Here is a 64675-nt window from a genome sequence, read left to right on the forward strand (position 1 = left end):
TTCTAAAATTTGGCTACTTGAATCAATATAATAGTTGTAGTTTTTGATAGCTAAATACCAGTTCACATAGCTTGTTTGGGAGTTCGGAGTGGGGAGTTTCTCACGTACACATATTAATAAGGTGTCACGAAACTTCAAACCTTAGACCGCTTGTTCACAGATCACCTTTTTTACTACTTTCGCATCCGTATCAGCACTTTTATTTTACTATCTTTGCCAAATGTCAGCAAAAAATGCTTTCAACCCACTTAGAGAACATTGCCAAACTAGCCCAAAATCTATCATCTATGCATGAGTGAATATTTTCTGATTTCGGACTCATTTGATTCCCAGGCAAGATATTCCACTGGCACACCCATAGATACTGGGCCTTGTTTATTTAGGTTATGATAATAGGCCTCTCTCTTTTTGGGTATCTATCTATCTATGCATGAGCTTGAACTATAGGAACAAGTCATAGATGTTGGTCTTGTAATCAAAATGAACAATCATCTATTTTATCAAAAAAAAAAAATTGAAAACAATCATCTATTTTATTAAAAAAAAAAAAATTGAACAATCATCTAAGGTAAAGTATCTCTATGCCCACTTGATCAAGAAATTGTATATGGAGAAGGCAGCCTATGTTAAACAAAGTTTACTTAGACCAAAATAGTTTCACTGTGTATATATCGAAAAGCCCACTTGAAATTTTCAAAGACATACTTGAAATTTAAATTTCTCAAAATGTGTAATTTCGGAGTCTTGTGTTGTATTTGTGCTTGTTATTTTAGTTGCATCTCTTGGGGCATTTTTAGAACCCATTTTCCAATTCACATTTTGTTCCTTATTATAGCATTTTGTTATTTTGTGCACGTAGACAAGCAAAATAAATTTCTAGGGCATGGCCACGATAGACATAAAAAATAAAAAATAAAAAATCCTAGCCCTCTCTCTCTCTCTCTCAAAAAAACACTTCTAGAGCCGTTTTCACTTGAGGAGGGACGAAGTCACTGTTCTTCCTTCCCCCTCTCCACTCCACTATTCTCTTCCTTCCTCTCTTCTTCCCTCATTTTCAGAGACAAAAAGTTTTCCATATTTGTCTTCATTTTATTATGATTTTCCTTCAACCATCACATACAGCTGCGTTTCGACGTCGGATCTCCACCACCATCCTTTTTGTGGTTTCCTTAAGTTTTGGAATAAGTTACAAAGACTCTTTGGGTTCTCTGTGTAGTTTTCACCTCTACTTTGTGAGAGTTTTATTTGTATTGTTATGGTTTTTTTTTTTTTTTTTTTTCAAGCTTTATCTCTTTTTGATTAGGGAAATTTGCATAAATACCACATGAACTTTTAGACTTGTGTGTGATTACTACCTAAACTTTTAACTTTTACTATTAACCACCTAAACTTTATGGAGTGTTGCAATGTACCACCTACGTCTAACTCCGTTAAACCTATAACTATTAAATTGGAAATTATTAAAACAAACAGAATCATGTTATAAAAGAAATCATTTAAAAAAAAAAAAAAACTAACCTCACTATCCTACAACTTCCCCCCACCCCTTCCAACACCAACTATGACGCACTGCCCAATGGCCCCCTCCCCCACCCTATGTAATGTCTTAATACACTCTAATTCATTTCTCCCCACCCCCTCTCTCTCATTCTCTTTCTCCATCGAAGAAGAATAATATTTCATATATGACCCTCTGCAATATTTATTTATGAAACAACATCTCCCATAGCCATATTGCAAATACTCTTAATTCTTGTCAAAGGTTACCATATGCCAAACAATATATCTGTCTTTTGATCACTCAATTCTCCAACGACCTACCTCAATTTTTTTTTGATTTGGGGGAGAGGGAGAGGGAGATATAAAGTAGGGTGTATGTAGGGGGTTGGGGAGGTAGCTACGCGGCAGTGGTGGATAATTGGTGTTGGAACATGCAAAAATAAATAATATATTTATAATTATATTATTTTTAGAAATTTTAAGTTTTTAAGTTATAGAAAATTTACAGAAATATTCTTAAACTTAACGGAAAGTTTAACAGAGTTAGCAGTAGGTGGTATATTGCAACACTTTGTAACATTCAGGTGGTTACTAATAAAAATTAAAAGTTCATGTGGTAATTTTGAACAAGCATAAAAGTTCAAGTGACATTTATGCAAATTTTCCTTTTGATTATTCTGAGTTTGCAATCTTAGTCGGGATGCTTATGTCAGAGTTTCTTCGATCATGCGTGATCGTTAGTGAAGGCTCACTAAATTGTCTTAATTTTGATGTTAGACTGCTTCGTTATTGCAATGGGCCTTTGTGACTAGTTTGTATTGACCTTGTGGCTCATGGATTTTTTTAACTAAATTATGAATGCAATCCTAAAATTTTTGAAAAAAAAAAAAAAGAGTTTGTATTTATTTTATTCATCAATTGTAGTCATGAAATGGGAATTCGGGCACGTCAAAATAGAGATTGAGTGCCACTAGAAATTTGATGTGCCAAAACCTTGTGGTGGAGGTGAATTATCAATTGATGTTGTGCCCACTCCATTTCCAAATCGGTCTCCAATTTGGCAAATTATATTCTCTAGAACAGTAATCGTTTGTTCAAGTGTTCTTTGAGAGCAAATATTTACACGCCAATAGTAGGATGCCATGTGACATGTCCCATGTGGACAAAAGGATGTCCGTACATACCGAATTACCCAAGTCTAGGGTGGGAAAAAGTGAGACACATCTTGTCATGCATTAACAGGGGACAGTAAATATTAGGGAGATTCACTATTATACTCAACATATGGGCTCAAATTACAAAAAAAAACCCCATATGAAATGGACTTTATAAAACACACCCAAAGCTCATTTACAACATAACAAAGAGGCTTTTAACTTCTTATAAATTATAAAACTGCCATCAATTTCTTAAAACAAGCCCAACCCTAAAATCTCATAAAAATACCCAAAACACTCAATAGGTATCAAAGTAATTTAATAATCAATATTAAATTCAATAAGGCCAGCTGTCATTTTTTGGGTATGTTTATAGAAATTCAATTGTGTAGGGTTTATTTATAATATTAGTGCTAAGAATGGGTATATCACTAAATATCTCTAAATATTATTGCCCTGAGCTAGTACTAGAGGTCACTTTCTCCGCCGGGATAATGAAGAGCTTGGGCCATGCATAGGCCCACATGCATGGTAGGCCTAGCAAGACCTTTAGCCAAACAAGGCCCAAGTGCCTTGCAAGCCTTAAATAAGGCTTCTGTTTTGGCTTTTTGGTCGAAACCTTATAAGGCTCGGAAGGGCTCAAAGGAAGAAGCCGAGTATGACCCATCGTTAGGCAACATACAGAGAGACAGGCTAGCCGGTAGTTGCCCTCTATTAACAGTATCACTTAATCGCCTACAAAGTCTAGTAGGTGTGGATTTTTTCACAAAAAACCTCTGTGCTATTGATAATGAAACTATTCATTATATATTGTATTTTATTCATTCAGACTTTATATTCTTCAACATTGCTTTATGTGTATTACAAACATTATCAGCATGAGAGAGAGAGGACATCAATCGAGAAGGCATGTAAGCATAACTGCATGAACCTGAACTTTAATCCAGAGCTTTACTTAGTCTCCGTGTTACAAATGCAAATACCAATATTCTTCAGCACTCAAAACATTAATTCTTAACATAAAGTCATATTCCTTTGTTTTTGTGTGTTCTTTTAAAACACTAATACATTGTTGACTTTGAAGATTGTTGACTGGGTATGCGTGAAGCGACCTGCTGCAGAACATTGGTATGCATGAGGTGGTGAGACACACCATAGTGTTGGAAGAATAAGTGAGATAGAGAATGATGCCCTCCTGGTAAATGAAATCCAAATCGACCAATACCATGACATTCTCTTCATTTCAATTGTTCTGATATTAGATTCACCGCATATCATTAATCTATATATATAAAGCAAAAGGCAAAGAATAGTAAAACATTCAAAATATTAGAAAATATCCTTGGTTAATGTAAACATTAAGAATTAAAATTATTAATTAAATGAGGATAATATGGTAAATTCACACTTTTTTATATTTAAAAAAATTAAAATTAAAAGAAAAATTAGATAATGAATCCTATTTGTATGGAACACAACTACCCATTATCTTTTTTAATTCTAAAATAAATTTAAATTTTTTTAAAAAAGCCTCTCACAACTAACTCCTATATGCAGATTGTGCAGGAAGTATAACAGATAGGAAATCCACATCCAGTTACTTCACATTCGTGGGAGGTAATTTGGTTACATGGAGAAGTAAGAAACAGAAAGTGGTCGCCTTATCCAGTGCAGAAGCCGAGTTCAGAGGTATGACCAAAGGAATTTGCGAACTCATTTGGTTAAAGAGCTTACTAAACTTGGGTATAGACCTACATCTGTAATGAATCTCTTTTGTGACAACAAGGCTGCAACGCTATTGCACAGAATTCAGTTCAACATGATCACACCAAACATGTTGGGGTATATCGACACTATATCAAATAGAAGCTTGAAGCTAAAGTGATTCAATTTCCTTTCGTAAAGTTCGAGAATCAATTGGCGGATATTTTAATAAATACAATTTCCAGTAAAGCGTTCCACAATTCACTGGACCAGTTGGGTATTGGCGACATCTATGCACCAACGTAAAGGGGAGTGTTGGCGTGACTTGTGAACCATTGACTTTCTTTCCTTACACACCAAGGATTCCCATTATAATTATATTTGATTTACTTTAATTCCTAATTTCCTACTATAAATAGAAATATGAATTTATTATTTACTTGCCCATGAAAGTTCCGTTGTATTATAAATATGACTTCCTACAAAGAGAAGAATACACAGAAAATTCCCACAAGACGTCGTTATATTTATCTTCCTATAAATATGACTTCCCATATGACTTCCTACAAGACGTCGTTATATTTATCTTTGCCGTAGTTGTATATTAATGTAATAAGGCGGTATTTTGTATTTTACCGCCGTGGATTTATTTGTAATTATACGGCGCCTTATACGGTCGTGTTAATTTCTGGGTAAAAACGGCGGCTTTTTTTGAAATCGTCGTCTTTACTTTCTACGTCGGTCGGTTCACAACTTCCGCCGTTATTTGTTGGCTATGATTTTACTACTCGGAAATCCTATTTCAATAAGACGTCGGTTTTTTAATTAGGTACGTCGTGTTTTAGGAACAGCCATTTGAATCTCCATTTTTTAGTTGTCTAAGGTGTTATTACACTGCGGTTTTATAAAACCGTCGTCTTTTAAAAAACAACGACGGTTTTCACTTAGACCGTCGTTTTTTTTTTGTCGTCTTTGTCACTTTTTGTAGTAGTGAATAGAAAAAAAAAACAACACAAAACAAAATTCCCATTGTTTTTCACTTTGATTTTCTCAACCTTTTAAAAATTAATAATTTTCCTTCCTCAATGAAGACTTTAAGTCTTTGTGGCCCTTTCCAACTGTAACTTTAATAATTCCTCTACAACCAAAGTTGCCACTTTTCTTCATGGTAGTATTTCAAACAGAATCATGACCAAGTGAAAAAAAAAAAACAATGAGATTTTTTATTTTTGTATTTTATGTTTTGATAAAAAGTTAGGAGTTCAAGAAAAGTGAAAAGAAAAAAAATTGTTTTGACAATCCAAAAAGAGAGGACACATCTCACTTTATGATTAAGCCGCAATAGAAGATAAGAATGGGATCTTTTGGGTAAGGAGGAGAAATTATAGAATAGTAGTGTGCTAGCACCTTAGCTTGTGATGCTTCCATGCCGGTGATTTGCCCCCTAAATTGACCCCCTATCTTTTTCCTTTTTTTTAATATTTATTTATAAAAAAATAGAAAATTAAGGACCCGATCTATTTTTTTTTTGGCCAATGTGCCCCTCGACGTCAGAATCTGGCACTTTCCATCAATTCTGCCGTCAAGATGGAGGTTACTTTTGTCATTTCGTGTGTCCACGCAAGTCAACCCAGTGTAAGTTGAAGGAGGTTAGGTAAAGACATCCTCATCTTGCAATATTGGGTTTTCTCCTTAACCCTAGTTTCGGTTTTGGATATGAAAATGGAGGTTGCAAGAATGGAGGGAAATTCATTTGGGGAAAAAACGAGCCAAAAAGAAAGAACTAATAGCTGAAGCATGGGTTCAGTTCAGTGGAGACGAGAAATGACAAAATTAACCTCCAACTTCACGGCAGAATGGATGGAAAGTGCCAGATTTTGACGTTGGGGGGCACATTGGCAAAAAAAAATAAAATTTGGTTCCTTAATTTTCTAAAAGAAAAGGATAAGAGGCTAATTGAAAGTTAAGTACAAGTTCATGAGGCAATCACTAGTATACCCTTAAAAATATGTCATGTGTCATAGTTTTATAAAAATTTGAACTTTTTTACAGCTGGATTTAAAAAATTTATACCATTTAGAATAAACTTAAAAGAAAAAAAAAACTAAAGAAAAAAAAGAAGACGATGAATCCACCTCCCACCCTAGGGAAAAAAATTGCGTTCGGTAGGGCGACCGGGCCCAGGGGTGTGGGACCCACCAACTCGGGTTGGCGGCGACTTGGCCGAGGTCCAAAATGAGGGCTCGGCGCTCTGATACCACTACAAGATTACCCCGCTCTGATCGCTCTGATTACTCCCGATTTGATTTTTCCTGTTGCCACGTGGCGTCGTCTGGGCTCTCCGATCCGATTTTTCCTCCAATCCAACGACAGCCAATTTTTTTGCAATAAAATACGGGAAAAAATTCGGAAATTTTTTAAAAAAATACCCACAAATTAATGAATTTTTTTCTATAAATACCAGCCAATTTTTTTTTAATTTTATCTGAAATTTGAAATTAAAAATTTTATCCGATTATGAGATATGAATAGTATTGACACGTAGGAACCCGAAAATCTTATTCGAAAATATTATCCAAATTAATTATTGAGGTAAAAAAAGTTGTGAATAAAACAAAAAAATGAATAGTGACTGCCCTTAGCAAGGGCAACGGGTGGAAACACAAAATTCTGATTTTGCAAGGGCAACTACTATTCACGTGAATAGTGGCTGCCCTAGCTCCCCCCCTTGCCATGACTAAGGGCAAATAGGTGGAGTTGCTGCCGCCACCGCATCCTCCCTCTCTCTCTCTCTCTCTCTCTCTCTCTCTCTCTCTCTCTCTAAAACTGCAAGATCTCTTGAACCCGTGAATGAACCTGCAATATCTCATCAGCATTGAAAAGGGTCCAATATCATTCAATTGCTACTAACAGACACCTCCCACCCCAACTTTCTTCACATCTGATGTCAATTTGAAAATTAGAAATTAACAAATTAGTGAGAAAAAGGAGAAAGAAAAAAGCTAGTCTTAGCCTTAGGGTAGCCACCGAAAGGGTAAAGAGGGAAGTATAGTTGATTTCCAAATCCGTTAAGAGCCGTAGATTTACAAAGAGATCAATGGCACTGGAGTGCATCGTTACTACCACTTGCGGCCAGTAGAATTGTTGTCGTTGTCTTGTCATCCTCCAACAGTCCGAACCAGGCCGATTGGGTCCCACCCATCGACACAATTTGAAGTTTCTCAGCGATGACCAACTTTGCGTGTACAGACTGGTGATGAGGACCTCATCCCCCAAGTGACGCCGCAGAAAAGTTTGAAAACTTTGTACCCAAAAGAGAATAGTCCTTGAAAGTGAGAGAGATTTTTAGAAAGTTAATATTACAGGCTAATTAGAGTTAATTATGATCACTTAGGCTAATTAGAAGTTAATTATGTTTACATGCTATTGTGTAAACATTATTGAATTTGAAGGAACAAGTGCTTTCCTTCCAATTGTTGGAAGTATATGATACTCTATTTTTTAATTTTAATTTAATTTTATCTTGTTTCTCGAACTTCAAATATAAATCGATTTCTTTATAAATTAGTGAATTTCTTATCTGAATTTTTCTATTTTTGTTTTTACTTTTTCGAAGAAGAAAATGAGACTTGACTGCTTTTCACATTTGAAAGCATATCAGTCATTATCCACGTCCGATGGCCAACTTTGCATGTACAGATTGGTGGTGACGAGGACGACCCCATCCCCATGTGAGGCCACAGAAAAGTTTTAAAAGTTTGTCCCCCCAGAGAATAAAGTGAGAGATTTTTTAAAAGTTAATATTACACGCTAACAAACTCACTCACTCACTCACAGCCACCCAACGGAACTTAGATAAATACATAAAAAGCTTTCATACTGCCTTACCTGTATTTCCAAGTTACTTTCATCCAATTCCCTTGCAAAGAAAAGAAGAGAAAAATGGCTGGAGCTTTGATCGGAGAGGCCTTTATTTCTGCTTCCATTCAGGTGATTTGTGACAGAATTGCCTCACCTGAGTTCATCGACTTATTTCGGCACAAGAAACTCGATCAACCTCTCCTCATGAAACTGAAGAGGACCCTGTTGACCTTGAACGCAGTGCTCGATGATGCAGAGGAGAAGCAAATTGAGAAACCAGCTGTGAGAGAGTGGCTTGACGACCTCAAACATGCAGTCTTTGATGCGGAGGACTTGCTGGATGAGATCAACTATGAAGCTTTGCGATGCAAGCTGGAAGGTGAATCTCAAACAGCCGACAAATTTACCAACAAGGTGTGGAACCTCCTCCATACTTCTCGTAATAAGTTTTATCAAAGCATGAATGTTAAGATACAGGAGTTGTTACGAAAACTAGAAGACTTTGTACAACTGAAAGGTGCTCTTGGTTTGACTGAAGTTGTTGGGAGGAAGGTTTCACAAAGAACTCCAACAACTTCCTTGATTCATGAACCTTATGTATATGGTAGAAATGAAGTCAAAGAAAATTTATCGAAAGTGTTGTTCTCCGAAGAAGCAAGCGAGGAAAATGTGTCTGTCATCCCCATTGTTGGAATGGGTGGGGTTGGCAAGACAACCCTTGCTCGAATGCTTTACAATGATGATAAGGTGAAAGAGCATTTTACATTTAAAGCTTGGGCTTGTGTTTCAGAAGACTACGATGCTGTCAGGGTAACTAAAACTCTTCTTGAGTCAGTCACATCAAAAACTTGCAATACAACAGATCTGAATTTGCTTCAAGTTGAACTAAGAGAACAACTCAGGGGGAAGAAATTTTTATTTGTGTTGGATGACCTTTGGAATGAGAAATATACTGATTGGAACTGCCTCCAAACTCCTTTTACTTCAGGGGCAAGGGGAAGTAAAGTCATCATAACAACACGGAACAAAAATGTAGCATCTTTCATGCAAAATGTTCCCACTCAACCCTTGGAACCATTGTCGCATGAGGATTGTTGGTCATTACTTGCAAAACATGCGTTTGGAAATGTAAGCTGTAGTGCATATCCAAGCTTGGAAGAAATCGGCAAGAAAATTGCACGAAAGTGCAATGGGTTGCCTTTAGCTGCACAAACACTTGGCGGTTTGTTACGTTCCAGGTTAGACGTCGAGGTATGGAACAGAGTACTAAACAACAGCATTTGGGATTTACCTTCAGAGAAAAGTGACATTCTTCCTGCTCTAGGATTGAGTTATCATTATCTTCCGGCTAAGTTAAAGCGATGCTTTATTTATTGTTCAATTTTTCCAAAAGACTATGAATTCAAGGTAGAAGACGTTGTTTTTCTTTGGATGGCGGAAGGTTTAATTTCGCAAGCGGAGAATGGGGACAGCATGGAAGAGGTGGCTAAGGAATATTTTGATGAACTATTATCTCGATCATTGTTTCAAACGTCAAGGAAGTCAAGTTTTGTTATGCATGATCTCATCAATGACTTGGCCGTGTTCATGTCTAAAGGATTTTGTTCAAGGTTGGAAGGTGGTAGGGAATCACATGAAGTAGAAAGAGTTCGCCATTTGTCATACGCTAGGGGACATTTTGATGTTGCTCCGAAATTTGAGGCATTTAAGGGGGCTAAGTGTTTGCGCACCTTTCTACCTACCTCTTTACATACTTATCAAGTGTTTTATCTAGGTAAAAAGGTTGTACAAGATTTGATGTCGTCACACAGATGTTTACGTGTGTTATCATTGTCACGTTATATGAATGTCACTCAGCTACCTGATTCTATTAAAAATCTTATTCACTTGCGCTATTTGGATCTCTCTCATACTGCAATTGAAAGGTTACCTGGTGTACTTTGCAGTTTGTACAATTTGCAAACGTTACTATTGTCAAATTGTTTCTCTCTTGTTGAATTACCTGCAGACTTGAGAAAATTGATAAATTTACAGAAATTAATGCTGGGAGGTTGTTCGTCTCTTGCTAAATTGCCTGTAGACCTGTGGGAATTAAGTAGTTTGCATCATCTTGATGTGACTGGAACTAAAATTGCAGAGATGCCAGTACAAATGAGTAGACTAAAAAGTTTGAGAACGTTGACTGCTTTTGTTGTGGGGAAATCTACTGGGTCGACCATTGGGGAATTGGGGGAGCTTCCACATCTTCGAGGAAAACTTTCAATTCTAAAACTGCAAAATGTAGTTGATGCTAAGGATGCCGTGCAAGCCAATTTGAAGAATAAGAAGGATCTGAAGGAGTTAGAGTTGGCATGGGGCGATGAAGACTCGAATGATTCCGAAAAAGTGAGAGATGTACTTGACAAGCTCCAGCCTTCAATTAGTTTGGAGAAACTGACCATCGAATTTTACGGTGGAACCAACTTCCCTAATTGGTTAGGAAACTCATGCTTCTCAAAAATACAAGTCATGCGTCTCAGCAATTGTAAATATTGTTGGTCGCTGCCACCAGTTGGGGGGCTACCTGCTCTCAAAGAGCTCTATATAAAAAGGATGGAATTTGTTAAGACAATTGGTGTTGAGTTCTATGGCAGAAATGGAGCGTATCTAATTCAGCCATTTCAATCACTGGAGAAGCTGGAGTTTTACGAGATGGCAGAGTGGGAGGAATGGGTACCAAGTGGAAGTGGAGGTCCAGACTTTCCTCGTCTCCAGGTGCTGATTCTATGTATGTGTCCGAAGCTGAGAGGAAGCTTGCCTTGTGATCTGCCTTGCTTGAAGAAGCTTAGCGTGAATGGGTGTGGGGTTTTGCATGATCAAAGGGCCACTGCTACTACTAGTAGTAGTACTAGTCTCACCTACAATTCTCTTGAAGAATTGATAATAGAAGATGGATGCCAAACAGGTCTGTTATCATTCGACGTTGGCATTCGACGTTTTAATGACATACAGTGCTTGCCCAACATCAATCGTCTTCAAAGTTTGGCTCTCGAGAATTGTCCAACGCTGACGTCGTTCCCTGAAGACGGCCTACCCACTTCGTTGACATCACTTAAAATAGTCGATTGTAGGAGATTAGAATTCCTACCTCAAGAGATGTTGGCCAAATTAACATCACTCGACTATTTGTTGATACATAATAGCTGTGATTCAATGAGGTCCTTGGGCATTTTTCCCAAATTGACGACACTTGGAATTAGTCATTGTGACAATCTGGAATCGCTTTGCTTGATTGAAGAAGGAGTGGTTCTCAGTCATCTAAATAGCCTGCGTGTCTATAATTGTCCAAATCTGGTGTGTTTTCCCCAGGGAGGATTGCCCACTCCCAACCTGACTCAATTGGAATTCTGTAAATGCGAGAAGTTGAAGTCATTACCTGAACGCATTCACACCCTCACAGCCCTTCGATATTTGGAAATAAGGAATCTTCCAAATGTGGAGTCAATTGCAGAAGATGGGGGTTTGCCTCCCAACCTCCGATATTTTAGCATTGATAATTGTGAGAGACTGAGGGCTTCATCTTCATCGGTGGGAGACTACTGTAACTGGGGTTTGCAAGCACTTGTCTCCCTCGAACATTTTAGAATTGGTGGCAGGGGAAGTGATGAAATCTTGGAGACGTTGCTCAAGCAACAGCTGCTCCCTACCACTCTGCGCACTCTCCGTATCAAGAAACTTTCAACTCTGAAATCTTTGGATGGAAAGGGACTCGCACACCTTACTTTTCTTCAAACTCTACAAATTATGTACTGTAAAAGTCTGGAATTCCTGCCAGGAGAGGCACTTCAACACCTCACTTCTCTTCAAGAGCTATATATTAATGACTGTCCGAGTCTCCAATTCCTGCCAGAAGAGGGTCTGCCGCCATCTCTTTCTTATCTGAGCATCTCCAATTGTTCTGCCCTGGAGAAAAGGTATCAGAATAAGACGGGACAAGATCATTGGGCCAGCATATCTCACATTCCATGCATCGAGATAAATGATGAAGTCATCTTCAGAGAATAAAACAAACAAGGTATGTACTTCAAAAACTGAAATTCACTGTCCAAATAATCGAAACATTTCAAGCTCAATTTCTAATTTTACTCTCAGCTTTTTGTGAATTACATTGTCACTGCTTCTTACTGGTCTCATGCTACTTTCTTATCAAAATCATTTTCCAGAAAAACACACAAAAACTCAATCTGATTTCTATTATTATTTTGCCCCTTCGAAACTTATATCCTATAGTAAGTCTCAAATGCTGAGTAATTAATACTCTTTTTGCAGGACAGCACCTTCTCTTGGAAAGCTTTTCATTTGCAAGGATTCTTTACGTGTCATTTCCAGGGTAGGGTTTACCATTGTTTATAGACTTGTTTTTCTACAAAAACTATTGTCACAACGAGGGGAGACGGAAAGGTTCACCCGGAAACATTCCTACAGACAGGCATCAAATGTCCTACACTTTTAGGTACACTTTCATAATAAAAGCGGCAGTATATTATTGTTTTCATCTTTTTGAAGATGTGAGCATGATATTTACCATTAATATTGTTCCAGTGCCTGAGGGGCACATTCATTGGGAATTTTAATAGGTTCATGCCATTAATCTTGTGTCATTTGCAGAAGGGGTTTGCCTCCCAACCTCCAATATCTTCACATTCATAATTGTGAGAGACTGGGGTCTTCAGTGGGGTTTGTCTCCCTTCAAAAATTTACCATTGGTGGCAGGTACAGTGGCGATACCTTGGAGGCGTTGCTCAAGGAACAGCATCTGGGAACTTTCAAGTCTGAATTCTTTGGACGAAAAGGGACTCGGACACCTCACTTCTCTTTAAGTGCTGCATATTCTCCAGTGTGACAGTTTGGAATGCATGCAAGGAGAGGGACTCGGACACCACACTTCTCTTCAAGTGCTGCATATTCTCCAGTGTGGCAATTTGGAATGCCTGCAAGGAGAGGGACTTTGACACCTCACTTCTCTTCAACGGATACATATTTATGGCTGTCTGAGTCTCCAATTCCTGCCAGAAGACTCTTTCTTTTCTGAGAAATCTCCATTTGTTTGCCTTGGAGTAAAGGTATGAAAATAAGACGGGAGAAGATTGGGCCAAGATATCTCACCTTCCTTGCATCCAGATAAATGATGAAGTCATCATATGATATGAGTTCTCTCTCACACCAAGTTTTTGCTCTCAGCATTTCACTCTCAAGTCTGAAAATTTGAAGTCATTGTCCGAACGCATTCACACCCTCGCAGCCCTTCAACATTTGTCAATATATGATCTTCCAAATCTGGAGTCATTTGCAGAAGATGGGGGTTGCCTCCCAACCTCCTATATTTTACCGTTGAAAATTGCAACAGACTGAGGGCTTCAGTGGAAGAGCACTGGAATTTGCAGGACTTGTCTCCCTCGAAGAATTTACAATTGGTGGCAGGGGAAGTGATGATATCTTGGAGATGTTGCTCAAGCAGCAGTTGCTCCCTTCCACTCTTTACACTCTCCACATCAATAGACTATCAAGTCTGAAATCTCCGGACAGAAAGGGACTTAAAAACATCACTTCGCTTTCTTTTCTGAGTATCTCAAAGTGTTTTTTCCCGGGAGAAAAGGTATAAGAAGAAGACAGGAAAAGATTGGGCCAACATATCTCACATTCCTTGCATCAAGATAGGCCACGAAGTAATCATATGAGATGAGCTCTCTCTCTCTCTTTCTCTCTCTCACATTCCTTGAAGTCATCATATGGTATGTACATCAAGATAGGCCAAATTTTATTTTATTTATTTTTCCAACAATCGGATATTTGAAGAATACATGTATTATTTTTGTCATCTATCTAGTGCACAATCTCTAAGACATGTTTTGGACGTTTGTAAGATACTTTTTCTATTTGTTGGTGCTTTCTAAATATAAAACTCAGTAGTAACAAAACAAATTTCTTACCAGCAGTTATCATATTATCGTGCAGACTGCCATGTACATGCATACCAAAAGGTCTTGTTCAACTGAAAAGATTGACGTAGGAAATTTATTCACATGGTATAAGGAACAGATTCATGCGATCCAAAGCATATTGGTTGCTTTTACGACTCTTTAGATTAATAGTAGTTGGCATGAGGACTGTACTATTAATTGATTAATCTCTTATTGTTTTTTCTGCTAAAAGGAGTCCGCCACTCAGAATAAAAAACTACGTATTTCAAAAGTGTATCTCCCTGGTCCAGCTGCCGCTTCATTACCTGGTAGCTTCATCTATATAGTTGCAGCTAGTAAGGAGGTAAGATTGAGCTGAGTTAACCCTGTTTCGTGTAATGCATTGTTGTGTAAGCTTAAATTTTTTGGTGGAAAGAAGAGGGCTGGTTTTCGGGATCTGTGTTGAATGACAATTACAGTTGTTCTGTAATTGTTTTTGTTTTGACCTGCTGAGGGTGCATACCTTGCTGGCTGTTGCTGTACTCCTTTATTTTTCATGAAAGTTGGGTTTCGTCATTGAAAAAAAAGAGGAAGAATTTTTGTACATGTAAAACGATACAGAAATAGGACTATATAAGTTGAAGGCATATTACATAACTAGAAGGAAAATATCAATTAAGAATCAGTTAACATATTTTTATTGCCTAATTCTTGATATCCGGGAGTATTGACTTCCAACATGGTTGAGGTCTTATACTAATTGGCATATTTATTGCATTTATAATATCTTATGTGCAAATCATTTTCTTTTTTGTTTTTACCGTCCCACAAATCATTCCTTCAGCTGCAAAGTTCTATTTGATGACACTTGAAATGTTGTATGTATACTTGCAGATGGAGAAACTTTCCCATGTTTGGAGGTGAAAGCAACTTGTGTAGGCAACCATGCATGATTTCAGAGTCGAAGCTGCTTCATTAGATGTTGGTCAAGTTGACATCGCTCGAGTTTTTTTGTGTACAAAATAGCTGTGATTCAATGCGGTCTTTCCCGTTGAGCCTTTTTCCCAAACTCTCGGTTCTTATAATTTGGGAGTGTGAGAATCTGGAATCCCTTTCCATTGAAGAAGGAGTTGATGAGAATCTCAGTCATCTCAGTACCTTGTCTATCAATGACTGTTCAGAACTGGTGTCTTTTTCCCAACGCATTCACACCCTCACAGCACTAGAGATGACTGAACTTCCAAATCTAGTGCCATTTGCAGAAGGCTGTTTGCCTCCTAACTCCGATATTTCTGCATTCTTAATTGTGACAGACTGAGGGCTTCAGTGGGAGAGTACAGGGGTTTGCAAGGCCTCATCTCCCTTGAACACTTTCCAATTGGTGGCAGGGGAAGTGACGATATCTTGGAGACATTGCTCAAGGAACAGCTGCTCCCTTCCACTCTTCACACTCTTCGCATTTGGGGACTTTCAAGTCTGAAATCTTTGGACGGAAAGGGACTTGGACACCTCACTTCTCTTCCAAGAGCTATATATTAGTGAGTGTGACAGTATCCAATTCCTGCCAGAAGAGGGTTTCCCGCCATTTCTTTCGTTTCTGAGAATCTCCAACTGTTCTGGCCTGGAGAAAAGGTATGAGAATAACTGCTTTAACTGGTTTTCTTCTAATTGAATCCAACACCCAAAATACATTATTTTTCTTTTCAAAAAACCCAAATTAAATGTTAAAGTAAACCAAAATACACATTTTAAACTATTTTTTATGTCCCCACATTTGTTGAGTTGGCTCAAATTGTATTTCTTATGTAGATATCAGAGAATAACCAAGTCTTTCTGGAACAGGATTTGCCATTGATTTTGATTTAATGCTGCTTCCCAGAATTATGTTCTTCATTTCTTGCCTAATAATTTTCTGATCATAATAATTTTCGAGAAAAACAGTTTGTGCTTAACACAAAAACTCAATCTGATTCCCTGTAAAGTGTTGTTCTATTTACTTATTTCTCTGTAAAGTGTTGTTCAGCTAACCATAACCTATATCTTATTTAAGATGAAAATGCTGAATAATTAGTGTTCTGTTTTCAGGACAACATGCCTTCTCTTCGAGAGCTTTTCATTTGCAAGGTTTCTTTGCGTGTCGTTTCCAGAGGAGGGTTTACCATTGTATATGGCCTTTTGTTTTTCTACAAAAACAATAGTCACAACGTGGAGAGATGGAAACGTTCACCTGGAATATTCAATTGACACATTCCTACATACAGGCACGGAGTGTCCTTACTACATCCAGAGCATATTGGTTGATTTTATATGTCTCTTTAGATTAATAGCAGCATCAACTGGGGCCTTTATGACTCTATTATGTAATTAATTATTCTCATTTTGTTTTTGTACTGTTAAAAGGAGTCAGCCACGCGGAATAAAAAGTAAGGATGGGAGCCATCTTATTTGATACAGTTTTTCAAAAGTGTTCATTCATTCTATTGTTCTTCAACAATGGAGGAATTTATTTTCCCTATCTGCCTGGTCCGTCTGCTGCTTCATTGCCTAGCAGCTTTATCTATATAGTTGCGGCGGGTTAAGGAGGTAAGATTGAGCTGGATTAACCCTGCTTCGTGTAATGCATTTTTGTTTGTGAAGGTTAAATTTTTTAGAGGAAAAAAGTGGGCTATGGTTTTGGGAGATATGATGTATTGACAATTTACTGGGCTGTTTGGTGTAATAGGCGTAGGAGGGTCTTTGATGATATGAAGTGAGAGGTAGTGTGGATCAGTTGTGGAAGAGGGTTCATTTTTCGAGCTCCTTATATTGGACTCTGTATCCTTGGAGTTTAGGGAGTTTTCTTTCTCTGTCATCTATTCAAATAGGTAAGCTGCTGTAATTTAGATATTTCTGATGGAATGCTTCTGTTTTGTTCATGTGGTGTTCGAGTTGTTCTGTAATGGTTTTTATTTTTTTGATGAAAAAAGTTTAGAGTGAGATTGGCTACTCTCACCACCAACACCAGGGCATACCTACAACCTCGAGCTGGAAGGACTTACGCGTGGCACCTAACTGCCAGCTGTCACCGGTATGAATTTACGTAGGAATTTACAGATCGCGCACCAACGAGATATTTTGTTTTGGCTTGCACATAAGTTGTGTTTCTCATTTATAAAAAAACGAATAAGTTTTGTACATATGCACAATTTACAATGATACATAAATAGGACTATAAGTTGAAGGCATATTAGATAGCTAGAGGGTATGTATATCAACTAAGGATCAGTTAACCTGTTTTTCGAGCCTAATTCCAAATTTCCAGGAGTAGCATCTTCCAACATGATTGAGATATTCTTATGGTAATTGGCATATATATTGCTTTATAATATCTTATGTGCAAATGATTTTCTCTTTTTGTCCCACAAATCATTCCTTTAGCTGCAAACTGCAAAGTTCTATTTCATGAAACTTGAGATGTTACATGTGTACTTGCAGACTTGAGAAATTCTCCCCTGTCTGGAGGACAAAACAACTTGTGTAGGCAACCATGCATGATTTCCGAGGTGAAGCTGATGTTGCAATCATAGATGTCACCTTAACTGCTTACTTCAATGTAAATGCCTTTCTCTATAAGGGTCTACGTAGATCAATTTCTCAACAACATTTGATATGGATCATTTAGAATCCTATTTCCATCAATTTTTTAATTTTTAACTTTGTCCGATTTTGTTTCATGAGACTTGAGATGTTATATGATTCCATGGTGCATTTAGAACCTAAACATAAAAAAATAAATTCCTGTTTTCATTTATTTATGCGATTCGAATTTGAACTTCTCGTTGGCATAGGTGGAAAATGTTTGTTAGATTAGACTTCTCCAACGAATGCCACCTCTGCCGACCAAATTTCGTCGGGAGAGGTTTTTTTTTTTTTTTTTTTGAATTTTAAAAATATAAAATTAAGTTCTTCACTTTTGTTTTTTGGCCAACTTCTTTAATTTAATATATGTGATTAAGTAATATCTTAGCTTTTTTGAATCACTTTTAATTGGTAATTACGTTTTAATTATTATTTCTTTAGTGAATTTTTAAATATGTTACTGATTTAATTCTATTGTGCAAAAACGAAAAAATAAATTACTCATTTTCGTTTGGGTGTCTTAATTAAATTTTCCCAAAGCCCAAGATTGAGAGCGAAACCTAAATCGTAAAGTCCTGGGTCGGGTTACGTGATTATCCGACCCTAATTGAGTCCTAAGTGCCCTACAATAGGTTTACAATTAGGGTTCGAGGCTTGCAAACAGTTTTGGAACAAGTTCGGATAAGTTCGAAAGCTATGGTTTTTGTTTCGAGACTCGGATTTTTGGTTTGGAGGCTAAAATTCCATTTTTAGAATAATAAAATAATTTTCTAAATTTTTTAAATAATTGAAACTATTTTTAAAATAATTTTACATTCCACAAAATTCTTTAAGATCATTAAATATAATTAATTAATTTTTATTAAGTAATTTTTATGAAATTAATTCAAATATTTAAATACTAATTCTTCACTAAATAAATAAAAGTAATTAAAACATAATATGTTCAACGGCTATACCTTTAAAATATTCTATTTACTATTCTATACCTTTAAATAGTATAGCCACGCGGCCATACTCCGTAAATATAATATTTTAATCGTATAGCCGCCCGGCTATACCCCAACATATTATATTTACAATATTTTTAAGTACAGCCGGTCGGTTATACTCTAAAAATATAATATCTTAACAGTCGCACGGCTATACCCCAAAAAAATAATATTTTAAAGTATAGCCGTCCGGCTATACCCTGTAAATAGCACTAAGAAAACACCTCTCCCGACAGACCAAGCATGTTCATACATGGTGTGGCTAACTCATTTTATCATTTGAGACAGAACATCTGCCTTCAACTGTCTGCTCAGTCTCAAGACTTTCAATATATCTCAAGTGCAATGGAAAATTCACGAGTTACATAAAGATTCGCAATGATTGTTCTGTTCGAAATTTTCTACTGGAGGCTGGAAATGCTTCTTATAAGTGGTTAAGTTGCAATATATTTTGTAGGATCAAAGGCCGTCCAGAGAGACCTTGAGCATATTTTTTTCGAATTATTATAGATATATTGACTTTCCTGGGCAATGAATATGTTTTATTGGCACAATGCATGCCCACAGAAACATAACACAAATCAATTAGGTTAAGTTCCAACTCTAGAGGCAGTCCAAAGGCATAAACAAATAAATCTCTTGTCGACCGAAAAAAAAACCCCTCAAACTCTTGCAATACAACAACTTCAGCACCTTGAAACCTGCAACCTCCATTGTGCCCTAGAAGTCAGCGGTTCGAAACACGAAAGAGTGCCTCTCATCACTTTGTTTGAAGCCTCAAAGTGAATTCCTGCAAAGTCGGAAGAATTTCCTTCAACGTCTCCTTGTCCTGTGCATCAACCAAGTTGCCATCACTGTCGAACTTTTCAGGAGCTTGAGTCCATCCAAGAAAAACTCAGGCTTGTTGATGAAATGAAGGTCGAGAGACAGTCCGACTTGGCAAACATGATCTTGGGATCAGCCACCACCAAAGCCTCCACAAGTTGGGAATTGTGGAACACTCTACTGAAAATCGCCTTTGTCAAAATATCCGCCAATTAATTACTTTACAAAATTAAGGAAAATGAATCTCTTTAGCCTCAAGCTTCTTTTTTGTGTGGCTAAAGTTAGGGTGAAGCATGACCGTTTTCTCACAAACACATTGCCCAAGTGCCATAGATGTTCAAACTTGACATCACTCATCTGCAGCAAATTAAGACTGTTTTCTACTACATGTTGACGCATTAAAAGCCTAGAGACGGGTATATAAAGAGTAAAGATAAAGGAGGCCGCACTGCCTGTCATCGTGCTAAGCACATCAGTGCTCATTGGTATCCTTATTAAAGCTAAACCATGATGCTAGTGCTATAAGGTCCAAAAATGCCAAGCTAAACTATGACAAGCTACTGAAGGTCGCAGAAAAATGAGGGTAAAAAACGCAAGAAAATAATTATTAAACATCGTCTACGGATAACAGAAATAAATTTTGCAAAGTGCGATTCAAAGACCATATAGAATAAAAACAAACATCTAATACAATCCCAAGACTGTTGCAAGTCAAACAAAACTGCTATTGTCTCCTAATCCAGAATGTCATCCGTTCTTAAATGAAAACTTAGGAAACCAAACAATGTCTAAGTAAACCATTTCCTTAGGAGAGATCAGAGCTCGCTGGGCCAGCACCAAAACCACCAGCTCCACCAGATCCACCGGCACCACGACCAAAGCCAGGCCTACTACCCTGATATTTCAGGAGAAAGAAGCATACAAGTTAACAAATGCATCATTTTTCCAAAGTGAGGAAATCTTCTAATCATACAACACATTTAAATGGGCAGTATATAAGTTTGTCAAGTCCTCAGTAACAAGGTACATGGGATCAGATAGAATACAATTCCAAAATGCAAAGAAGAATAGTATATCATCGAAAGGCAATTGATCTCCAACCCAATATATGGTAAAAGACATAGTACCTAAATGAGAAATATAAAACAAACTACTTTACAACAGAAAATTACCCCGAAAGAAGGTCTGTAGTCAGCAGGTGCTCCACCCTTGTCACCAAAATCACCCCCTGGTGCACGAGGACCTGAACGGTACCCATCCCTGTCACCAAATCTGCGTTCTCCTCCATCAAAGCGAGGCGGGCCACTGTTCACATCATCAAAACATTCACATTACATTCCAACAAACCAAAGGGTTCAAGATACGAACTAGAAAAGGAAGCACATATCTGTCACAGTTTACTAACACAAATCAGTTAAATAACTTCTTCCTAAATGATCGATATCACATACTCTAGACCTTTAAATTAATCTAACAAACTTCTCAATCATTCCATCAACCAAACCACATTTCAATCGATTACAGTATTCAATACAATCTAATTTCAAACCGTCTTGCAGTTTCTTTCAGAACTCCAAAAACAAAATGATTGTTGAAGCAGTTTACCAAATTAACGACTTCCTGTACAAATTACATGCGCAAACCAACTTATCAGCTAAACCAAATAACACAAACCACCTATTTGAATAGCCATTTACATTTAGAACAAAGAACCACAGAACTCCTTCAAATAAGGCCACAGTTACAAGTCGCAACCATAAGTTATTCAAATAATCAAACCCAGTTCGCAAAACACTCAAAGAAACAATCCCAGTTACAAAAATCAATAGATCCAATAACCAATAAAGACGATGAAACAAATCAATTACCGTGGGCGGTCACCAGATGGGCCCAAGGGACGACCAGGAGGCTTGGCCTGCTTCTTCAAAGTTGCAGGGACAATCTCAGATGGAAGGTTGAGGTAGTTCCTCAAAAACTCAATACCATCATTGGTCAGGTACCAGTAGTAGTGCATCCAAGCGAAAGTTTCTCTCACATACTCCTTGGATTTGAAACTCTGCATCAGCTTAATCACCTGCAGATTTGGCACATCGATTTCTGGGTGCTTTGCCAAGTTATAGTCCTTCTTTGCAAAGCACACTCCCTCTGTTGAAATTAAATTCAATAAATTTTAACAAAAACTGGAAACGAAGAACCAAAATTTCATTGAAAATAAATAAAAATCTAAGCTTTTTGTGTGTACCTTGGAATAGGTATTTGGAGATTTCTCTCCTGTTCTTCTCTGGGATGATCTAGGATAGAAAAAACCAAATGTAACAGATCAGAACCATGAACAAACACACTTTTCTTTTTCATTTTCATTTCAGTTTCACAGGAAACAAACACAGAATTGGTTAGAGAAATACCATGGTTGCGAAGTTGAGCTGACGACTAGAGGAAGAGACGGCGGCAAACAAAGAAGGTCGAGGTTTCTCTCGCACTAGAGGAAGAAAATAAAAGAGAGAAACTCGTTATCTTCCAATACAGAAGATCCACATCCAAAAGGTGCAAGTTTTGAGCCGAAAAAAGCTTCGGAAAATCCATGAGAATATAAACAACAATGAAGGCAAATATTATACAAAAAACAGCAAAGGCAATTTTTTTACCCAGAAACCAAATAAACAACAATGAGTCGAGATAAGAAGAGAAAGAGAGACGAAAGATGAGAAAAAATCATAACTCAGATACAGACGAAAGATGAGATAAACCTGATATTGTGATGAGAGAGCAACGCAAGTACCGAAAAAACAACAATGAGTGGAGATAAGAAGAGAAGACGAGAGAACAGTGAAGAGGAGGCGGCTGGAAAGAAGATGAGTTCAATTAGGTTTTACGAAGTTATCGGGCCGGGCTTAGGGCCTTTTCAGCCCTAAAGAGTTATCGGGCCGGGTCGGGCCAGTCCTATGAAATGGGCCATTATTTTGGCTTTATTAAACTCCATTCGTTTTTTCCGTTTAAAAACTCCATTCATAATTAAATATAATAACAATTCCATGAAATTTTGAAATAATGTTGAAACAAAATTGAAGTAGAGTACAAAACAATCAAAAAAGAAAATATTTATTCTGCATCTTGGACAAACCACCCTGGCCATTCTTGTTCATCTTGTACACTCATTTTCTTCTTGATTAATCTAATTACTTCCACAAATGCACGCTTCAACACTATTTGGAGCCAAACTTGCTCGATGGTCACTTATAACACGCCCACCTTTGCTCAAAGCTGATTCATAAGAGCATCTCCACCCATGAGGGCAAGGTCTAGGGCAAGGGCAAGCAAGGGCTGCCACTATTCATGTGAATAGTGTCAGCCTTGCCATTTGCAACTCCACCCATGAGAGCAAGGTCTAGGGCAAGTCAAAGGCAAATACTATTCATTGTACTTCATTTCCTATTTTTTTATATTTTAAACCATTAATTTTGATAATCTTTTGTAATTAAATTTTTGGATAAAAAAATATTGGATGTAGAAGAATTGAATGAAGATTTGGTGTGGAAAGTGAATAATGTGAGTGGAGACTAAAAAATATTGGATAAAGAAGAATTGTATGAAGATTTGGTGTGGAAAGGAAATAAAATGGTTAGGTATTTTATAGGGAAAAAATACAGAATTTTTTGGTTTTTTTTTTAAAAAATTCAGAATTTTTCATTTTTTTGCAATTTTTAAGCCAAAAAATGAGGACCGTCGGATTCTGGAAAAAAACAATCGAAGTGTCCTGTCGCGACACGTGGCACAACAAAAAAATTTGAATTTCCACGCTACGTCGGCATGACATCGACGTCTAAACTCGGTGAAGCCAGGGAACTGCCCTTGGGCTTGCAGTGGTGGGACCAGGGCTTGCCCGATTGCTTTGGAGTCTGGCCCGGGCTTTGGGGGCCTTTTGCCCGAGTTATTTCATTGCGCTGGACATGCTCTAAGCAACCGAAGACACTGGAATGGTTAGTATATCACGGGCCATGGTGGAAAGCATAGGGTAATTTTTTTTGCTGTGATTTCCCCATGCCAAAATATTTAAAGGATTATTTTCATCATGATCCATTTCTGTGTGTGAATCAAGATAGCATGATAGTTCATTAGATGAAAAATTGCTTGTGTTTAACCTTTTAGAATCACAAAGGTCATCCACACGACTTCTTTTTTTACTAAATGTTGAAGTGCAAGATGATGTAGATGATGTGGGTACTGCTTGTTCATGTTGTGATCTATCATGCAAAGACAAATATAATTTATACTCTTCATATAACTCTTTTAATGTTGTGAGCACTTTTTCCACAATTGTATTTGAATTTCCTTCATAAAGAATTTCACAAAACACTTCTTAAATTTTTTTTGTTTTGTTTTATTCCTTGGATCTAAAATTACACCCAAACCATAAATCAAGGGCAAATCCCCAAAGTACTTTGCAAATTTTGACTTCATATCACATACATTAAGCTATTTGGAAAGATCATTGTTTTCAATTTCAAGACAAATGTCTTTTATTTTAGTACTAAAGGAATAGTTGGATAGTCAGAGCCACAAATTATTTAAGTGTATTCATAAAATTGAACTAAACGTTCCCTCCAAAGTTACGCAATATCCCAATCTTCATCTGTTAAAAAGGGTTGATGTTTGATGTTTGTTTGAAATAATCCTAAAGCGGCTTTATATTTTGTCGCCACTTCCAACATCTTATAAGTTGAATTCCAGCTAGTTTTCACATCTAATGGAACATTTCTGAATTTTAACCCTACATTTTGGCAACATGTTAGAAAAACATGGTACTTGGTCGGTGATGTATGAAGGGTGGTTACTAAACTTCTAATGTTTTGCTATAGATTGATTTATTGTTTTCAAACCATCTTGCACAATTAAATTTAAAATATGAGCACAATTCTACATCAAAAGAGAGGTGGACTGCATTCATAATGCAAACTCAAAATTAGTGTTTGGGCTAAAATATTGCATGCTAGCCCATTTTCTGTCAAAAGGCCCATGAACAAAATGTTTTGGGCTTTTTATCTATGGGAATTAGAAATCAAACCAAGAACCTAAATTAAGCCCAGACCTTTTTAGTAGATTGTGAATATAGCCCTAGTCTAAAAAAAAAAACAAAAACCATTATTGGCCATTTTAAGAAAAATCTCACTCTACCCAAGGAAAAAGGCAAGTCAGCAGATCTTTCTAAAAGTAGGTTTCTCTCAAGAAATCCCATGTGACTTTCTGACATTAGAAAAAGTCAAAATTTTCAATTATAACAGAGGAGGTGATAGGGAGTTAATGAAGGCATGTCTTATAAGAGGACTTCTCCATTTTCTGCAGCCAGGGAAAGAAGATCAAATCCCCTTTTCATATACAAAGAAGCTCTACACCAAAGCAGGTTGCCTTTCCAAGAGATAAGCGGGCTACATTTTCAAGAGATAAGTAGGGAGCAAGGGGGTTGCTCACCAGAAAAAGCAAACTGACTATCATCACAAACTATGTTCTTTTTTACGAAGACGAACAGGGAACAAAAGAGAGTTGGTTTTCTTTCAGAAAAAGTAAGGAAAAGACCTCCATGAGAGCTAATTGTTGATAGTTCTTCTCTGCCAAAATAAATAAACTTCCCTCTTTTATGGCATTGAGAAAGGAAGATCTTTTGAAAGATTTGCCACCCATTATTAAAGATTAAAAACCCCACTCCAGCATTTCCTATAAATATGAGAGGAGGTGAACAGATCAAGACACAACCAAAAAATTAATCAAGACAAAAACTCTCAAACTCATACTAACAAAATCAAAAAGATCAATAGATCTCAAGAAACCTTCAACACTGAAGCAACCAAAAGCTCTTTGACCTACAAGAAACAAATCAGCTAGAATTCAAATCTCTGGTTTCAGTTCAGTTTAGAGAAACAGTTTTACAAAGCGAGATTTCTCTCATTACAAATTTGGTTTAGCACAAAGCCAAGTCAAGCAGAGTCCGGGTCTTTTTAATATTTATGTGGAAGAATTTTCACGATAATATTTTCTTTTCAGTTTTGGTGAAGATTGCAACACCTGCAAGTAGAGGTGTCAAATGGGACGACCCGACCCAACACAACACAAGCCCAACCTGTTTAAATGAGGTACGACACGGCGCGAGCACGAATATTAATGGGCCGTGCTCGGCACGACACGTAAACTTGGGCGGCGGGATCAAAAAATGAGGTCCAATGGACCGGGCGGGCCCATGGCCCGACAAACATATATTTGATGTCTTTCATTTTAGGGAAATTACTTGGGTCCTTAATTATTTAAACATACCAACTACAAATTAATTAAACAACATTGGACTTAATATCTAATCAGTACATATGACATATAGGCTTCTCTTATTGTAACATCACACATCGACCAACGGAGAGGGGGTGCTGTGCCTTATATGTACATCCTCATCTCCATCTAGCACGAGGCCTTTTGGGAGCTCACTGGCTTCGGAGTCATGGGAACTCCGAAGTTAAGCGAGTTGAGGTTAGAGCAATCTCAAGATGGGTGACCCACTGAGAAGTTTCTTTTGAGTTCCCAAAAACAAAACCGTAAGGGCAAAGAGGGGGGCCCAAAGTGGACAATATCGTGTTATGGCGGAGCCGATCCCGGGATGTGACAATTTGGTATCAAAGCCACTCTGCCATGTGGTGCAAGTGTGCCGACGAGGACGTCGGGCCCCTTATGGGGGTGGATTGTAACATCCCACATCGACCAATGGAGAGAGGGTGATGTGCCTTATATGTACATACTCACTTCCATCTAGCACGAGGTCTTTTGGGAGCTCACTGGCTTCGAAGTCATGGGAACTTCGAAGTTAAGTGAGTTGGGGCTAGAGCAATCCCAGGATAGGTAACCCACTAGGAAGTTGCTCATGAGTTTCCAGAAACAAAACTGTGAGGGCAGAGAAGGGGGCCCAAAACAGATAATATCATGCTACGGCGAAGCCGATCTCGAGATGTGATACTTATAATCAAAGCAAGACATTTCTTCACATATAAAATAATAAGTTGTTTAAAAATGAAAAGTTGAAGTGGATTTTGTGGAGTTGGACACTTTTTGCCTTCTGTCCTTTCATATTGTTTGGATGTTGATTGATTAATGTTTTCAAATAGTTCATCATTTCTTGCATCTAATTATATTTTAAAAGTTTATAATTTGAATTATCTAGTGAAAAAAATAATCAAGTGAAAAAAATTCAAATTAAATGAGTTGGTTCTTGGGCCTGGTATGGCATGAGCACGAGTACAGGCACGGGACGAGCACGAGCATGGCACGAGCGCTTTTTGGCCCATTTCAATGTGGACATGGGCTTTAGGCTGGGTCGGGATCAATGATTTTACTAAATGGGCTGGCACGGCCGATAAATTAAATAGGCCGGCCCGGCTCGGCACGAAAACGTTAAAAGCACAAGTTTAAATGGGACGGGCCGACCTGTTTGACAACTCTACCTGCAAGTGAGACAGATGGTGAAGGAATTAGAGCTGCTCTGATGCCACGGTTACATCATGTCTACTTTGCTTAAAGCTCACAACAAACTTGGTTGCATTGGGAATACCATTGTTTTGTTATACTCGGTCAATAATATTATGTCATGTGGAAGTGTTATCACTAAAGACGGACCTACGTGTAGGCTGGAGCCACAAGAAGATTTGTAAAGTACTGAACGGGGTGTAAATTATTCATGCTCTAATAAATATTAAATATTAGCCCATATGCATGCCTTGCTTTTTTATTTTATTTTATTTTATAAATTTAAAAAATTTAAAAATATTAGCACATTCATTCAGTATATCTCTAATCTAATAAACTAATAATAGTCCAATCTAAGTAAAGTAAATAATAGCCCACTCCTAAAGTATATAAGAAATAATACATAAATCCAAGCCTATAAAATTTGATTAGAAGCAAAACTCACACTAAGGCTCTATCAACTTGAGCTATTCTAATCGTACGGATATTGGGTTACACCCACAGAGAGCAGACATCATAATTTTTTTTTCTAGCCAACCACAGAGATCAGATATTGCTTTGCCAACTCGAACTTTTTGAGTTTTTTTTTTTTTGGGTCTGATCTTGATATCTTTCAAATTGTCTACTCTTTCTAAACTATTGTTGAAGCCCAAAATTTCACGAGAAGCTCAAGGATATTTAAAACCCAATGTAACATATAATATTAGTCATGCATTAATCCAAGCTGTATTTTGGGAATTAATTCATTAAATAAATATAAAAATTGTGTATATGCCATGCCAAGCAAATAATATATTTTCCTATGCTAAACCACCCGACAAGCTTAAGTGGGCCCAAGCCACATACATGCCCATGGCTTGCTAAGTGGGTTATGGTGTGGATAGTTGTAAGAGTTCATAAGGCCTGTTAAGAGTTTAGAGAGTGGAAGTTTTGGGATACTAGGGCTCTAAAAATCATGCCCACTTTCCTGGGCCCAATTACACTGATAAGCAAAGAGAGAAAAACTAGCATACCAGCAACAACGCTCACTCTTCCAGCAATTAAAACCCAACCACCATCGCCTTTGTTTCGCATTATTTAAAACCCAGCTTCCACTGTCCATCATTAAACTGCAACCACCAACGCCTCCCATTTAAACCTCAACTGCCAATGCTCATCTTCCAATAATTAAAACAGAAAGACTCCGCATGTGATTCCTTTCCCATGTTTGGTAATGCCGGGAAAGTAACCCGGAAATATCACTTTATTTCCTTTCCCATGTTTGTTTTGAGTAGGAATGGAAAACAAATTTTGTTTAGTTTCCCAATTGTACTCCTATTAAAAATATGAAAAATATATTAATTTTATTAAACTTTCCAATTTAATTATTAAACATTACACCAATGTCCTATTGATAGTCCGAATATGCAAAATGTCCTATTAAAAATAGAACGTTGCTGCTGGGAGGGTTTTGAGAAATGTGAATTTAAAAAAAACAAAAAAGAATACCCAAGGGGAAATAGAACGTTGCTGTTGTTGGATAAGCTGTAATTAAAATTATTAGTAAGGACAAATTAGTAAAAAAAAAAATGCATTTAATGCTTGCCTTACTTTCCCATGGGAAGGGAAAGTAAAACCCAAGGAGGAAGGATGAAATTACTTTCCCTCCTACTTTCCCATGTCCCAGGAAACGATTTTTCATGTCTGACTTACCAAACATGAGAAAGCAATTGCTTTTCCATCCCCATGATTCATTTCTCATGAACCAAACGGGGCCAATAATTTCATTATAAAACATTATATGTTGTCATGCAAAATATGCAATCATGTCAAAAAGTTTATCAAGTGGTGCTTTTGATAGTATCCATCATCACGTGAAGTGATAATTACACCAAAATGTACTGGGGCCAACGAGCGATCGGTCTGCCCATGGCGCTCCTCGATCTCCTGTGGCCAAACCACTTGTCCCAATAGACTCGGGGACGTTTGAAAAGCACAACGACGAATTGTTTTGACGGGACCAGCTTGACCGGCTGGTTCTTGGTTGAGATATAAAAACAAGAAGGAAGGTCACCCCATGTGAAAGGGAGAAGCAACGGCTGCAATTACAAAGCAAGCCATCAATAAAAAAGGCAAAAAGCAAAAAGAAGCATCCAATGCAAATATAAAAAATATAAAAAAACCATGCGAATGTCAGACTTCATAACAGCAAAATAAATAAATAACATGCCAAGCAAAAATATTTCTCTCTCATCTGACAACTTTCAAATGCCTTGTAAAAAATGTAACAAATGTGATATCATATGACAAAATATGCTCCAAAATATAAAAGAATTCATCACAAGCATCTGTTGAGCATAAATTTTTGTCCTCAAGTTAACCAAAATAGAAAAGAATTCTTCTAAGTTACCCATAAAACTCACTCCCAAGGTGTATGTATAACCCCCCAGAAATTCTGCTCCTTCACCACACACTTCCATCAATCTCCTTTTACGGGTAACTTTGATCAATTATCTTCTCCCACTAAAACATAATAAATAAAAAAGGAAAATTAGTCAATAAGTTCAACACCATGGTAAAGTCCTTCATATGACTCATATTAAAAACTTAACAATAGCAACCCCTCTTTTTAGTCCATCAAAGGGCATGTATAAATTGATATATTTTCCGTCACGATGAGCATAACCATACAGAAGCCGAAACAATGTAGGGAAAACAAGAAAGAATGAAAGAGAACCAAGAAGAGGAAATGCGATGCAAGACCTGCATTAGGATATGTAAAGTCAGTTTCACCAAATTTCAGCAAGTTTCACCAACTAACTTTTACCTTTGGTGTAGCTTCCTAATGAAATGAAAGACATACATGTTTACCTTTCAGCATATGATACACTAATTTTTATTTTTATTTATCTAGTTTCTCGAACTTCAAATATGCATCGATTTCTTTATAATATGAATTTCTTATCTGAATTTTTATATTTTTGTTTTTACTTTGTTGATGAAGAAAATGAAACATGACTGCTCGGAAAATATATAATCACAAAAAGCTTTCATACAGCCTAACCTTTTGAAATCTGTTTAAGAGCCGTAGATTCACAAAGAGATCAACGGCATTCGAGTCTGGTCCACTTGAGGACCGTTGAATGGTCGTTCTTGTCTTGTCATCCTCCAGCCTTAGGCCATGTGCGTACACCAACCCACCTACCCAGTTTTTTAAAGAGTTTAAAAAACTTGTCAAGTGTTATCTGAGAAAAGAATTGCTTCATCCAACCTTGCAAAGAAAAGAAGAGAAAAATGGCTGGAGCTTTGATCGGAGAGGCCTTTATTTCTGCTTCCATTCAGGAGATTTGTGATGAATTGCCTCACCTGAGTTCATCGACTTATTTCGGCACAAGAAACTCGATCAACCTCTCCTCATGAAACCGAAGAGGACCCTGTTGACCTTGAACGCAGTGCTCGATGATGCAGAGGAGAAGCAAATTGAGAAACCAGCTGTGAGAGAGTGGCTTGACGACCTCAAACATGCAGTCTTTGATGCGGAGGACTTGCTGGATGAGATCAACTATGAAGCTTTGCGATGCAAGCTGGAAGGTGAATCTCAAACAGCCGACAAATTTACCAACAAGGTGTGGAACTTCCTCCCTACTTCTCGTAATAAGTTTTATCAAAGCATGAATGTTAAGATACAAGAGTTGTTACGAAAACTAGAAGACTTTGTACAACTGAAAGGTGCTCTTGGTTTGACAGAAGTTGTTGGGAGGAAGGTTTCACAAAGAACTCCAACAACTTCCTTGATTCATGAACCTTATGTATATGGTAGAGATGAAGTCAAAGAAAATTTATCAAAAGTGTTGCTCTCTGATGATGCAAGCGAGGAAAATGTGTCTGTCATCCCCATTGTTGGAATGGGTGGGGTTGGCAAGACAACCCTTGCTCGAATGCTTTACAATGACGATAAGGTGAAAGAACATTTTACAATTAAAGCTTGGGCTTGTGTTTCAGAAAACTATGACGCTATCAAGGTAACTAAAACTCTTCTTGAGTCAGTCACATCAAAAACTTGCAATACAACAGATCTGAATTTGCTTCAAGTTGAACTAAGAGAACAACTCAAGGGGAAGAAATTTTTATTTGTGTTGGATGACCATTGGAATGAGAAATATACTGATTGGAACTGTCTCCAAACTCCTTTTACTTCAGGGGCAAGGGGAAGTAAAGTCATCGTAACAACACGGAACAAAAATGTAGCATTTTTCATGCAAAATGTTCCTACTCAACCCTTGGAACCATTGTCGCATGAAGATTGTTGGTCATTACTTGCAAAACATGCGTTTGGAAATGTAAGTGTAGTGCATATCCAAGCTTGGAAGAAATCGGCAAGAAAATTGCACAAAAGTGCAATGGGTTGCCTTTAGCTGCACAAACACTTGGCGGTTTGTTACGTTCAGGCTGGACTCGAGGTATGGAACAGCAGTACTAAACAACAACATTTGGGAGTTACCTTCCGAGAAAAGTGACATTCTTCCTGCTCTAGGATTGAGTTATCATTATCTTCCAGCTAAGTTAAAGCGATGCTTTATTTATTGTTCAATTTTTCCAAAAGGCTGTGAATTCAAGGTAGAAGAAGTTGTTTTTCTTTGGATGGCAGAAGGTTTAATTCCCCAAGTGGAGAATGGGGACAACATGGAAGAAGTGGCTAAGGAATATTTTGATGAACTGTTATCTCGATCATTGTTTCAAACATCGGAGAAATCACGTTTTATTATGCATGATCTCATAAATGACTTGGCTGTGTTCATGTCTAAAGGATTTTGTGCAAGGTTGGAAGGTGGTAGGGAATCACATGAAGTAGAAAGAGTTCGCCATTTGTCATATGCTAGGGAAGATTTTGATGGTGCTCTGAAATTTGAGCCATTTAAGGGGCGTAAGTGTTTGCGTACCTTTCTATCTACCTCTTTAAATACTCATCCAACGTATTATATAGGTAAAAAGGTTGTACCAGATTTTTTTTTGTCACACAGATGTTTACGGATGCTGTCATTGTCATCTTATAAGAATCTCACTCAGCTACCTGATTCTATTAAAAATCTTATTCACTTGCGCTATTTGGATCTCTCTGGTACTGCAATTGAAAGGTTACCTGGCGTACTTTGCAGTTTGTACAATTTGCAGACGTTACTATTGTCAAATTGTTCCTCTCTCGTTGAATTACCTGCAGACTTGAGAAAATTGATAAATTTACAGAAATTAATGCTGGGAGGTTGTGCGTCTCTTGCTAAATTGCCTGTAGACCTGTGGGAATTAAATAGTTTGCATCATCTTGATGTGAGTGGAACTAAAATTGCAGAGATGCCAATGCAAATGGGTAGACTAAAAAGTTTGAGAACGTTGACTGCTTTTGTTGTGGGGAAATCTACTGGGTCGACCATTGGGGAATTGGGGGAGCTTCCACATCTTCGAGGAAAACTTTCAATTCTAAAACTGCAAAATGTAGTTGATGCTAAGGATGCAGTGCAGGCCAATTTGAAGAATAAGCAGGATCTAAAGGAGTTAAAGTTCGAATGGGGCGATGAAGACTCGAATGATTCCGAAAAAGTGAGAGACGTACTTGACAAGCTCCAGCCTTCAATTAGTTTGGAGAAACTGACCATCCAATTCTACAGTGGAACCGACTTCCCGAATTGGTTAGTAGACTCAAAGAGCCTTAGCTTCTCTAACATACAAGTCATGCGCCTTAGCGATTGTAAATATTGTTCGTCGCTGCCACCAGTTGGGGAGCTACCTGCTCTCAAAGAGCTCTATATAGAAAGGATGAACTTTGTTAACACAATTGGTGTTGAGTTCTACAGCGGAGATGGAGCGTCTCTAATTCAGCCATTTAAATCACTGGAGAAGCTAGAGTTTTACGAGATGGCAGAGTGGGTGGTATGGTTACCAAGTGGAAGTGGAGTTCCAGACTTTCCTTGTCTCCAGGAGCTGATTCTATATAAGTGTCCAAAGCTTAGAAGAAGCTTGCCTCGTGATCTGCCTTGCTTGAAGATGCTTAGTGTGAATGGGTGTGGGGTTTTGCATGATCAAAGGGCCACTGCTACTACTAGTAGTAGTACTAGTCTCAACTACAATTCTCTTGAAGAATTGATAATAGCTGGATGCCAAACAGGTCTGTTATCATTACTAGAGACAAAGCTCCTGTCCGAACTTTGCATTGGACATTTTAATGACATACAGTGCTTGCCCAACATCAATCGTCTTCAAAGTTTGACTCTCTTGAATTGTCCAACGCTGTCGTCGTTCCCTGAAGATGGCCTACCCACTTCGTTGACATCACTTACAATAGTCGATTGTGGGAGATTAGAATTCCTACCTCAAGAGATGTTGGCCAAATTAACATCACTCGACTATTTGGAGATAGATGGTAGCTGTGATTCAATGAGGTCCTTCCCCTTGGGCATTTTTCCCAAATTGACGACACTTCAAATCGCTTCCCTTGACAATCTGGAATCGCTTTCCTTGATTGAAGAAGGAGCGGTTCTCAGTCATCTAAATAGCCTGCAGGTCTATAATTGTCCAAATCTGGTGTGTTTTCCCCAGGGAGGATTGCCCACTCCCAACCTGACTTCGCTGCAAGTTGATGAGTGTGAGAAGTTGAAGTCATTACCTGAACGCATTCACACCCTCACAGCCCTTGGAAATTTGAATATAAGCGATCTTCCAAATCTGGAGTCAATTGCAGAAGATGGGGGTTTGCCTCCTAACCTCCGATCTTTTAGCATTGAGAATTGTGAGAGACTGAGGGCTTCATCTTCACCAGTGGGAGACTACTGTAACTGGGGTTTGCAAGCACTTGTCTCCCTTGAAAAATTTATAATTGATGGCAGGGGAAGTGATGAAATCTTGGAGACGTTGCTCAAGCAACAGCTGCTCCCTACCACTCTTCGCACTCTCTACATCAACGAACTTTCAACTCTGAAATCTTTGGATGGAAAGGGACTTGCACGCCTTACTTTTCTTCAAGAGCTATATATTAATGACTGTCCGAGTCTCCAATTCCTGCCAGAAGAGGGTCTGCCGCCATCTCTTTCTTATCTGAGCATCTCCAATTGTTCTGCCCTGGAGAAAAGGTATCAGAATAAGACGGGACAAGATCATTGGGCCAGCATATCTCACATTCCATGCATCGAGATAAATGATGAAGTCATCTTCAGAGAATAAAACAAACAAGGTATGTACTTCAAAAACTGAAATTCACTGTCCAAATAATCGAAACATTTCAAGCTCAATTTCTAATTTTACTCTCAGCTTTTTGTGAATTACATTGTCACTGCTTCTTACTGGTCTCATGCTACTTTCTTATCAAAATCATTTTCCAGAAAAACACACAAAAACTCAATCTGATTTCTATTATTATTTTGCTCAGTAAATTCTCTCCTTCTATTTACCCAATTTCTTTCGAAACTCATATCCTATAGTAAGTATCAAATACTGAATAATTAATACTCGGTTTGCAGGACAGCACCTTCTCTTGAAAAGCTTTTCATTTGCAAGGTTTCTGAACGTGTCATTTCCGGGCCATTGTTTATAGACTTTTGTTTTTCTACAAAAAACTATTGTCACAACGAGGGGAGACGGAAAGGTTCACCTGGAAACATTCCTACAGTGGCACTGGCAGTATATTATTGTTTTCATCTTTTTGAAGATGTGAGCATGATATTTACCATTCATATTGTTCCAGTGCCCGAGGGGCACATTCATTGGTACTGCATGTATGAATAAACGCTGTGTCCTTACTAATGTATATTGTCTTAGTATCAACTGGTGGTCTTTGGTTGAGGAGAGAGATCATTCAGCAATTACAAAATTTTCTTAGAGAATTAACCTTGTTTAAGCTTTGTTCTTTTCTTTGTTATGTCTTGGTTTTTCAAAGTTATGCCTTATCCTTATCCCCCACATCACCCATATTATTTCGCAGCAACTGACAATGTTTTTAATAACTTTAATGACTTTAGAGTTGGGGGATACAAGAATTTGAAGTCATTACCGCAACGTATTCACATCCTCACTGCCCTTCAAAGTTTGCGGATACTTGGTCTTCCAAATCTTGTGTCATTTGCAGAAAAGGTTTGCCTCCCAACCTCCAATATCTTCACATTCATAATTGCTAGAGACTGAGGCCTTCAGTGGGGTTTGTCTCCCTTCAAAAATTTACAATTGGTGGCAGGGAAAGTGGCGATATCTTGGAGGCGTTGAGGAACAGCATCTGGGAACTTTCAAGTCTGAATTCTTTGGATGAAAAGGGACTCGGACACCTCACTTCTCTTCCAAGTGCTGAATATTCTCCAGTGTGACAGTTTGAAATTCCTGCAAGGAGAGGGACTCGGACACCACACTTCTCTTCAAGTGCTGCATATTCTCCAGTGTAGCAGTTTGGAATGCCTGCAAGGAGATGGACTTCGACACCTCACTTCTCTTCAACAGATACATATTTATGGCTGTCTGAGTCTCCAATTCCTGCCAGAAGACTCTTTCTTTTCTGAGATATCTCCATTTGTTTGCCTTGGAGTAAAGGTATGAAAATAAGATGGGAGAAGATTGGGCCAAGATATCTCACCTTCCTTTCGTCCAGATAAATGACGAAGTCATCATATGATATGAGTTCTCTCTCACACCAAATTTTTGCTTTTCGGCATTTCACTCTGTCTGAAAATTTGAAGTCATTGTCCAAACGCATTCACACCCTCGCAGCCCTTCAACATTTGTCAATATGCGATCTTCCAAATCTGGAGTCATTTGCAGAAGATGGGGGTTTGCCTCCCGACCTCCTATATTTTACCATTGAAAATTGCAACAGACTGAGGGCTTCAGTGGGAGAGCACTGGGATTTGCAAGGACTTGTCTCTCTTGAAGAATTTACAATTGGTGGCAGGGGAAGTGATGATATCTTGGAGATGTTGCTCAAGCAACAGTTGCTCCCTTCCACTCTTTACATTCTCCACATCAATAGACTATCAAGTCTGAAATCTTTGGACAGAAAGGGACTTAAAAACATCACTTCTCTTTCTTTTCTGAGTATCTCCAAGTGTTTTTCCCGGGAGAAAAGGTATAAGAGAAGACAGGAAAAGATTGGGCCAACATATCTCACATTCCTTGCATCAAGATAGGCCATGAAGTGACCATATGAGATGAGCTCTCTCTCTCTCTCTTTCTCTCTCTCACATTCCTTGCAGTCATCATATGGTATGTACATCAAGATAGGCCAAATTTTATTTTATTTTATTTTTCCAACAATGGGATGTTTGAAGAATACATGCATTATTTTTGTCATGTTTTGGACGTTTGTAAGATAACTTTTTCTATTTGTTGGTACTTTCTAAATATAAAACTCACTAGTAACAAAACAAATTTCTTACCAAAAGGTTTTGTTCAACTGAAAAGATTGACATAGGAAATTTATTCACTGGTATAAGGAACAGATTCATGAATGGAAAATGCGATCCAAAGCATATTGGTTACTTTTATGACTCTTTAGATTAATAGTACTTGGCATATCAGCAGGGGCTTTATGACTCTATTATTAATTGATTAATCTCTTCTTTTTTTCTACTAAAAGGAGTCGGCCTCTCAGAATAAAAAACTACATATTTCAAAAGTGTATCTCCCTGGTCCAGCTGACCTAGTAGCTTATCTATATAGTTGCAGCTAGTAAGGAGGTAAGACTGAGCTGAGTTAACCCTGCTTCATGTAATGCATTGTTGTGTAAAGCTTAAATTTTTTGGTGGAAAGAAGAGGGCTGGTTTTGGGGATCTGTGATGAATGACAACTGGGCTGTTTGGTTGGATAGGGATAGGAGGTTCTTTGTTGATTTGAAGGGTGAGGGGATGTGGATCACTTGTGGGAGAGGGTTCATTTCTTCTGCACCTCATTGGACTCTAGGGATTTTTCTTTCTTCGTCGTCTATTCAAATAGGCAAGCTGCTGTAGTTTAGATCTTCTTTATGCGATGTTTCTGTTTTGTTCATTTGGTGTTTGAGTTGTTCTGTAATTGTTTTTGTTTTGACCTGCTAAGGGTGTATACCTTGCTGGCTGTTGCTATACTCCTTTATTTTTCATGAAAGTTGGATTTCGTAATTTAAAAAAAAGAAGAAGAATTTTTGTACATGTAAAACGATACAGAAATTGGACTTTATAAGTTGAAGGCATATTACGTAACTAGAAGGAAAATATCATTTAAGAATCAGTTAACATATTTTTATTGCCTAATTCTTGATATCCGGGAGTATTGACTTCCAACATGATTGAGGTCTTATGCTAATTGGCATATTTATTGCATTTATAATATCTTATGTGCAAATGATTTTCTTTTTTGTTTTTACCGTCCCACAAATCATTCCTTCAGCTGCAAAGTTCTATTTGATGACACTTGAAATGTTGTATGCATACTTGCAGACTTGAGAAACTTTCCCATGTTTGGAGGTCAAAGCAACTTGTGTAGGCAACCATGCATGATTTCAGAGTCGAAGCTGCTTCACTGGCCTTTCTGTGCTCGCTTCTGTAAGGGTATATCAGATTAGTTTCTCAGCAAGATTTAATATGGTTCACTTTTTTGTTGCTTTCCTATTACCATCAATTTTCTTATTCCAAATTGGATTGGTAGGATCAAACCAAGCAGGTTCATACATTAAATGTATCACGTCATCAGCATTTCAGACAGAAAATGGGCCTCGAATTGTGTTCTGAGCCAATGGATTTTTCTAGAATCTAAAAGTGGAATGGAAAATTACTGAAGTGATCTACACAAAGAGTAAACATTTTTTCTGTTGGATCCTGGAGGTGCCTCTTATAAGTGGCTAAGTTGCAATATGTGGTGTCATCAAATGCTCTGCAAAAAGGTAAGTCATCAAGTAACTACCCTTTTAATTATTTGATGGGTATATCATCTCAGTTCTTGTAATATGGAGTCGTCACCAACAGGTCCGTCACATTACATTAGTCATATATGGGATTTGAATCATACACTTTGTGCTATTGAACACTCAAATGGAGATAGATTTTTTTGTCTGTGGATGCCACTGGTTAATATTGTCATATCACTGGTTATTTATTGTATTTGAACAGTCAATTGAGATAGATTGTTTTGTCTGTGTTATTTGTTGTCATGTCCTTTGCTTCATTTCTGATGGTTGCTTACTTAAATCTGCTCTTCAGCAGTTCAAGTTGAGACCGGAGATGAACAAGGATTAGGTCAGCTGTATATTTCGTGGTAAATACCTCTTTCTATACACATTTCCTACTGTCTACATAGATTAATTTATCAGCATGATTCTATAGTGCATTTAAAACCTAAACATAAAGAATAAATTCCTGTTGTCATTAATTTGTTGATGCAGGACGCGTAGGACCTAAATTTATTAGTTTCCTAATATATTTGTTAGTTTCCTATATTCTCTAGTTTTCCAAATTCTAGTAGGATTTCTACTTTTCCAGATTTCTAGATTTCTAGTTTTAAGTTTCTTATTTTATTTGGGTTAGGATTTCTGTTTAAGCAAGGGATTTTTATCCTATTATGTCTAGGTTTTAGTTTGCTATAAATACCCCCATGTAGTTCTTTAAAATTCAGATTTGAATGTTGAGTAAACCTTTTCCTAGAACTCTCTGATTTCGTCCCTTCGATCTATATTTCTTCTCCTCGATCTCCGATATTCTTCTTTGTTCTACTGTTTCTGTCCTTTATCTCGTCTTTTCGATCTCTATTTCTTCTCCTCGGTCTCTTATATTCTTCTATGTTCTATTGTTTGAGTGCTTAATCTAATACCTACGGGCTGTTCTACATCATTTTTTTATTCGAATTTGGACTTCTAGGAACAGACCCAGCATGTTCATACATGGCTTGGCTCACTTCATCATCTTTTGAGACAGAAAATCAGCCTTCAACCGTATGCTGATTCAATAGACTTTTCTATATATCTCAAGTGCAATGGAAAATTGAAGACTTACATAAAGATTCGCAAAGATTTCTGTTTGAAATTTTCTACTGGAGGCTGGAAATGCTTCTTATAAGTGGCTAAGTTGCAAAAATTTGTAGGATTGAAGGCTCTGCAGACTGCACAGAGGTAAGAAAGTCATCGTCAAGTAATTCCTAAATGGCTGCATCTTAGAAGAATGACACTGAATCTGTATAGCTAATCTTCAATCTAATGATTAGAAGTCACATGAAAAAGTGTTGTATTCTTTTGCCCTCTATTGTTGTTTATTTGGTGCTCTTTTGACTTTCAGAGGTGTTTTCAAATTTGAGAATCCAGTAAATGCATGCGTACATATATTGAAAGTATTCGACATGATTTCTTCTCGAAGAATTTTCGCAATAATATTTTCTTTTCAAATTTGCTGATGATTGCAAAACCTTCTATTTCTTTTTCTTAGCATTTAGAAGTATCTTGCTGAGCTGAGGTATGGAAACGGAAAGCACTTTGGTTAACATCCACATTGAATAGCGGTGAAAAGAAACAGGATTTCACAATCGGATGCTGAACCTGAACACCAGGTTTTGAATAACTGGTGTCTTTTTCCCACCGCATTCACACCCTCACAGCACTTCGACATTTGGAGATGACTGAACTTCCAAATTTAGTGTCATTTGCAGAAGGCTGTTGTCTCCAAACACTACAATTGGTGGCAGGGGAAGTGACGATATCTTGGAGACATTGCTCAAGGAACAGCTGCTCCCTTCTGCTCTTCACACTCTTCGCATCTGGGGACTTTCAAGTCTGAAATCTTTGGACGGAAAGGGACTTGGACACCTCACTTCTCTTCAAGAGCTATATATTAGTGAGTGTGACAGTATCCAATTCACTTCTCTCCAACCATTATGGCCTGGAGAAGCGGTATGAGAATAAGATGGGACAAGATCGGGCCAACATATCTCACATTCCTTGCCTCGACATAAATGATCGAGTCATCATATGATATGACTCATGAGAGACAAACAAAGTATTGCCTTTCAATAGTTCACTCTCACTCTCAACCTATTTACGTTGAAAATGCCGAATAATTAGTGGTCTTTTTTCAGGACAACATGCCTTTTCGTCGAGAGCTTTTCATTTGCAAGGCTTCTTTGTGTGTCGTTTCCAGAGGAGGGAACCATTGTATATAGCCTTTTGTTTTTCTACAAAAACAATTGACACATTCCTACATACAGGCACGAAGTGTACAGCATTTTTGGTCTAGCTTAACTTGTCCCCTGTTTTGTGAAATGTAATGTTTTTTATTTCCTAATTACTTGATCCAAATTGGTCGATGATGGTTGATGGAGAGACCAATCCACAGTAGCTTACGTAGCACACAATATGCACGCGTGTTGACCCAATTGTCTTAATTAGGAATGTCAATGGCCAAATCACATTTATTAATTTGGCATGGTGATTTTTTTTTTGTCCGAAATTAATTTAGTGATTAAGCTAAGGATGATATTCCTCCTCATAACAGCGGTAATAACAGCATGACAACGATGATGATGACGATGACAACGCTGTTTTCGGGTTTAAGGATAATGAAGTCGAGGGAACCAGGGCAAAGTGAAAGGATTTAACGAAATTGGCAACCAGTACAAATGAGCAGGAAGAAGAGTGCCTGCGTGTGAACCAAACTAATGGCAATCTCTGGCTGCATGCATGCATACAATTGAATGTGTACTTACTAAAATATCTACACTAAAATAAGAGCTGTAAAAAATAAAACGACAACGTCATAGTTCATAATTCATGTACCAACTCCTTAAAATTATGTTCTCATATTAGACATAAAATAAAACACTAGTTCATAGGGAAAATTTTAAAAACATGTAAAACTTAGAATTAGGATGAGTTCTTGATGACCCTCTTCATTTTTCTATTAATGCCACATTAAGGTACTGACAAAACAAAAGTGGACCAACGTAATTGTGATTATTGACCATTGAAGCAATTGTTTTTGTACAATTTGTTATTAAACTTGCAATATCAAAAATCGGTGAGACTAAAATAATAAATATGTCCACTGAGCAAAAATGGTGGTTTAGTTTATACAAAGAGGGACTTCGATACCAAGAATATTGACCTCAAAAAGCTCAATTCCATATCAAAATCCTCAAATTCTGCCAAGCCCACTTCAATTTTTAGTCTCACATCTAACTAGGACAAGAACAAAATAATTAAACCCACCACCACAAAACTGTTAGCAAGATCCTAGCTTAATTAGGATATTTATTTCTTAGTTTATTACGATTATATTTCTTTCCTTTTGTATAGATATTGTGTAATTAGGATTTTATTTTGTTTTCTAATTTGACCCTACTAGGGTTACATCCTTGTACTATAAATACATTCTTTTGGAGAATGAAATACAACCTGAAAAATATTCTACCCATATTGTTTGACTTGGCATCAAAGCCAACTTTTCTGATGACCTGTGTGTTGTGCTCACCCGTGTTCTATCCTTATATTTTTTTTCTCTACCTGTGCCGTGTGTGCCCTCCTGGGTTTGTGTGTTGTGTTGTAGTGTTTGTGCCTTTACTGTGTTCGTGCAATTCTTGTCTTCGTGCATCTGCCGTATTTGTGCCTCTATTGTGTTCTGTTGTATACTCTGTCGTGATCTGTTAAGTTTCTGCTGCAATCTTGGGTGATAACTCCATTGTTGGTGCAGTTGGTGCTGCCTCAGCAAATTTGTGTGTTTTTTATTCTATTCCAGGTACTGTATCCAATACTTGGATAATTGACACTGGTGCTTCTAATCATATGAATTATGATGCTAAATTTTTTGATGATTTGTCTAGTAACACCCGTGACCCATACATAACTAGTGCTAATGGCTTGCCTTCTCCAATTACTGGTGATGGCACAATCTCTCTCACTCCTACTACGTCCTTGTCTCGTGCGTTATTAGTTCCCAATATCCATTGTAACTCGTTATCTGTTGGTCGATTACTTGATACACTTAATGCTTCTGCTACTTACTATCCTACGCATTGCTCTTTTCAGGATCTCAAGACTCACGAGTCGATTGGGCATGGTAAATGGATAGGGGAGTTATATTATTTGACATTGCCTTCTGCACCAGTTCTTGATCGTGTCGTTAATACTGTTCAAAGTTGCAGTGTCAAAGGCAAACAACAAATTTGGTTATGGCATCGTCGCTTGAGACACCCGTCATTTGGCTACCTTAAACATATGTTTTCATCTTTATTCCGCTCTTGTGATGAGTTTAGTTTTAAGTGTGAGACATGTATTTTGGCCAAGAGTCATTGCACTATGTTTCCTTTGAGTGGCAGTAAAGCTGCAAAGCCTTTTGATTTAGTGCATTCTGACGTGTAGGGTCAGGTTCGCGTTACTTCGAACGGATTTCGTTGATTCATCACATTTATTGATGATTGTACTCGACTCACTTGGGTTTTCTTGCTGAAAAATAAATATGATGTTGCTTCCATTGTTCCAGAGTTCTGTAATATGGTGTCTACTCAGTTTCATGCTCGGGTCAAAATATTCCGAACTGATAACAGAGGCGAATATGTGAATAACACTTTGACATCTTTCTTCCGTGCTCAAGGTATTATTCACCAATCGACAACCCCATTTACTCATCAGCAGAATGGTGTCTGAACACAAGAATAGTCAGTTACTTGAAGTTGCCCGCTCTCTTATGTTGGACATGTATATTCCCCATCATATTTGGGGGCATGCTATTTTATCTGCTCACTATTCGATTAATCGTACTCCTAACCGGGTTTTTGATTTCAAGACTCCACATGATGTGTTTGGTGACCATGTTTCCCCGGTCTCAATCTAATAGTTGCCCCATAAATGTTTTGGGTGTATTCCCTATGTTCATGTCTACTCTTATCAACGAAGTAAACTTGATCCTTGTGCTTTGTGATATGTCTTCATTGGTTACTCTTCTACTCAGAAGGGTTATAAGTGCTATCATCCACCTACTCAGAAGGTGCATGTTACTTTGGACGTGACTTTCCATGAAGAAATGCCCTATTATGTCTCTCCCTCCTCTCTAATTTAGGTGGAGCGGGAGAGTAAATTGAAGAGTCTTGTATTGGAGAATCTTAGACTTGAATTGGAGAATGATGTGTTTGAAGATACTGCTCTCGGGAAGGAAATGACCTCTCTCACTAAAGCAAGTGACCAGTCGCCCATATATGAAGATGAAACTTGTGGTCTCTATGAAGAAATGACTGATCGCCCTTTGGAACTCTACTGGTCGCCCATATCTGGAGATGAAGCAGGTGCTCTTGGAGTTGAAATAACCGGTTACACTGAAGCAAGTGACCAGTCGCCTATATCTGAAAATGATGACAGTGATTCTTGTATGGATGAGTTCGATGCAATACCCCCATCTACGCTGCCAGTGCCCCAATCTACTCGTGATAGTGAATCAAGTGAGGTAATTTCTAATGATCTATCTGTATTAACTTATCAATTACCCCCACGAACCACTAGTGGGAAACCTAAAGTACAATATTCTCCTGATATACATGCCAAGTCTAAATATCCCATTAGCCATTGTATATCAACTCGTCGTTTGTCTAAGTCATATGCATCATATTTGTGTCAATTATCTAGTGTATGTGCCAAGTAAGCTACATGATGCTTTATCTAACCCCAAATGGATGGATGCCATGAATGTTGAAATGGATGCCTTGAACAAGAATAAAACATGGGATTTAGTTCCTTTGCCACGAGAGAAGAAAGCTGTTGGATGCATATGAGTGTTTACTTTGAAGCATAAAGCTTATGGTTCCATTGACCGTTACAAGGCTAGATTGGTAGCAAATGGTTATACTTAGATCTATGGAGTGGATTATTTGGAGACCTTTGCTCCAGTGGCAAAACTCAATACTGTGCGTGTACTATTGTCCCTGGCTGCTAACCACGACTGGCCCTTATTACAATTTGATGTCAAAAATGCGTTTCTACTTGGTGAACTCAAGGAGGAGATTTACATGGATCTCCCTCCTGGTATTCATGTAATCTCTAAGGAAGGTGTTGTGTGTAAGCTGCGGGAGCCTTTATATGGATTGAAGTGGTCTCCAAGAGCGTGGTTTGGGAGATTTGCATCACCTATGAAGAAATTTGGGTATGTGCAGAGTAACTCAGACCATACTTTGTTTCTAAATTGTCATAATGGTAAATTGACAGCTTTAATTATTTATGTTGATGATATGATTGTGACTGAAGATGATTAGGCAGAAATGCAAAATCTTCATAAGTAAGTTTCTGGCTTCCGAGTTTGAGATGAAGTCATTAAGTGATTTGAAGTACATTCTTGGGATTGAAGTTGCTAGATCTAAACATGGTATCTTTCTGTCTCAAAGAAAGTATATTTTTAATTTACTTGCAAAGACTGGAATGTTGGATTGTAAACTGATTGATACCCCTAGTGAACAAAATCATAAGTTAGGGTTGTATCCTGATCAAGTCCCTACATATAAAGAGCGTTATCAACAACTTATGGGGAAATTGATTTATTTATCTCATACACGTCCTGATATTGCATATGCAATGAGTGTAGTGAATCAGTTTATGCATTCTCCTAGTGAATATCATATGGGTGTTGTGATGCGCATTTTAAGGTATCTGAAAGTAACTATTGGAAAGGGGTTAATGTTTTGCAAGTATGGTCATACAGATATGGAAGGGTATACAGATGCTGATTGGGCTAGTTCAGCCATTGATAGACGTTCTACGTCTGGGTATTTCACATTTGTTGGTGGTAATCTTGTTACTTGGAGGAGTAAAAAGCAAAAAGTGATATCTAGGTCTAGTGCCGAGGCCGAGTACCGTGGGATGGCTCAAGGTGTGTGCGAGTTACTATGGTTGAGAAGATTGTTGAGAGATCTTGGGTTTGGACCCCAGAAACCCATAGATTTGTATTGTGATAATAAAGCTGCAATTGCAATTGCGCATAACCCTATGCAACATGATCGTACAAAGCACGTGGAGGTTGATTGACATTTTGTTAAAGAGAAGTTGGATGCTAAAATTATTTCTTTTCTGTTTATATCATCCGAGTATCAACTGGCAGATATTCTTACGAAAGCTGTGTCTACTGCGGTCTTTCTCAACTCACTTGACAAGTTGGGCATATGTGACATCTTTACTCCAACTTGAGGGGGAGTATTAGCTAGATCCTAGCTTAATTAGGATATTTATTTCCTAGTTTATTAGGGTTATATTTCTTTCCTTTTGTACACATATTGTGTAATTAAGATTTTATCTTGTTTCCTAGTTTGACTCTATTAGGATTATATCCTTGTACTATAAATACCTTCTTTTGGAGAATGAAATACAACCTGAAAGATATTCTACCCATATTGTTTGACTAAAACAATCCTAAAACCTTGTGGACTCTACCCAAAAATAGAGAAAACCCCCCCAACAAAAACTAAAAATCCAATTGTACTAGCTGCATTAGCTGCTGTCCCTATTCCTTTTTTTTTTTTCTCCTTTCACAAAGACAAAACGACATATTTTGGTCTTTTTAAAATAAAAAGGTTTAAGTGGGACGACGACGTTTTGATGTCATGCAAAAGTTAAAAAAACAATAAGATGCGCTGCGTGCAAGTAAGTGAAAGCTATGTGCCCTTAGGGGCCTTTTCTCCAACAGATGATGGGCATGAATTGCCCATCCATTCAGCTGTTGCAGGGGTCACAATTCTTTCCTCAAATGGCAGATTACAGCATTGTGGGGGCCACTTGACCACTCTTACTCATTTATGATCCATACTTGGAAAAAAAAAAGGAGATGAATAATAAATTAATACTCGGAATTGAAAAGCTTACCTGAAATCAATAATAAAATTAATTTTAAAGTGAAGTTGAAATCAATATCAGGCTGCAGAGTATAGTAGATGAAAAACAGATGGAGCAAATGGAGTACAAAGCATTTTTGGTTTTTCCTGGTGGAACGAATATGTATGAATTAATATTCAAACATTAGGAATTAAGATGCTAGCGTATCCAAACAATACATATAGGATATTTTAGTATTTGCATAAGTCAGTTTTTGGTAGGGCTGGGCATTTCAAGCCGAAATACCAAAACCGAACACTAATACCTTAACAAACCGATTTCGAACTGTTTTGTTTGGGATTAGGCAGTATTCGACGATACCGTTCTGTATCATGGGTGTATGGTACGATAGCGGTGCAGTATTTGGTACCGTCAATACAAGACTGCATCCGAATACCTTAAGTTGTATAATTTTTTCCATTCTCTCGACTCAAACCTTGATCTCTCAGACACTCAGCCTATTCGAAGAACTTCTATCCTCCATGCCCAGCTCTCTGTCTCTCTCTCAATTTCACTCGATTCAAACTCTCTCCAAGCCAAATCCTTCTCTCTCATCTCGATCTCACTCCATTCAAGCTCTCTCTCACTCTCTCGATCTCTGTCTCACTCTCACTCTCTCGATTTCTTAATCTCTCTCTGTCTCACTCTCTTAAACTCTCGATCTCTCGCTCTCTCTATGAACTCAATCTCGTTCTATCTCACTCTATCTGATCAGTCGCACTCTCTCCATGTTTCTCACTCTCTCTCATCTGTCCCAGGCTCCAAGCCCTCTCTCAGCTCTCTGGAATAACAATCAACCCAAAATCACTAGTATGAGTTTTAAGCCATAAGGCATTTGGGTTTGTAAGCCATAAGGCATGAGTTTTAAGCCATATGATGAATCTGTTGAATTGGTTTATTTTTTTAGTTGAATTGGTGAATCAGTTGAATTGGTTGATTATAAAGCATTAGTTATTTGGTGAATGAACTGTTGAATATGTTGAATTGGTTGATTTGGTTGATTTTTCAGTTGAATTGATGAATCAGTTAAATTGGCTTATTATAAGGCATCACTTATTTGGTGAATGAATATGTTAAATATTGAATTGGTTGATTTTTGAGTTGTCTCAGTTTGGTACCGAAATGGTACCGTTTCACACCAATATCGAGTTGGCATGGTATGGTACACTACCAACTTTGGGAAACGATAATCACATACCGTACCATACCGATTCCAATTTTTGGTATCGATAGCAGTACGAGCTCAATATCGTACCGTACCATACCATGTCCAACCCTAGTTTTTGTTGTTTTATGGATTTTATATAACAATTTTGAAACAGTGTGAGTAATTTTTGGGACCTCACCTTAAAAACCTCAGGGGTGCTAAAATATGAATATGGTTTGAATACTTCAGGTTAGTTGTATTTTTCTCCGCAAAGAGGAATATATAGGAGTTTACAAGTGTGTTTTATAAGGAAATATATACATGAACTCCTAATTATACAAGGATTGTCAACTATATGAAAAAGAGGAAGTAAATCACCTAATTAACTTGGGAAATAAATCTCCTTGATTTGTTAGGTTAATTCACGTCAACGCTCCTCCTCAAGCTGGTGAATACATGTCACCAATGCCCAACTTGGTTAGTGAGTTATAAAACACTCGTCCAGAGACAACCTTGGTCAAGACATCCGCTAACTAATCTTCTGATTTTACAAATGGTAGGCAGATTGTTTGAGATTTTTCTTGTTCCAAAAGGATTCAAATGTGAGTACAGCTGCTATGTGGTGGATATTTTTCAGTCGAACATGTGGTGGATGATAATAGAAATGTTGTGAGATGGGAGATGGGGAGAGAAGCATAAAGTGTTATTGCCTGAGGGGATCATGGAGAGGTGGGTTTGGTGGTTTGATAGTGTTCGGCAACTAGCTCTCGCATAGGTTTAGTCTTGTGTGATAGAGTGTATTAGGGTGTACCAAGGGTATTTTTGTTAATTAAATAGGGTGTACTTAGTTAAGTTTACATTTTGATTTAAATATTAAGGTATACTTAGATCCAGAGGCGGACTCAGAAATTTTTTAGCGGAGGTGCAATATTGACTAAGTATGAAAATGGTTTTTCGGAATAATCATTTTCTCAAGATAATTTTTGGCGGCTTTTATTCCTTATACATCAAATAAGAAAATTTGATTTTATGGGATTTTAGTATGAAGTATATATTGAGTTAATGAGCTATCATTTTTAGCCTAAATCGTATTTTGCACTAAAACCGAATTTTCATATTTTGATTTGGTGGGAATTTGATTTTCTAGTATTTTTATTTGAATCCAAATGGGGGGTACTTCCTTATTTACATTGTAAACTTAAGTAAATGGAGTAATATAAAAATAAATAAAAGTAAAAAAACAAGGACATTTACTTAAATGTTGAAAATGGAAATAAGGTAATCTGTACACCAGTTGAGCAAAGGGGTAACACTGTTACTTAAATTGAAGACCACAAGGGCAAAAATGATTAAATTGAAACTACAAGGACCTTAGTGGTAAAACTGGTACACTACATGGACCAAAGTGACTTTTTGGCCTAGAATTAATAAAATCAAAATAAACTTTCAAATTCTTTATTGAACCATTAAATTTGAACTTGAAAAAAAAAAAGGCACTAAAAGAAATAGTGTATTTATTGCTTGTTTGTTACAAAATTTTCGAAAAAATGTATAACATATGTAAACTAAATAAAAAGTTTATTAGTTTATCATACATATTATATTATTTTAATCAAGTATAAAATGAGATTCTGGAGTGCATAAATTAAATATTTTTTTTTTAAAAAGGGCATACACGGGCCGCCCTAGGCGAGGCTGAGGGTTTCAAATCCTAAGCTCAAGCCCCACTCAACCTTAAAGCAGGTCAAGCTGAACGGTCCTAACCATAAGATTAGGCTGAATTTTGACCCATCGGGTCTCAAGCTGTCCACTTCAGCCCACAGGCCGTGTGCCAAATGATCTTCCCTAAATAGGAGCAATAAGAGCGAAACTAACTTTACCTATCACGATTGTATATTATTTTTGTGTCTATCTATTTATTTGTGTAACTAAATTTGGTGATAAAAAGAGATAGAGACGCTCTTTGAGTTTGAATGAGAAAAGTTAGATGATGGTGCAAAAACTTGACTTGGTAAATATAAATGAAATCATATGTAATTTTATATTTTGGCACAAAAATCCAAAATATATAAATCAGTGCTGCACCAAGCATGCTTACTAGGAAAGCAAAATAATTTGTACATACATACAAATTATTAATTAGGAACATAATTTAATTATTACACTCCACTAGCAAAACAATCGATAACATTGCTAAGGTTTGCAAATCTTATAGTGCAGAGGCAGTCTAAAGGCAGAACAAATAAATCGTTTGTTGACCAAAGTAAAAACCCTCAAACTCTCTTTGTCCTGTTCGTCCACCAAGTTGCCACTGTCGAACTTTTCAGGAGACTTGAGTCCATCCAAGAAAAACTCGGGCTTGTTGATGAAATGAAGGTCGAGAGACACTCCTACTTGACGAAGATGATATTGGGATCGGCCGCCACCAAAGTCTCCTGAGGCACTTACGACTGCGGCAGCCTTATCAGCCCAAGCATTTGGTGGTCTTGATGCCCAGTCAATGGCATTCTTTAGAGGCGCTGGAACATAATATATAGTGGGGCGGTTAAAGGATAGTAACCATTTTTTTTAGTAAAATAAAAAATGAAAAATAATACCTGAGATGGAGTAATTGTACTCGGGAGAAGCAAAGAGGATGCTATCAGCTTCTAAAATATTCCGACGAAATGCTTCCACGGCAGGTGGAAAACTCCCATCCTTACCCTCCAGATCCACGTTCAGAAACGGCAGCGCTGTGATGTCCACGTACTCTATCTCCAAGCCGTCGTGCGACGCCTTGCTGATCTCAATTGCTACCACCCCCAAAACGCCACCGTTTCAAATCATCCATAAAAAAATATTTATTAAAAAAAAAAAACTTGTAAGCTAATTTACTCACCAGAACGAATGAGTTCATGTGGAAGGTTTATTAAAAAATATTATAAGGAGTTTTGATGTGCAGATGATGAATTATTTTGCGCATTTATGAATGTTACGATAAGAACCATTATTAGATTTATAGAATCATTTCAAGTGGAAGGTTTCAGAAGTAATAGATCTTTCCTACTGGTTCAGAAATAAATTCATGAATGGATGAAATATTTTTCAAATGGGTGTTTTTGTTTGTGAGAGAATTTGAGTTCATGTTTGTGAACAGCTAAATGCTTTCCGGTTTTTAAATTATATTTGTATTCTTTGTATTTTGTTCATTTTCAACTAAAGCATCTCCAATGATATCGGGATAAGTCCTATACCATGAAGATGCAACACTTTAAGTATAATGAGATAATCTATGAGCAACTGAATTGACTTCTCTAGGAACATAACTAAAAGAATAAATGTTCAACTTGTATAACAACACTCTGTAATCCTCTGTCAAGCAACCCAACACCGACTTTTCCTCAGTCGAACAAAAATAGCTTGGATCAAATTCTTGACATCCCCTTCCACTCCACCAGTTTAATCAACAAGTGCGAGAGTTGGATGATCAAAATGACCAAAAAAGTTGGAGGACTAAAATTAAACTCGAGTATAACTTCAGAGACTATTGCGCTTAATTCCTTAATCATAATGTTCTCAATTCATGTTAGAGCACCAGCTATTAATACAAATAGAGAGACCCTGAGGTAGTTTTTGGTTTTATGCGTGTCAGACCATGGAAACAGAGCAAGTTGCAAGATCCTGTAACACTTTTCCTTTATTTGATGACACGAACTAAACCCTAACTATATAGTCTGTAAAAGAGAAGTTTGAAATATTCAATTTTAGGTACTCTTTCATAACATGTAGGGATGGCAAAAATCCCCGTCGGGGCGGGTCTCCATCGGGTCCCCAACCCTAACGGGGGGAGATTTCGGGGCCAAATGGGTATCGGGTACGGGGATCTCCGAACTTGAAAAATCCCCGACGGGTATGGGGAGGGGATGGTATTGGCATCCCCATCCCCGAACCCGACTTGAAATATATATGTTTATATTTAAATAAATAAATAATTATAATATTTAAGTTTAACCTTAAGTTAACCTCCCTCTCCTAATTCTTCATAATCTTCTTTGGAATTTCATATTGAAGTGATTTTGAATAGTTTAGTTGAACTTTATAGTTAATTTGGATGTGTTGAATGATAAATTAATATGAAACTCAATGTTAAAATATATGATAAATTTTTTATATGCAAAAACAATCGGGGATTCGGGGCGGGTATGGGGGATAGTCCCCTGATGGGGACGGGATGGGGATTCCTCAAAACCTATTAAACGGGATGAGTTCGGGACGGGGGCGGGGATGGAGAGCGGGGATGGGGATGGTATTGTCATACCCAGCCCCTACCCGACCCGTTGCCATCCCTAATAACATGTGAGCTTATGATTTTTATTATCTTTCTGAAGATGTGGGCATGATATTTATCATTCATAATGTTGCAGTGCACAAGGAGCAGATTCATTGGGACTTTTAATAGGTCCATGCCATTAATTAATCTTTGGATTTTTACTAGGTACTGCACATATGTTATTAACGTTGCATCCTTACTAATGTATATTTTCTTAGTAACAGGTTGTCTTTGGTTGACGAGAGAGATCATTCATCAAATACAACATTTTATTAGTGAATTAAGCTAGCTTTGTCTTCTCTCTCCCTTTCTCTGTGTTTTGTGTTATAAATGTTAGGATGTTTAATCTCTGTTTTGAGGTTGTGTTATTGAGTAGTCTATCTTATCCAGTAGATAACTTGTCCCCTGTTTTGTAATTTTTTTTTCCTTCTTCTAATGAGAACATGTATCTCATCAAAAAGAAAAAAAGTTTTGATCGATACTTTTGACATAGGACTCGGAGCAATGGCACAAAACTCGCATTTGTACTTCCGTCCCAATTGGAATGCCATGCCCTTTTGGGTTGTTTAGCTAACCATACCTTATATCCTATTTAAGTTGAAAATGCTAAATAATTAGTGGTCTGTTTTCAGGACAACATGCCTTCTCTTTGAGAGCTTTTCATTTGCAAGGCTTCTTTGTGTGTCGTTTCCAGAGGAGGGCTTACCATTGTATATAGCCTTTGTTTTTCTACAAAAACAATTGTGACGACGTGGAGAAACGGAAACGTTCACCTGGAATATTCAATTGACACATTCCTACATACAGGCACGGAGTGTCTTACTACATCCAGAGCATATTGGTTGATTTTATATGACTCTTTAGATTAATAGCAGCATCAACTGGGGCCTTTATGACTCTGTTATGTAACTGAATTTTTTTTTTTTTTTGGTTGCTGACATCATTATGACATAAGCATTGTGTCATTTTGCCCAAGCAGCAGCTCGGGCTGAACTTGCCCGTGGGCTTGCCTGGGCTTGTGGGACCCACCCCTTGCCCGGGCTGGACTTGGCATGCTGGAGCTGCAATTTGGCCCTTGGGCTCCCTCCTGCCCGGGTATGCCTTGAGTGGTGGAAGTGGCCTAAGGAAGGGACTTTCATTTTCCCTATCTGCCTGGTCCATCTACTCGCTTCATTGCCTAGCAGCTTTATCTATATATCCATATGGTTGCGGCCATGAGCCAGGATTGTATGTGTGGAGGGGCTGAACCGTAATACAAGTATAGAAAAAACAATTTAATCTTACATCAATAATAATAATAATATATATATATATATAAGAAAAAATTGCATTTTTTTAGAACTAAATTGCATTTTTTTAGAACTTTGTACTTAATTTCATGTATCAAAACGGAAAAGTCTACTGATAAAATCTCATTTCCCTTTATCCAATGGACTGGGCCGGACCATGGCCCGACAAACATATATTTGATGTCTTTCATTTTAGGGAAATTACTTGGGTCCTTAATTATTTAAACATATCAACTACAAATTAATTAAACAACATTGGATTTGATATCTAATCAGTACATATGACATATAGGCTTCTCTTATTGTAACATCACACATCGACTAACGGAGAGGGGGTGATGTGCCTTATATGTACATCCCCACCTCCATCTAGCACGAGGCCTTTTGGGAGCTCACTGACTTCGGAGTCATGGGAACTCCGAAGTTAAGCGAGTTGGGGCTAGAGCAATCCCAGAATAGGTAACCCACTAGGAAATTGCTCGTGAGTTCCCAGAAACAAAACCATGAAGGCAGATGTTACCCTCTTTTCGGCCGGGGCGGCCGACGGAAGGAACTTTTGGTCCTTCTTCTTTTGGATGCGGGGCGTGCCACCACCAAGCCCCAAAATTGGGCTTGAATGGAATGAGAATAGATGGATGTGTTGCGCTTCTAACTTCTGAGCAAACGATTGATCGACCAAGCAAGGAACCTCTTCTTGGCCTAGATTCTTTCACTTTCTCGGGCTCGAGAATGGTTAGGTTTCGTACGGATGTTTTTGTGATTTTTATGGTTTATATAAAAATAATGCGATTAAACTAAATATGCGTATAAACGTAAAGACAAGAATTGAAATGCAATAAACTAAATCAAAGCGATAGATAAAGCAAGAATAAAATAAAAGCGATAAGAACGATAAGAACGAAAAGGAAATAAACTTGAAGTTAAATTTAATCGAAGTGCGATAACAATTAAATGTAAAGGAATCAAAATAAACTTGAATTGAAACAACAAGAAATATAAATTGAACGAGAATTTAAATGACAAGGAAAATATAAACTTACACTAGAAATACGAAGAACTCACTACACTAGGTGCTTGAAAAATAAAATCCTAAGTCTAGGAAAAGAAAAGTGCGAGACGAAAGATAGGTTTGTTTGTCTGATGTTGTGTGTCCGATGTCTTCATGGAGCAAGGTTTATATAGGGCACTCGTCAGCCCATGGGCTAGCCATTGAATGGCCAAATGTCAACTCTTCTTTAAAATCTTTCCTTTCGAAGCCCTCCTAAATCCGTGAGATTGCGTTGATATTCTGACAGGCTTGATTCTTCCTTGTTTTGGAACACTCGGAGTTACTATAAAAACTCCCTCGATTTCTTTCCTTGTGAGGCCCTCCGTCACGTGCACATTATCCTCCGAAAATCAATATATGCATATATGGGAGAATGAATCAAGACAGCTTGGTTGAAATGCCTGGCCCATGCGGATGGGCTCATAAAGTGAAGCCATCCAATATTAATATATATATATATTAGGTCAATAAGTTGGCAGCCGCATTCATCCCCTTTTATGCCCAGCCGCATATTCATCCGGCCGCATATTCATCACACCCGCCGCAGTCTTCCACTGCCCGGCCGCGAACTTCCACCTCGCTACGAACTTCCAATTCTGCCCGCCACGAACTTCCACTCGCTCACGAACTTCCACCGCTCGCTACGAACCACCTGCCCGGCCACGAACTTCCACCGCCGCTACGAACTTCCACCTCGCTACGAACTTCCACCCCGCTCACGAACCACCCCGCCCGCCACGAACTTCCACGGCTCGCTACGAACTTCCACCTGCCGGCATAATAACAATCCATTTCTGGCCGTGCATAACAGAACAATCCATATGCACTAGCCCAGCCGCAATTCTTCTTCTCCGGTCACACCAAATCGTGCCCGGCCGCATATTCATCACACCCGGCCGCATATTTATCACACCTGGCCGCTATTTCCAACTCCATTCGAGCTGTGAGGCCGCATCTTGTATGCCCAACTTTTTCGGTCATGCCCAAAAAAACCTTGGCCGCAACCTCGCCAGCCCTTTTCGAACAAAACCCACTGCGATTTTAGAGAGTCGTTCAGCCCGACCGTATTCTCCTCGTGCCAATCCAATATCCCGTGCACGGATTAGGTGGGTTTCCACCACCCCAAACAGCAGAGAAGGGGGCCCAAAGCAGCAGTGTCATGCTACGGCGGAGCCGATCCCAGGATATGATACTTATAATCAAAGCAAGACATTTCTTTACATATAAAATAATAAGTTGTTTAAAAATAAAAAGTTGAAGTGGACTTTGTGGAGTTGAACACTTTTTGCCCTTCGCCCTTTTGTATTGTTTGGATGTTTGATTGATTAATGTTTTCAAATAGTTCATCATTTCTTGCCTCTAATTATATTTTTAATGTTTATAATTTGAATTATCTAGCGGAAAAAAAAAATAAATGAAAAAAATTCAAATTAAATGAGTTGGTTCTTGGGCCCGAGTATGGCGCGACCACGAGTACAGGCACAGGACGAGCACGGGCAAGGCACGAGTCCGGCTCGGTCTGTTTCAATGTGGACATAGGCTTTGGGCCGGGTCAGGATCAATGATTTTACTAAATGGGTCGGCACCGCCGATAAGTTAAATCCTGCCCGCCAGGCACGAAAACGTTAAAAGCACAAGTTTAAATGGGACGGGCCGACCTGTTTGACACCTCTACTTCAAGTGAGATAGATGGTGAAGGAATTAGAGCTGCTTTGATGCCACGATGATATCATGTCTACTTTGATCAAAGCTCACAACAAACTTGGTTGCATTTGGAATACCACTGTTTTGTTATACTCGGTCAATGATATTATGTCATGTGGAAGTGTTATCACTAAAGACGGACCTACATGTAGGTTGGAGCCACAAGAAGATTTGTAAAATAGGAAAAGATTTGTAAAATACTGAACGGGGTGTAAATTATTCATGCTCCAATAAATATTAAATATTAGCCCACATGCATGCCTTGCTTTTTATTTTTTTATTTTTATGTTTTATAAATTTAAAAAAATTGAAAAATATTAGCACATTCATTCAGTATCTCTCTAATCTAATAAACTAATAATAGGCCAATCTAAGTAAAGTAATGTTTGTGCCTAATAAATCACGGTCATAAACTGATTGAAGGGACTTCCTCTCGGTCCTGGCACTTACCGTTTCGTTAGGCATTTCGTCCTTCCTGAAGACAAAAGAAAAGCTGCAAAGGAATCCTTTCGGCCTCGCAACCGCAGTATTGTAGGCCGAAGCCGAAGGCCGTAAAAGAAAGACAAAAGAAAAGCTGCAAAGGCGGAATCCTCTCGGCCTCGCAACCGCAGATTATAGGTCAAGCGGAAGGCCGTAAAAACAAGGCCAAGATATGTGGTTAAATCGCCACGTGGCCTCGGGTCCCACGCCCCATTTAATGAAGTAATGCCTCTGATTATCGCAGCAAACTAGTCGCAAGAAGCATTTAATGCACAAGGGAAGAAGGGAAGTGACTGAAGTCAGGATTTGGTGATGGAAATCAGAGTGGTTAGGCGCAAACATTCTCACAAGTAATCGTACAACTTGAAGTCAGATCACCAACCACTAGACCAGGGCATTAAATGCGTTCCCACGGCCAAGGGGGCAGAACCCACGATCAGGGCGGTGACCGAGATTTACCGGGATTTATGGGGGTCACACCACCATGCTTCACGATCCCAAACCACCATGCTTTACGATCCCAAATGCCGATTTGACTACCCACTTGCCCCGATTAGGCTCCACCACGCAGATCTTTTCAGCCTCGATTGTCCCTCCAGGACTCCTCCTATAAATACTAAGCTCAGGACTACATTCAAAGGGTTCAAACACCAAACCAAAAGCCTCCCACGGAGCAAATTATATTTTCCTGTAATGCACTTTCAATACCTTTATTTGCTTTCCTAGGAGTAGTGGTAGATTGTAAGGAAAATCCGTTCATCAATATATCATACGACTCTTGATTTTCAAGGCGCCAGAGCACCATCTCTGTTATCATCTCATTCATCCCATATATCATACGACCGTCGCTTTCTGAGCAATGCGCCGGAGCACCACCTAAAACCTGCCACCAACACCACCACTAAGCGGCCTTGTAGTTCAGGCCATGAACCTGACGGCCGAGATCAGTTCCTCTCTCTGCTACAATCGCTTTGATTAGAAGTCGAACGCAAAAGCGATCATTTAAACTGCATCGATCGATATTGCTCGCCAACTCGACACGAGAGCGGATATTGCTCTGCCAACTCGAACTTTTGAGTTTTTTTTTTTTTTTTGGGTCTGATCTTGATATCTTTCAAACTGTCTACTCTTTCTGAACTATTGTTGAAGCCCAAAATGTCACGAGAAGCTCAAGGATATTTAAAGCCCAATATAACATATAATATTGGTCATGCATTAATCCAAGCTGTATTTTGGGAATTAATTCATTAAATAAATATAGAAATGGTGTATATACCATGCCAAGCAAATAATATATTTTCCTATGCTACACCACCCGACAAGCTTAAGTGAGCCCAAGCCATATACATGCCTAGGGCTTGCTAAGTGGGTTGTGGTGTGGATAGTTACAAGAGTTCATAAGGCCTGCTGAGGGATTAGAGAGTGGACGTTTTGGGCTACTGGGGCTCCAAAAATCATGCCCACTTTCCTGGGCCCAATTACATTGATAAGCAAAGAGAGAAATACTAGCATACCAACAACAACGCTCACTCTTCCAGCAATTAAAACATGTAGGGGACTTTTTCTTCCGATAGCTGTAATTGGGCTGGGTTGCCGTAAAGGGCATGATGGAATTGTCCCCATTGTCCGAGTTCGAAAAATTAAGCTCGAAAAACACTTCGAAAGGGCAGAAGAGCCTTAGGAAGTATTTTGGTTACCTTTACCAACCAAACAATAGCAGCTTACAGGTAATTTCTTCATGCTTACAGATAAACTCTTAAGCTCAGCGTGAGTGGCATGTGGCATGAAAGCAAAATCAACCTGAGTTTAGCACTAAGAGAAAATTTAGGCTTGCTTTGTGAGAAAAGAAAGTGGTAGGGTAAGGAAGGAGAAGTTTCGTGAGAGATTTGGCTGAGAAAGAGGAAGTAGAGAAAATAGTTCTTCCGGCAGCTTGACAGATGCTCTATCTGCCAGAAGAGAAAAGAAGAAAAGTGAATAGTGCACGAGGTTGCTGGGTTTTTGCAAGTCAGAGAGAAAGCTTGCTCTTTGAATTTGAGTTGTCTTTGTTTGGTAGGAGAAGCCTCATTTTATAGCCGCTAGAAACCACCGTTTTTCAAGAAACCCTAATGACTTCTACCCATTTTAGCCAAGCTTTTCCCCTCTTTTCTCATCTCCCTCCTTGACTCTTCCCATTTTGATGAAATTCCTCCTATCTATTTGCACTAGATCAGAGTTGTTTTGGAGCTCAATGCATTTTTTTCCCGTAGCTGTCCTAATGGCAGACTTCCATTCCCAGCCATCTCTTTTATTGCTTTCTTCTCTTTTTTTCCATGGCCTAGTTTGATGGGGAAAGGAGTTGGGATATACATGCTGTTGGTTCGTCGCAAATCTCGCGGCCTGGTGCTCCAGCCGAGGGGATGTGCGTCAACACGTGACGCCCTCCTTTTGGATGCAGGCGGTTGTGCGAGGGCGTGCAAGACGGTCTACCGTAAGCCGAGATGGTGATGGGGTTTGGGTAGAAGATGTTCAAATGATGCGCCTGTTTCGGGTTCGACTTCTAATCAAATGATTGTGGCCGAGAGAGGAACTGGTCTTGGCCGTCAGTTCACGCCCTGAGCTACAATGCCGTTTAGTGGTGGTGTTGGTGGTGGGTTTTAGGCGGTGCTCCGCGCGTTGCTCGAGAGCGACGGTTGTATGATATATGGGGTGAATTAGGCGACAACAGGGATGGTGCTCCGGCGCCTTGAAAATCAAGGGTCGTATGGTATATTGATGAGTGGATTTTTCTTACAATCTACCACTACTCCTAGGAAAGCATGTAAAGGTATTGAAAGTGCATTACAGGAAAAATAAGTTGCTCCGTGGGAGGCTTTTGTTTGGTGCTGGACCCTTTGAACGTGGTCTTGAGCTTAGTATTTATAGGAGGAGTCCTGGAGGGCCAATCGAGGCTAAAAAAAGATCTGCCTGATGGCTTGAAAATATCTGCATGGTGGAGTCTGATTGGGGCAAGTGGGTAGTCAAATCGGCATTTGGGATCGTGAAGCATGGTGGTGTGACCCCCATAATTCTCGGCAAATCTCGCCACCGCCCTGATCGTGGGCTCTGCACTCTTGGCCGTGGGAACGCATTTAATGCTCTGTCCAGTGGTTGGTGATTTAACCTCAAGCCGTGAGAATGCATTGTGAGAATGTTTGCGCCTAACCACTCGATTCCTGTTACCAAATCCGACTTCAATCACTTCCTTTCGCCTCGTGCATTAAATGCTTCTTGCACCCAGTGGTTTTGCTGTGGCGGTCGAGGCACTACTTCATTAAATGGGGTGTGGGACCCTAAGGCCACGTGGCGATTTAACCATAGTATCTTTGGCCGTGTCTCTCATGGACCTCGGCCTCGGCCCATAATGCCGTGGTTGTGAGGCCGAGAAGATCCTCGCCTCGATTTTCTTCTGCTTTAAAAGGTTAAATGTTTGACAAAACGTGGCCGTTTCACCATGAACAGTGCCACGGCCGAGAAGAGGTCCCTTCGACGACCGTGATTTATTTAGGCACAAACACATGCTGGTTCGAAGGGTGCTTCTGGCAGCTCGCAGGCTAATATTCCTTGGTTCCTTGAGTGTTTCTTGCTTGGAACTTGCTCCCTCCATGTGCTGGAACCTCCCAACAGCTTTGTTCAATGAACCTGCAGGCCTTCCTACGTGGCTTCTATTTTTCCAACAAAGGGCTGAGGCTTTTGAGGCTGGTTTTTGGAGTTTTGTATGGGCCAAAGTGATTCCTTAAGCAAGTGGTCTTTTTTGTTAAACAATGGGCTTTTGGGTTGTGTCAATAGGCTATCTTGCTTGGGCTATTGGGCTATTTTTTTACTCTTGTGCTCACCCACATATTTGAGCCTAAGAAATGGGCTTGAGTCTTGAGGCTCCCAAGCAACCCGAGACTTTCCATTTCTCCGCCCATCAATAGGCCTCATGTTGATTTATTACCCCATACCACAACCCACTCAAGCAAGCCCCGGGTATTTGAGTGGCTTGGGTCCACTTAGGCTTGTAGCGTGGTTGGGTGTGAGATAACGATTTTGTGCTCGGCATGGCATGTTGCTTGACATGTTTTAATTCATTGTCCTTGAGAAAGGCTGCGAGAATTAATTTTGGCATGGGCTTGTAGAGCTGGTATATTTTATCTCAACCCCTAGCATGGCGAATTTATTTGGCATGGCAAGTGAACTGCAACTGCAACTCGCAAGTGAACTACAATTATTAATTTTCGTGTACTCCACTTTACGCCTTTTCTTAATAGAGTGTCGTTTTGGGTTGATAATTTATTCGGGCCCAACCATGGATTTTTTGAGCCTCAACATTAGCCCCCTTAATTATAAGGGCCATGGACAGGTGCTGGAATGGGCCGAATAATTAAACCTAAACCAAAAAATCATATTTGTATTTTTAGGAAACTTCTCCTCTTCCCGCGAGCAAAATGACGGCGTGTCATGATTATTTCCAGCAGATTATATGCAGCTTTCCCAACGCCAACCCTTCTTCTTCTTTTATTATATTTTCTTCTTTTTCTTCCCTTTCTTTCTCTTTTCTCACACTGCATACAAACTCCTTCCTATTTCCTTCTCTCTTTATGCACCAGACCAAAACTTCTCTTCGGCTATCTTCCCTTCGTTTTCCTTTGCTCTTCCGCGAACTCAAACCAAGTGAGAGAGTGCAATCAGGTAGGAATCACCCATCTCCAACCGCTGGGAAGAAAACCCGCAGTCCGACTCGACCTCGTTGTCCCGCCTTCATTCAAAAGGAACCCGCCACATCGGAAGGTTTTTCTTTTGTGTGGGTTTCGCCTTTAAATCCCCGATTTTTCTCCCCTTCTTGGTACATTCAAGGCCATCCTTTGGAAGATTCAACAAGGTTTGCCTTTTCTCCCGTTTCCCCTTAGATTTATTAGAGAATTTGTTGGGTTCCTCATACCCATGGATGTTCTTTTTCGTTTTGGCAACCAAACACCAAACCCCTCTTTACCCATCTTGTTACCGCTGCAACAAGAGTGCTCACGGAGTGGGTACTAGCAAGGAAGGGCCCGTGCTATTTTATGAGTTTCTTTCTTCTTTGATTTGCTCGAGCTGCTGGCTTGGGTTTCTCCCCCTTTTCCCTTTTCTTCACTTTTATTTTGCATGGGCTCCCTCTTTGTATGCGAAAAGGCTAATCTTGGCATGGTGTGCTTTTTCTTTTGTTTATTTATGTGCAAGTATATACGTCTCGGGCATAGGTGAGGTGCTGGAAGCCTTGACGCTTTCTGCTGGAACCTTCAAATCCTCGTCTTCTAACTTGGGTCTGTGCTTCTGTCTTAGCCTTTTGGTAAATGACTTTGCCAACCTTGAGTATTTTAGAATGGGTGTAGACTGGTGCTTGGCCCAGGCTTTCTTTCCTTGAGAACACATGCCTGATCAATCATGGATTTTTGTCTGTGTTGCTTGTGGAGAATAGAAACTGACAGAGTGCATGTTTTGTACTGCCTAGTTGAATTTTTTTTTTTTTTAATTTTGAGAAAGGATTGGCTTGTCATGCTTGTTGATCATGGAGTGAGACTTTTACTTGTCATGAGCTTGAATTTTTTAAATTGCATGTTCGCTTGGATGAGGTCAACTAGCCATGCTTGACACGTATCTTATGTGTGCTAATTCCATCTTGCTTCTTTCCATATTTCTATGCGCAGGTAGTTATTGTTTTGCCAAGGGTTATCATGACATCCATTAATCCATCATTAGGGATCATCTCTATTCCATAGATGACAGATTAAAAAGAGGGAGACTGCCTCCTTTGCTTAAGAGCGCTGAGGAAGATATAATCATTAATGGGGAGCCAGCGCTGGAAACAACTCCAGTGGTTGATCCCGCATCCATATCGAGATGCTGCATAGAGATGGGCCTATTTCCGGTAGTCCCTTTATTCTTCCAATATCCGTGTGGCACCAGCAAGGGTTGGTCAGAGTGGGTTGACCATGAATTGAGGGACCACTCCACTTGTGACATTCTGAGTCGGGCAGGGGTGCTGGATGCCATCTTTATTTCTAAATCTTGTGACATTCATATTGAAGCCAAGATGCTCCGGCATGTGGTTAGGCGATGGAGTACTGAGACACGCATCTTTATCTGTTCATGGGGAGAGTTTGCTCCCACACTTGAGGATGTAGCCAATATTTTCCACCTCCCACTTTGCAGCAGCCAAGACCCCTTCCACATTGCGCTGACTCCAAAAGATAAACTAAAGCTTGAGACTTTACGAAAAGGTGCCCTGACTTCTCCTAGCACTTCCCTGCGGTTTAGCAACTGGATACAAATTTTTAGGGATGTTAATAGGAATGAGCCGTGTTGCCTTGCAGCGTTTATATCATTATGGCTTGAAAGATTTATTTTCTGTGATTTTTCTCAAGACTGTCTGCACGAGTGGGTATTTCCTTTGGCATTGGCAATAGCACATGGCAGCGTGCTTCCTCTAGCCCCTATGTTCTTGGGGCACCTATATCGCTTGCTTGACCAGGTCCAAAATCTTGAGAAAGGGGCAGCAGGAACCATGGCTGTGGAAACTTTCCTGAATTCTAGCTTCCTGCAAGTCTTTTTATGGGAACGCTTCCAAGGGATAGAGGTATCCCCACTTCCCTACTAGAAGGCTAAGGCACTTGTTGATTCTAATGAGGGTTCCTACGTACCAAAGAGTCTCCTTTTAATTTGCAGGTGGTCACGATGGATGCAAAGGAAGGGCTAGAATTTCCTAGAGCTGCTGGATGATGTTGAGAGATTTATTTTTCGCCCTTACTGTGCTCTAATGGAGGGATTTAAATGCATACCCTTCTATGCTGATTCTGATGATCTAGTTGGGGCCCCAATAATGACGGCACGAGGCTGTCAATTGCCAAGGGATGCGTTGCTAAACGCTGCGTGCCTTCCTTTGCCTACATTGGGTGACGACCACCTGGAAACTTCTGTGCATTATTCACCTTACCGAGTCAGATGATAGCTTGGGTTTAATCAGGGCATACCTTTCACCTATCCATGGAAAGCCTTCCTCATTACATAGAGTTTTTTGGACCGAGGACCACGTGCAGGGAGATGGCAGACCTCTTGCACTTGCTTTGGCCAACAAAGAGCGTGCTGGTGGTATTTCGAAAGCTTACCAAAGCTACTGGAATCGCTGCTTTGCTTCATTTAGTCGATTCCACGCTGCCCATTGCGATCAATTACTTCCCACCATAGTTCGTCATGCCCGCTTAGTGTCAGAAGAGAAGGCCATTTCCTTGAGTGAGAAGCGGAATCTGCCCTTTACTTCCAAAAGCGGAGAGATTGTTGGTGATTTTTCGAAGCTAAAGCGGAAGTTGGAGAAATTGGGCTCTCACAACACCGTGAAAAGTATCGCACATGGGAAACGGAAGCGGGAGGAGAGCTGCAGCATTGAGAAAAGACAAGTTGTAAAGGGACCTAAAAAATTCATCCCCAAGGTAGCAGCAAGTGGTCCCCCTAGCTCAAAAAAAGGTGCCTTGCCAAAGCCTTTACCATAGCAAAGCCTATAGCTTCCGACAAGAGCGAACAAGCAATGTCGAAGCTTCGTCTCCTCGTAGTAAGTCTCGCCATTCTTTTGCTACATTTTTGTTTCCTTCCCTTTATATATATATATATATATTATTTTATTTTACAGGTACTTCCCAAAATAAAGGCAAAGGTAAGGAAGTTCCCGTGATCCCGAAGCGTCGAAGCATGTGCATTCTTGAAACACGGTTTGCCAATACCCGCAAGAACAAAGGCGAAGACTCAGGACCTAAGGTAGTGGTAACGGTTGATGATGATGATGATGATGGCAGCGATGAAAGTGGTGCTGCATAGACTGAGATTAGCACCCATAGGCAAGAGAGCACTCACGGTACAAGTGGCATGGATGAGGACCTTGATGAAGACCAATACTATAGCCATGATGAAGACACATATCAGTATTTTAACACTCACTTGGAGGAGCCAGATTCCTCAGATACACTTCTTGAATTGGCTAGTGACCGTGGGTAGCGTGTTGACATTGAATTGGTATCAAATGACCCTCTCGCTTGTTTTACTTGGTACATTTACGTTGCATACTGCCTGTTGTGTCCTGTAATTCATACTTCGCTCTTTCTGCAGGTTGGCCCATCGCTTGAGGACACTACAGGTGACTCATCGGAGGCCGGCTTTGACTTTCCCTATACTCAAGGTTGCTGATGTTGTCCTGGGTCTTCCATCAGTGCAGCCTCCTACTCCTCTTATCTTGGGCACACCCAACATGGCTGCCGACACCTCTCTGCCACTTCCAGCAGTTCTTCTTCCTACTTCTCCTATCTTGGACACACTGACATGGCTGCCGACACCTCTCCGCCACTTCCAGCAGTTCTTCCTCCTACTTCTCCTATCCCGACACACCTGACATGGCTGCCGACACCTCTCCGCTACCTCCAGCAGTACTTCCTCCCACTTCTCCTATCCTGGGCACATCTGACATGGCTGCCAACACCTCTCCGCCACTTCCAGCAGTTCTTTATCCTACTTCTCCTATCCTGGACACACCGACATGGCTGCCGACACCTCTCCGCCACCTCCAGCAGACTTCCTCCTACTTCTCCTATCCAGGCACATCCGACATGGCTCTGACACCTCTCCGCCACTTCCAGTAGTTCTTCCTCCTACTTCTCCTATCCTGGACACACTTGACATGGCTTCCGACACCTCTCCGCCACTTCCAGTAGTTCTTCCTCCTACTTCTCCTACCCTGGACACACCGACATGGTTGCCAACACCTCTTCGCCACCTCTAG

General features: G+C 39.0%; 2 protein-coding genes and 1 pseudogene across 6 annotated transcripts; 2 read left to right on the top strand and 1 right to left on the bottom strand.

Moving 5' to 3' along the window:
• The first annotated feature begins 8183 nt into the window (after positions 1–8183).
• Positions 8184–40340, top strand: LOC148916715 (putative disease resistance RPP13-like protein 1). 4 transcript variants are annotated; one of them, XM_089052991.1, is made up of 7 exons: positions 8184–12175; positions 13325–13993; positions 37515–37625; positions 37723–37957; positions 38274–38328; positions 38928–39178; positions 39489–40340. In XM_089052991.1, the coding sequence occupies exons 1-2, from the start codon at positions 8304–8306 to the stop codon at positions 13404–13406; spliced, it is 3954 nt and encodes a 1317-aa protein (XP_088909117.1). In that variant the 5' UTR covers positions 8184–8303; the 3' UTR covers positions 13407–13993; positions 37515–37625; positions 37723–37957; positions 38274–38328; positions 38928–39178; positions 39489–40340. The 4 variants fall into 4 exon arrangements, with proteins under 4 accessions (XP_088909117.1, XP_088909115.1, XP_088909114.1 ...); XM_089052989.1 differs by lacking the exons at positions 37515–37625; positions 37723–37957; positions 38274–38328; positions 38928–39178; positions 39489–40340 and adding exons at positions 12531–12714; positions 14217–14287; positions 14415–14525; positions 15056–15355 and having other exon boundaries at positions 8184–12276; positions 12870–13993; XM_089052988.1 differs by lacking the exons at positions 37515–37625; positions 37723–37957; positions 38274–38328; positions 38928–39178; positions 39489–40340 and adding exons at positions 12531–12714; positions 14415–14525; positions 15056–15355 and having other exon boundaries at positions 8184–12276; positions 12870–13993.
• On the bottom strand, positions 20235–22095 carry LOC103330843 (small ribosomal subunit protein eS10z-like). The gene is made up of 5 exons (XM_008233453.2): positions 22002–22095; positions 21839–21887; positions 21465–21741; positions 20769–20901; positions 20235–20491 (listed from the first exon to the last, which is right to left on the bottom strand). The coding sequence occupies exons 1-5, from the start codon at positions 22002–22004 to the stop codon at positions 20402–20404; spliced, it is 552 nt and encodes a 183-aa protein (XP_008231675.1). The 5' UTR covers positions 22005–22095; the 3' UTR covers positions 20235–20401.
• Positions 30367–40340, top strand: LOC103330844 (putative disease resistance RPP13-like protein 1; annotated as a pseudogene). Its single transcript, XR_016127226.1, has 7 exons — positions 30367–34135; positions 35441–36306; positions 37515–37625; positions 37723–37957; positions 38274–38328; positions 38928–39178; positions 39489–40340. The product of XR_016127226.1 is annotated as a putative disease resistance RPP13-like protein 1 (transcript).
• Positions 40341–64675: the final 24335 nt, after the last annotated feature.

The sequence above is a fragment of the Prunus mume genome, linkage group LG5 (genome assembly GCF_029339155.1).
Source record: "Prunus mume cultivar Tortuosa linkage group LG5, ASM2933915v1, whole genome shotgun sequence".
In the NCBI taxonomy this organism is placed as follows: domain Eukaryota; kingdom Viridiplantae; phylum Streptophyta; class Magnoliopsida; order Rosales; family Rosaceae; genus Prunus; species Prunus mume.

Coding starts and splice junctions, on each gene's coding strand:
- LOC103330843 (XM_008233453.2), bottom strand. Junction 21,742..21,838: donor CTCCAAATACCTATTCCAAG/GTACACACAAAA, acceptor TAATTTCAACAG/AGGGAGTGTGCTTTGCAAAG. Junction 20,492..20,768: donor ACTACAGACCTTCTTTCGGG/GTAATTTTCTGT, acceptor CTGAAATATCAG/GGTAGTAGGCCTGGCTTTGG.
- LOC148916715 (XM_089052989.1), top strand. CDS start 8,304: ATGGCTGGAGCTTTGATCGGAGAGGCCTTTATTTCTGCTTCCATTCAG.